The 72089-nt window shown below is 41.4% G+C and overlaps 2 protein-coding genes across 6 annotated transcripts in view; one reads left to right on the top strand and one right to left on the bottom strand.

The window, feature by feature from the left end:
• The window catches only part of SCARA3 (scavenger receptor class A member 3), a 30555-nt gene extending 5312 nt beyond the window's left edge, over nt 1-25243 (bottom strand). Inside the window, exons 1-6 of one of the 3 annotated variants that reach the window (XM_034421208.3) lie at nt 24567-25128; nt 14486-14518; nt 11916-11972; nt 11515-11634; nt 4777-4875; nt 534-1577 (exon numbers count right to left, since the gene is read on the bottom strand). In XM_034421208.3, coding sequence (XP_034277099.2) covers nt 534-1577; nt 4777-4875; nt 11515-11634; nt 11916-11972; nt 14486-14518; nt 24567-24573 — 1360 coding nt within the window. In that variant the 5' untranslated portion in view covers nt 24574-25128. Of the gene's footprint in view, nt 1-533; nt 1578-4776; nt 4876-5362; nt 5447-11514; nt 11635-11915; nt 11973-14485; nt 14519-24566 lie in introns of those variants that run through there. The other 2 variants (XM_034421209.3, XM_087888643.1) reach the window with 2 other exon arrangements.
• Nucleotides 25244-39115: 13872 nt separating this feature from the next.
• Nucleotides 39116-70677, top strand: CLU (clusterin). 3 transcript variants are annotated; one of them, XM_034421212.3, is made up of 9 exons: nt 39116-39271; nt 53343-53457; nt 58289-58437; nt 59800-59967; nt 64135-64588; nt 65773-65886; nt 66888-67111; nt 68146-68321; nt 70430-70677. In XM_034421212.3, the coding sequence occupies exons 2-9, from the start codon at nt 53370-53372 to the stop codon at nt 70434-70436; spliced, it is 1380 nt and encodes a 459-aa protein (XP_034277103.2). In that variant the 5' UTR covers nt 39116-39271; nt 53343-53369; the 3' UTR covers nt 70437-70677. The 3 variants fall into 3 exon arrangements, with proteins under 3 accessions (XP_034277103.2, XP_034277104.2, XP_087739479.1); XM_034421213.3 differs by having other exon boundaries at nt 39237-39382; XM_087883353.1 differs by lacking the exon at nt 39116-39271 and adding an exon at nt 52609-53038.
• The last annotated feature ends 1412 nt before the right edge of the window (nt 70678-72089 follow it).

The following is a 72089-nucleotide window of genomic DNA, read 5'->3' as shown; positions in this document are numbered from 1 at the left end:
ATTTATAAGCATCCCCGGCAGTGGTGGGTTTCAAATTTTTTTACTACCAGTTCTGTGGGTGTGGCATGGCTTGGTGGGTGCGGCTTGGTGGGCGTGGCAGGGGAAGGATACTGCAAAATCTCCATTCCCACCCCACTCTAGGGGAAGGATACTGTAAAATATTCATTCCGTCCCCAATCCAGGGGAAGGTTACTGCAAAATCCCCATTTCCTCCCGATCAGCCGGGACTTGGGAGGCAGAGAATAGATGAGGGTAGGGCCAGTCAGAATTTTTACTACCGGTTCTCCGAACTACTCAAAATTTCCGCTACCAGTTCTCCAGAAGTGGTCAGAACCTGAATACCACCTCTGATCCCTGGGTAAATTCAAAGATACCCTATCTTTTAGTTTATGAAGTTTTTTATTCAGAAAAATGTATTTCTAAGAAATTATTAATAGACTCTCTTACATTTTCACAGCTCCATTGAATAGTTTATTAGGATGATTTTATTTGGGAGATATTCACCTGGAAACCCAATCCTGCTATTTGTTTACCTTGTATGATGGTGATGTTCTTCAGGATCTCCCCATGTCGGATGTCAACAGCTTTCATCTCTTCCATGACCATGGAAAGGTTGCGAATGTTGAAGTTTAACTGGGCATTGAGCAGGCTAAAACGCTCCCGCAGAGCATCTGTGAGGCTTATCATGAGGCTGACCGATCTGTTCAGGTAGTAAAGCTCTTCAGCATGTGTGTGGAAGCCCAGTGTGCAAGAGAGTCGCACATCATCCAGGTACTTGAGCATGCTGTGGACATGGCTATCAGTGGCATTGATGTTGGTAAAGATTGTGCTGATCTCAATCTCATGGGATGTCATACGGCCTTCTAAGGTCTGAAAATGCTCAGCTGTCCGATTTTGCATGTATTGGGTATGGTATTGAAAGTCATGCATGTTCTCCTCATGGTCATCCAAGAAAGAAGAGATGTTGTCTAGCTGCAACTGTAAACTTGTTACTTGGAGTATGAGGTCATGCATACTCTCTGAATTCTGGCTGATCCTTTGCGAGGCAATAGCTAAATTAGTTTGAATATTCTTGACCAGATCAGCTGTTTTGGAAGAGGTGGCCTTCACGCTGCCAAACAGCCGGGTGTAGTTCTGCCACTCAGTCACAATCTTCTGTAGTGTCAGGGTCTCCTCATTTGTCTTTCTTTGGATGATCTGGACCCAGTCTGAGGTCTGCCTATTGGTAAAGTTTATTTGCAGCAAAGCAGTTTCAACATCAAAGTGTTCTTGTGTTAGCTCCTTGAGTGAGCTGCCTAGCTGAGAAGTGGCAGCCTGCCAGCCCATCACTTGGGCCAGAAAGAGGCTCAAACTCTGGTTGACCTGCTGAACAGCAAAGAAACATCTATCCACATCATCAGTGATCTTGCTGCTGGAAGATGAAAGCTGCTGGTGGGCTTGTCCAGCTCGATCAAGTAATACATCCTGGGCCAAGAGCTTCTTCTGAATCTCCTCCAACTCCTTTTGCAATTTGCTAATTTCCTGTCCAAGTTGCCCTGTGTCATGACACAAGGAGCAGTTGTCCATTGATTTCTGATCTGAATGGAGGAGCAAAAGCATATCAGTTTAGTTGATAATTCTGTTTTAATGCTAAAGTTTAAGCAATAAGTGATTACAATTGTTCCTTCCCATGACTAAATTATGAAGAACGTATTAGGAAAAATAATGTGCCTGCACAAACATAAACACATGTTATAGAATCCAGTTTCACTGTTGCAGAATTTAAGCTAAAGTGATACCGAATAGCTTCCCAATGTGATTATCTGCAAATCACATCAGTCCAGAAAGCTTGGTCCTTGCTGCCTGAGGATGATGTAAGCTGTTGTTAAACACAGCTGGAAACAATAAGTTGGGGATGGCTGAACCCAGCATTCAAAAAGTTGGAGGCACTGGTGGCACTGCTCAATTTTTTGCTACAAGGTCCCTGATCTGGATCCCGGGTTTCCTCCCATCACTGTAATCTGCTAATACCTAAGAACTGAGAAATGGATCACAGGTCTTTGACATCAAGTCTTATTTGAACTTCAGTTACCAAAATGTAATTGAATAAATGGAAAACAAGTTCTAGCCACCATGTTTCTAAATTGTTCCTTATGGAAAAACATATATTTTAAGTTGTCCCAAGGCTATATGATTCAATAACACATAAATCCAATCATTCAAAGTAATGTCAATGATACGCAGAAGCTTATTAACTGGATGATTTTTCCTATGCTACTGTTGCAGGGGTGGGTTCTACTTATCTTTACTACTGGTTCGCAACGGGCACGCACGCTCACACTCGCTTCGCTCGCGCGCTCTTCTGCACATGCGCAGAAGCATTCTGATGACGTCGGGGTCGGTGGGTGGAGCCTCCCGCCAGTTTTACTACTGGTTCTATAGAACTTGTGCAAACCGGGGGCAACCCACCACTGTACTGTTGGAAGAAATATCCAGGTCCAAGCCAGGAGAAAGGCACTTGAGATAAAATGGAGGCTGAAGGCTGATTGGAAAGAGGGTCCATTTATTGATGAAGCAGAAGCACATGGGTGGTTCTGGGCAGCTGACCACATGGAGTTGAGAGTGTGGGGGGTTATTTATACCTTCTCTTGGGCTTTGAACCTGAACTTCCTGTTCCTGTGCAAAAACATGTATTCTATTGGCTGTTGTCAGACTCTCATGGGGCCATGTACAAATTCTAGGAGTTTGTCTGAGCTCCCAGGTTTGATTGAAGCTTGGCGGATGCAATGTCCTTAGGAAATTGTGCAATATAGTGAGCTGTGCTGCTAGTGGGTTAATCCTATTATGTCCTGGAGGATCATGTCTTAATCCCATCATCCCAGAGCTGAAGGTCTTTTGTTTTATAGATAGGATGGACCAGTCTTTCTTAATGGGTAAAAAATATCTGCTGGGGCTATTAAGAAAGCTGGGGGCTGCTTTCCAAGAGCACGTTTCTCCATTTCTCATTCTTTATTCCATCTATAATATTATGCTTTTTTAATATTTCTCAAAATATTTCATTCTTCTAGGAGAGGGAGGGTGTCTTCCCTCACTATTCTACATAGCTAACCAGCATCCTATCATATATGACTCCAAATTTCGAGATGAACCCTCCAAAGAAAGAGTAAAAGTTCTTAACAAATGTGGTCTGATCCCAGCTTTCCTATATAAAATGCCTATGCCAACTGGAAACTAATTGGAGTAGGCATCCAGATGCCTACATGTCCATGTGACATAATTGTGTATGTATGGATATATACTTTATGAGAAGTTATAATCCTCATAATGAAAAGGCCAGAACAGCAACAGAGAGTAATTACTGCTAATTAAAACCAGATGTGTGTAAATAAGATATTTCAGTTGATCCACAATCCTCATATACTCATCCAGTCTCAAAAACATCTACGAAACAATCATCATACAAATACAGTTCATGCACACTCCTGTCTTCCAGCAGAAACAGCAAGAAAGAAAAGAAGAAGCAGGGTGCAAGAAAATGAGAGAAAAACGTAAATACACTGGAAAGAGAAGAAAAAGGGGAACAAAAGTAGATGGAGATAACAAGGGGTGGGTATGAGCCAGGGAGGTAAATTCCATGAAATACAGAATGTTTATGATTGGATAAAAAAAAAAAAAAAGAAAAAGAGTGTCCCAACAACAGCTAATTTTTAGGTTGATTTAAAGAAGCAGCTTTATTTGCAATATTTTGAACCTTTTGCCTATTTCTTTGTTTTAACGGGTTCTTCTGTTTTCTTATCAGGGGATAAGATATCCCTCTTATAAGGGGGATTCCTCTTATAAGAGGAATAAAAGAATTGAAAACAACCTGATGATTCTGACTAGCCTCTGTGTGAATGTACCTGATCCGAGAGTCATAGCAGATGGGAAGGTGTTTTAAGTTTTAAACTCCCAGCTGCTGGCATGAAAAGATGCTTCCTCTGAACCTAGAAAGGCACAATAGAAACTCCCTATCCAATGAAAATCATTGCCTTGAAAGAGAAAATAAGTGACAACTTATTCCCTTGTCCATACTGAAGTGGCAGATAGCTTCTGTGTTTTAGGATCAACCATCAACAGTGAAGGAACAGTCAAGAAATAAGCTGCAGACTAGCACTTGGTAGCGCAACCACAAATCCCTTGGAAAAGATATTCAGATGCTATGATGAATACAGTGGACAGCCAAGGAAACAAACAAATGACTCATCAAACAAATCAACCCAGAGTTCTGACTTGAGGCTCAAGTCACCCTAGTTAAGACACATTATGCAAATACCTAGTTCCCAAGAGAAGGTGCTAATGATGGAAGAAGATGCCTGCCAGCAAGGTGAATGAACTCAACCATAGTTGCAATGAGTGCACTATTGGAACATCAGAAAAACCAATTAGGGATAGATTATGATGAAGAAAAATTATCTATATAAATTTTCTAAGAATTTTCTAAGAATTTACAACAATCAATCAATCAATTAATCCTCTCCATAACCACAATGCCCCCCAATCTAAATTCAACTGCCAGCCAAATCAGTTATGAGAGATGCTGGAAGTTGTTAATTCAGCACCATCTGAAGGACCAGAGGTTTTCCAATTTGCAATATGAAAGGAGCCTTGCCTTGCCTTGCATACAGGAGATATCAATGTCAAACCTCTGTAGGAACTGAAACATGTACCATATCAGTATGGGAATAAATGGAGCTAATTAGAATGTAACATTTCTGGTTTTTTTGGATGACAACATCAAAGTAGCAACATTGTTCTTACCTAGTTCCTGAAGATTTTCTTGGACTGACACAATCGTCTTTTCATAGTATGTCTGAGTTGAGTTAAATTTATCAGCTATTGATCCCACTTTCTTGAAAACTGAAAGAAAAGCATGAAAAATGAATTAGCATATGATTCTCTTCAACGCAAGATTACAACTTCATAGTCAGTATCAACTGGTGAATAACTGAAGGTTGGGCAGCATAAAAAAATTCCATGATGAAAGAAAACTCCATATAAGAGATTTTAATTATGTTTGTTCCAGTGGTGGGTTTCAAATTTTTTTACTACCGGTTCTGTGGGTGTGGCTTGGTGGGCGTGGCAGGGGAAGGATATTGCAAAATCTCCATTTCCTCCTGATCAGCTAGGACTTGGGAGGCAGAGAATAGATGGGGGCGGGGCCAGTCAGAATTTTTACTACCGATTCTCCAAACTACTCAAAATTTCTGCTACCGGTTCTCCAGAACTGGTCAGAACCTGCTGAAACCCACTTCTGGTTTGTTCATTTCCTATTGCACCACAAGCCAAACAATGATGCAAATTTAAATAGAAAAGGGCCAATCCAAAATAACACATGCAAAATCACCTTAACAATCTTGGCTAGGAGTTTTCAAGCGCCTCCTTTGCTACAGAGGTTACAAATTAATGGTCTTCAGTAATGAGACTCTTCCTGGGAAGGAAAATTAAGGGATTTGTATAACACATATGAAGAACAAATGCTTGGGAAATCTGTCCCACATATCAGGTGTTAGAGCATTGAGTTTTGGCTGCCTATTGGAATGTTTACTGTTGTGTCATTTCTTTATAAATCTCTGCAAATATTAAAAGAGCCCAAATTCATATATGTACTTTGCCTCCAGACTTTCTCATTATTGAGATGAATGTTACAGTAGTCCAAAATGAGGAAATGTTCCTTTAAATCACAGGTGGGTTATCTGTCATCCCCTTTCTTGTGGTCTCTAGAGTCCCCTCTGAATATATATTTTTTTATTATTATTAATCATATTTCTATGCTGCCCACTCTCCAAGGACTCTGGGCGGCTTACAACAATCGACAGTATACTAAATAGCATATTGCCCCCAACAATCTGGGTCCTCATTTTACCCACCTCGGAAGGATGGAAGGCTGAGTCAACCTTGAGCCGGTGAGATTTGATCTGCTGATCTGCTGAACTAGCAGTCAGCTGAAGTAGCTGCAGTACTGCACTCTAACCACTGTGCCACCTCGGCTCTTATATATAACTGATTGAAGTGTTTTTCTGCCATCTTGATGTACAAAATATATAATGAAAATTGAGTGTCCCAAATAAGCCTAGTACAGCTTTAAAAAAATACTCTAAAGCCATCTATTCCCACTTCCCACAAAAAAGTCCTTAGCTATCAAAAAGGTCTCTGTCCTTGCTTTAAGACATTCTCTTTTGATATGCCCAATTAAAATGAGACCAATACGTATATCTATAAGATTTCAGTAAATCGATCTACTGATAGGAAATCGGTAGCTCAAGGAACCTGGTTAATCTTTCATTCTGCAACAGTGTATAATTACTCCCCTCTCCAATACAGATAGATCAGCCCACTTTTATTTTTTTTCCTTCAAGGGCAGATTTCTTTCCTCCTGCCAAGTACTAAGCAACGTGGAACAATGTCAAATTCTCTGGCCCATACATCTCCCCCAAACATTCCCTTGTCCTGGCCACTGCAGGATTTTCCTGACTCATGTTTATTTTGCAATTCACCATATCCTTATGGTTCTTCCAAGCCAGCTGCTCATCTGATCCTTACATTCTGTACATCTCCACTGAGGTGTCCTTCTTATGGATAAGTTTTACCAGTGAGGAACAAAGCTTGAAGGGGATGAGGATTTATGGAATCAAATGAGATTTCTTCAATTTGACTGTTTAAAAATTCAATTTATATTTATTTATTTATTATATTTCTATACCGCCTTTCTCCCGTAGGACTCAAGGCGGTGTACAGTCAAGAAAAATATAGATACACAAACATCATAAAATTGTTAATTAAAATTATTATTATAACATAGTTTGGCCCAATTAAATAGAACCTAAAATTAGATAACATTTTAAAAACATTCACATGTTCATATGTTTAGCCCCGCCTGTTGGAACATCAGGGTTTTGAGGGCACGGAGGAAAGCACGGAGATCAGGATATTTCGTATCTCAGGGGGCAGTTCATTCCAAAGGGTTGGAGCCCTCACAGAGAAGGCCCTCCGCCTGGGAATCGCCAGTCGGCATAATTTGACTGACGGTACCCTGAGTAGTCCCTCCCTGTGAGAACGAACTGGTCGATGGGAGGCTATTGGTGGCAAAAGACAGTCTCGTAGATCTTTTATATACCGGTAGGTGAAAATATTTCCAGAATATTTCCTAATTAATTTTCTGGCAGCAGTTGAATTTTCCTTGTTATATGGCCACATCCTTCAATCTGGCCCCTGGTTTCTTTACTTGCCCCTGTGACTATTTTTGGCTTCAAGAGAGACTGAAACACCAGATCCCATTGCCATTTTTTTCTTGTTTAAATGGATCGGTAGACAGGTCTTGACTAAGTCTTGAAACTGACCAGCTCATGCTTAGCTTTATGTATGGTAAATGAAAAGATCCATCCTTGCAGGAAGGCCTGGCTCCTCACATCATGTTCTTAGAGTAGTTTACAATTTTCACACCAAATCCACTCAGCTAAATTGGGAACCAGTTTGGTCTAGTGGTTAAAGCGCCAGGCTAGAAAGCCAGAGATTGTGAGTTCAGGTCCTGCCCTTAGCCACGAAAGCCAGCTGGGTGATTTTGGGCCACTCACTCACACTCAGCCCAACCCAGGGTTGTTATTGTGAGGAAATAATAGATGGAAGGTGTGTTGGTTATGTTTGCAGCCTTGAGTTATTTGTAAAAAATAGAAAGGTGAGATACAAATAATTAAATAAATCCCTTTCTCAGACTCCACTTCTTCAATATCACATGGATGTTGTTTTTTAAGCATTACTGAAGTTTCCTGCAGATGCTGCTGGGTATCCTGGAATGCTATTCTCTGGGTTTGTATATGGTGACAACACAGAGGTGGGTTCTAAATTTTTTTACTACCGGTTCTGTGGGCGTGGCTTATTTTGTGGGTGTGGCTTGATGGTCATGTGACAATTATTTAGGATTTAGCAGAGGTACTGGTCTACCAGGCTTTTAACTGCTCGCAGAGCTGTACCAGTCTCCTCATTTATTTTTGCAGGCACTGGTCTACCCATTTATTTTTGCAGGCACCAGTCTACTCATGTATTTTTGCAGGCACTGGTCTACTCATGTATTTTTGCAGGCACTTGTCTACCCATTTATTTTTGCAGGCACCGGTCTACTCATGTATTTTTGCAGGCACCGGTCTACTCATGTATTTTTGCAGGCACTGGTCTACCCATTTATTTTTGCAGCCACCGGTCTACTCATGTATTTTTGCAGGCACCGGTCTACTCATGTATTTTTGCAGGCACTGGTCTACCCATTTATTTTTGCAGGCACCGGTCTACTCATTTGTTTTTGGAGGCACCGGTCTACCACCAAACTGCCTTTTACCACTGATCAGCTGTAGGGCGGCCCTTTGAAGCCCCGCGGCAAGAGTTTAAACAGTTTTTTTCCTTATAGCCCATCAGCTGGAACTCAGGAGGCAGCAATAGATTGGGGGTGGGGCCAAATAAAAGGTAAGAATAACGTGGGGGGGTCGGGGAGGGCAGAACCGGTTTGGTGACGTCATATCGTCACCACTACTGGCTTGGCGGAACCGGGAGGAACCCACCACTGTGACAACCTCTGAGTTTTAAAAACCTGACAAACATGGCATCAAAGTCAGAGCTTTCTGTGTATCTTATATACAGTCATATAGTGTGACTATATACAAAAAATATGTCAGGGCTAAAAAAAACAAGCTGTTTCTGAACTAAAATAACACTCAAGTTTCCACCACTGATGTTGACCTTTCTTCTATTGTGTTCATTCTTTCCCTGTGGATTACATCCTAGAATCTAATACACCAATCAGCAATTTAGGATTTTTGCTTTCCATCCTCTACATTCCTTGGCTCAAAAGGGGGAAAGATTTCTAATTGCCACTTGGAATTGGTTCAAACTGAGGGCAAAAGGAAGATGAGCCTCTGTAACTATCCTTGGACAGTTGCTTTTTTAGGGTGCCATTTCCACTTGGCCTGTTATCAACACCAGATTGTCCCTTGAAAGGCATATGATTGCTGTATCCATTTTGGGAATATGTAGGCCATGCTTAGAACCTGGCGGATTATGTAGGACCTGAAATACACAAGGCCTAACAGTAGCCAACTGCTCTTTCAACACAGCCACTTTTGTTCCAGGCTTAACAAGCACTTTTGTTGCAGAGACCCATTATAGACTGTGAGAGGAATATGCAAACCAGATTGGGATGCCTTTTCATTCTTTCCAAGTCAAAAGAATGCTGAAAGAAATTATGCAAATGGACTTTGTATTTATACATAGAATAAAATTAACATAGGTGGACTTAATCCGTGTGATGGAAGAGGCCAGGAAAAGAAAGACTGTATTTGTAAATGAACCCAATCCAGAGAATAAAACAGATGAAAATCCCTCAAGGAATACTTTTAAGATTACAAGAGGATAGGTCCTGTCCAAAAGGATTTTCTCTTAGGAACATAAATGAAAGAAAACTCAGTGTGCAGCCCAGTTGTTGGGAACCAGGCAGCAAACAAGGTTATTATTATGGTTTGTCAGATCATTAACCAGCTGCTCAGGTCCCAGATTGTTGGGGGGATCCAGATTGTTGGGGGCAATATGCTAACTCTGTAAACGGTTTAGAGAGGGCTGTAAAGCACTATGAAGTGGTATATAAGTCTAAGTGTATTGCTATGACTGGATTTGGCATTTTTATCCACCTATCAACCTATCATTCAAAATGTTTAGCAAGGGGTTCTCTGCCCGGTTGCTGGGTGGGCGTGGTCATGGTGGGCGTGGCCTACTTGGCCTCCTGCACCATGGCGGGGGGGGCATTTTTGCCCTCCCCGGGTCCAGAGGCTTTTCTCGAGAATTGCTGGATACTTCTTGCCTTCTCCTTCCAGGGTGCTGGAAAATGCTGAAGGAGAATGATTAACAATGCCTGAGTTCCTACAGATACACCCTGTCTGCAGCATTTAAGGCTGTGCTTTATGAGTCATAGCACTGCCAGCAGCTAACACCCTAATATTAGACAGAAATGTGGACCTTTTTCTGCTTGTTTTGCAGGGTTTCGGATACTATAGAAAACAGGGAACAAGAAAAGATGTTTGAGCTACAGGATCATTCCTAGGGCTGCAATGAAGAATATTCTAGCTATCTGGTGGATAAAGCTGTTTGGACTTGCCTGGAATTGGATGTTGAGTGAGTCAGTTACGTTGAGGCAAAATCTTATGTGGTTGGCTACGGTAAGTTTAACTTGACACGCCTGGGGAAGAAGGCAAAATTCTTTGGGCTGCTAACTCAACCGCCTATTTATTAAATCTATGCCTTTATGTAGCGAGTGGGTAAGAAAATGGCTTATTATAGTCAAAAGATCAAAAAAAAAAAAAAAAACCCTAACAATTTGTGACATTCTATGAGAAACCAATCATTCAGAAAGTAGTGGGTCTTAAATTGGAGAAGGCAAAATTTGCATATATCTTTAAACAGTCTGGCTGAAAAAAAATCAATAAAGGAGAGATAAAGGTCTGCCCCAACTTAGTCAAATCTAAATGCCAAATGTATTCCAGTGTACTGGTATTCCATTGACTCCACTTCTGATTTACTGCAAGAGAAGAGTCTTTATGCAAGATCTTGTACAGAGTATATTCTGGAATCTTTCTAACAGGACCTGTGATAGAAAGGCATTTACTGTGATTGTGCTTTTTGCAAAAATAATCTGATAAATGCTATGAGTTATATTAGTTAAATATGAGGCCCATATGTCAATTGTTTTAATAATAAATGCCTAAATAAACAGGAGAACAGGACAAATCAAGTCTTATGAGCTTATATACTAGAGCAGTGATGGCTAACCTTTTTGCCATCATGTGCCAAAAGCAGGGGGAGCGCAGGGCGGTCGTGCGTGCCCACACCCATAATTCAATGTGTCCTCCCACCAGGGGTGAAATGCTCCCGGTTTGGACCGGATCGCCCGATCCAGTAGCGTTGGAGGCGGGTGGTTCGGAGAACCGGTAACAAAAATCCCTGCTCCCGCCCCCCAGGCCCAGCTGAGCCGCATAATCATCAGAGGCTTTTTTTTTTACTTTTAAAAGTATTTTTTCTACAACCTCTTCCGCCGAAAAAATGCTTTTAAAAGTAAAAAAAAAAGCCTCTGATGATTGCGCGGCTCAGCTGGGATCCTCAAAGGCTTTTAAAAGAAAAAAACCCTTTTTTTCTTTTAAATGCCTCTGACGATCCAAGCTGAGTTGCCTGATCGTCAGAGGCATTTAAAAGAAAAAAAGTCTCTGCCGATCAGGCAATCAGCTGGGATTGTCGGAGCCTTTTGAAAGCATATTTTTACAACCTCTTCACCGAAGAGGTTATAGAAAAAATGGTTTTAAAAGAAAAAAAAAATTGGCCATGCCCACCCAGTCACATTACCCCCCCCACCAAGCCACGCCCAGAGAACCGTAGTAACAAATTTTAGATTTCACCACTGCATGAGCGCGCGACCCCCCTGCGCTAATAAACACATAAAGAAAAAATGACTACTCCCTTACTCACCTAAAGCTGCCAGCACCACCACTGCCATTACCAGCAAGACAACAAAGACATACAACACTTTCACAGATGTCTGTAGTGTTAGGTTTTTCTCACACTGGCTGCAGTTGGTCCTCGTCCGGCCTGCAAGGGATAAAGTACATATGGAGAACCTGGTATATCTAGGTCTGAGTTCAACTTCTGACTTCATTCATATGACTCGGATTTTTGAAATATACCCCAAAGAGAAGGGATTGTGAGAGCAGAGACTGCATGAAAACAGAGCATAGTCCTCAGGGGTTGGAAGGAAGGGTGTTTTTGGAGAACCCAGTAGAATTTCCCAAGATTTTCCAGCCCTGGAATGAAGTGGAAAAAGAAGGGCAATGAGGAAGGAGACAACCCAGCCAGACTTAACTTACTCTTACCATTTGGTCTGTATCTGAAGGAAGGCATGTCGTCGTCTTCTCCAGGAAGGTCCTCGTCTGAAATATAAAAGTAAAAATTTAAAAAATATTATTTTAAGGATCAACAATTGCCAAAAAAGCATTGCTGCTTTTTGTCTAGACCTGTTAGATTTGGCTTTTATCGGATGTCCTTTTGAGTTCTTCGGGTAAAAAGAGGCTTTATTAAAGAATGCCGGTGCCTCCCACAGACTTATAGCGCGATTAGAAACAGATAGCATGAGTATGTCTTGGGACACAATAAGAGGGTTATGCGTGATCAAAATAGGCAGAATTCAAATAACCACAAAAAGAGAGGTTGCTCTTTAGCTATGGCTTGACAGTAACAATTAAGGTCCATGTCTGCATGGTTGTTCCTTTCCAAAGAGATGTAAATGCTGCCATCCTTCTCTGATCAGGTGATCTCCAGATTACACTGCCCATAATTTTCTGGCAAGCAATTGGCCATTCTCTCCAAAGCTGATAGTCTGACACATCTGAAGAAACCAAGTTGACTTCAATGATTCTGATTTTAACTTAGTTTGACATCTTGTAAACTTTAGAACCTTGGTAGTGCAGCAGACTAAACTGATGTTAAGTAGCACTTAGCTGCCAGCTGCCTGCAATTACTGCGAGTTCAAATCTCACCAGGCTCAAGGTTGACTCAGCCTTCCATCCTTCCGAGGTAGGTAAAATGAGGATCTGGATTGTGGGGGCAGTAAGCTGACTTTGTATAAAAAGAACACCACTTGGGGGCTCCCCAAAAGCCCTACTAAGCAGATATATACAAAAGTATGAAGGCTATTGCTTAACGCATTGTAAGCCGCCCTGAGTCTCTGGAGAAGGGCGGCATATAAATTGAACCAATAAAATAAAATAAATAATGGCAATTTGTCTACATTCAAGAGGAAGATATTGCTATCTTAGGGGTATACTGTGCCATGCAGAAAATACAATATATTTTGCTGTGGCAGGGGAACAACAAGGGGGAAATATCTCTCACAGAACCTCTCTATGATATTAGAACCTCTGCCTAGATTAGGTTAAAAGGGGGCTGTATTGTTTAGCACATAATGGGAAAGTCTTGTCTTAACATACTAAGTCAATTAGTAATGTGCTTGTTTGAGCATACCATGTTATGTGAACACAACTGGCTTTGTTAACCTGATATGTGATTAAGCATGTCATATGAACCCTGCCTTGAATTCATTGTAGAGAGGAACAGAAAACTGGGAGGTCAAGTTGAGTGGAAGGGAACAGGTGACTGGCCGGCTAATCCCCTATGTAGAAGTATCTTATAATGCAATGTTCTATTGCAAGGCTCATTGATCAGAATCTTAAAACCACTGAAAAAAGAATACAAGGCTAAGACTATTAACAACTAGCTCATCATAGCTATTAATCTGGCCTCCATGACATACAATACCAAATCATAGGGACAGATATGCCAAATAATGGGAGAGCATTACTTCCTCCATGCTTCTATTGCGCAATTATTGGCTTCTGTTGTAAAGCCAGTTCAATTTGACCCAGGATTATCAAAATACAACTATGTCTTAATATATCTATGTAACCTACTGATTTCTATTAGGGTTATTAGTGCATTGTTGCACCAATACATGCTCAGACATTTATTCATACATACATATTGCATACTTACCTGCAGTTCTCTTTCCCCAGTGACTGTGTTTGATGGTGGGTGGGGAGAGGTGCAGCCTTTCTCCCTGCCTAAAGTCATTTCACGCAATAACAATTTCCTGATGCTGTTTACAGGGTGGACATGCCAACATGCATGTCATATGCATGTGTAATTACACATTTGTAAGATGTTCGTCAGAAACCCTATTCAGCACAGTGTATTAATTACTGCATGGCATTACAAATAGATTAAAGATGGAGATTTTGGATCAAAAATTGAGACTTGAACATTGTTTTAGACTTTAGTGCATCATAAAAATAGACAGGCCATTGTAATATAATTTGTTTACTGAGCAAGAAGGTCTTGAGAGACATGGTGAACTGGGCGGGAAAAATGATGTAAGCTGCTTACTGGAACGCCCAGCAGAGGCACCAAGGTGATGGATGAATGGATAGAGACAGGGTGGGACCCTAGATCCACATAACAGCAAGGATTTATTTATTTATTTATTTATTTATTTATTTATTTGTTTCCATTTCTATACCGCCCTTCTCCAAATAGGACTCAGGGCGGTGAACAGCCAAAGTAAAAAACAGAACATACAAAATTTTAAAACAGTTTAAAATAATTAAATATTTTGGCCGTAAATTAAAACAACCCAATTTAAAATCAATTTAAAATTTAACTCAAGCCAGCCCAGCTAGTTGAAATAAATAGGTTTTCAGGGCCCGACGAAAAATCCGGAGGTCTGTTATTGTACGTATCTCTGGATCAGGCTAGAGACAAGGATGTAAGGACAGTATCAGAATGAGCCAGATCTAGGTCCCAGACGGACAAAGAGAGACATTAGTATAACACTCATGTAATATGAGGATCCTGAGCCGTCAGAAGTGCCAGTTTATCTTGAGCTCCTCACCAGTTAGCATTGAGAAGGCAGAATCATCAGAGCCTAGAAAAAAAGCATAAAAGCAACTCAAGAATCTTTAGAGGAATTAACTTGCTGAATCTGCATTGTATTCCTCTCACTGTGTTTATCTGGCTCTGTGATCTTCTGTTCCCTAGCTGGGGTCACCATCTAATTGGATGAAGCAACTTTAGTTGGGAAAACATCCTGTGTATGTTTTTAAATTGTTAACATCTATTGTATCATGAGCTTTGCCTGAATGACTTTGTAGTATTTTGCTTGGTTGCCTATTTAATGTATTGTATAAATAGCATGGACACCTCTTTCAGATTGCTGTGCTTTATTCTCTCCTGAGGATCATCAGAGAAAGATTTATGCACTGAAACTGAGAATGTCTTTGAGAATTCAAAGCAGCTGCTAAAAAGAAGTTGTTTCCAAAAAGTACTAGAGTATATTTCTGTGAATCTCTTAAAAAAGAGTCAACCCCCCCACCCACCCCGTTTTGCTGATAGTTTGAATTTGGTGGCTTACATCTCTCCTTCCAAGGAAGACTTTCTCACTTCCTTGAATATAATTTCTTTCTGTGCATAAGAAGTCATGTGTTGGCACTGTTCATCCTAGACATATGGAATGAATGCATGGTTGGGAACTGTTCCTAGAAGCTGACTAAGCAATACACAAGAGCAGACCATGTCCGGTCTGGTAGGTTCCCAGAACCAAGTTAAACATTTCTCTTAAGTACATAACACTTCCTGTGGATCACTGAGAAGCAAAGTTAAATCTCTGCACCCTTGAGGTATCTGATCAGGATGGCAATTTCCTTATTGTTGATGGTGTACTGTTGTTAGGAAACAATCTCCTGCCATAGTTGGTTGTTGATTAATTGGATAACAGGGGGCAATGAGTGGTTTTCCCGCTTGGTATGACTGAACATAAGTGTGGGCTATTCATTTTCTTTGACAATTTCTAATAGTGCAACAACCCCTGCGATACTTCAATGCAGGAGTCCCCAAACCTGGCAGCTTTAAGACTTGTGGACTTCAACTCCCAGAATTCTCCAGCCAGGTATGGGAGTTGAAGTCCACAAGTCTTAAAGCTGCCGAGTTTGAAGACCTCTGCTTCAATGCATCTCACCACTCTTCGATTGCATGCAGATGCTTTTCAAGCCATAATTAGATTTGCTTTGTCCCAGTTTCAAAAATTTTCTCTAGTCTATGTTTAAATCTACAATTTTATTGGTTCTCTTTTCCTTTTTATTGCTATGATTTCATTTATTTGTTTTTCCATGGTTAACAGTTACTTTGTCTATAATCCTTGACTTTCCTTGAGAGTTTGTGTGGCTAAATATTATTAGATGTATTTGAGTACACATGGACTGCATTGCTCCGAAAAACTTTTATGGGGTGTGCCCAAGCCCATAGCTGGGGTGCACCACAAAGATTTCCTGTAACCCCCCCTTATTTTTTCTAGTTACTTGATATAGCTCAAGATGGCTCAACACCCCCCCTTTTTTTTTTTTGGCAATTCTGCAAGGCTTTTGGGCAACAAATGAGCCTGATCTACCATTTATAAATAGTTCTATCAAGTCACCAAGAAGTTTCTGGGCTTTTATATCTGTCCAAATTTTTAAATCTGTGGTTTTAGTATCTTGCCAAGAACCAATATCCTTGAGGTTTCTTGCCAAATGTTTTGGAAAAGACCAATGAACAAGATTCTTGGGGGAATGAGCTCTCCTTTAGCTTTCCTGTTTTTTCTTTTCTTTTTCTGGATGAAGAATCAATGTTATTTGGATACTGTGGTTAACCAAAGAGACTAGGATGCCCCAGGGATTTCTTTGCCAGCCACAGGCTAGGCAAGTTGACAGAAAAATCACAGATTTGGCAGTGACTTTGGCCATCAAAGTTAAAGACAAATGACAAAATGTAGGACTTGATGGAGCTGGCACTCTGCCGGTGGTGGGAATCCCCTGGGCCACTTATCTTACATACATAAACAGGATATCCAATGCTGGACTGACCTCAAATCATTCTTTTTACTATGTTTAATGGGACACTTTCCACTTTCTAAAATGTATTAAGCTGAAAAAAAAAGTAACTCAGCCATTTTACCAAAATTAAAGTTTTTTTAAAAAAATGTCAGTTTTTTTTAATTATTTCAAAATCGCTGGATATATGCATTGCTGACCTTATAACAGCGGTCAACAAATGCTTTCCACAACTGGCTTTTCCTTCTTGAAATGAATGATTTTGTAAATATGTATGCTTATTCAACTCTCAAGAGCTCAACCCAGAAGAAATGTATTTTTTAGAATTGCTGCATTGGTATGAACTTGGGGAAAGCTTGACTAGAGAGTGCAATGTCAAACCCAAACTTGGACAATTTGGAAAACATAATGCTCATGGATGTATTTAATATCCATGGAAAGTTTAATTATGATAGTGCTTCAAACTGAGCTTTACATGGGGCATGGGGGGAGCGGGGGGGGCAGCAGGGAGTGACTTGCCCAACACACACTAACCAATTCATGCTGAAAGCAAAATTTATGTGAATTGAAGGCAATATTGAGATCAGACCTGACCCTTTGTTTTTTGGTTTCTTAGCCATAGTATTACATCACAACATGTTTGAAGAAGATAATAATGGAGGGAATCTCAAAAATGATTTTAAATTTCTGATCTTTGTTGATTTATCATACACTCTTCATCCCAGCCTGCTACTCCCGAAAATCTTCAGGGCGGCTGAGATATTTCTGGGTAGGGATCATTGTGTCTTGAAGTGACTTTATTTTGAAGATCAAATCTTTGGCTTACTCTGGGGCTCCACAATCAGACAACTTGAGAAAAGCAGTGGAAGGATACTGTCAAGTGGACTCGGCCTTCCTATATTTATTTAATTTTCTCATGCATGCAAGCAGTTCTGTGTTTTGAGAATCACTCCCTTATGTCAACAGAAAATTGTCACTGGGCAGCATGCCAACTTTGGGAATTGCATAAAAATAGTCTGGTGCTGAAAGGTTTATTTATGATTGCATTTGTGTGTGTTTTTGAAAGGCAAATGTACTATTGGACCATGTTAATGGAAGAACAGACACAAATAACAAAATAGTCTAAATCCTGGTAAAAGCCTATGACTGCAGTGCAAAACTTTTAAAAATTTGATGCTGAATAGATTCCTGATAGAGCATTACATGGACATTTCTAAGAGTAGACAATGGATGTAATTCATGGGATACACCAGTGGTGGGTCGCAACAACTGGTAGTAAAACTGGCTGGAGGCCCTGCCCACCGCCCCGGATGTCATCATCGGTGATCTGCACTGTGAACCGGTAGTAAAGGTAAGTAGAACCCACCCCTGGGATACGATCCGATTGAGCTGAGTGGGAATCAGGTAGGACTTTTTTTGCAATTATTCTCTATAGTGGAAGGGCTCGTCAGCTATACACAATCGTTATAAATTTAATCATATATTTTAGGGAATTCAACTCTTCTAGTCTTTTGCTGAAATGGAACCATTCCTGTTAATTTTGCTAGAATTTAGAGCAGACTTCCTCAATTTGATATCCCAGCCCAGGTCTCTTGGACCAGAATGCCAACAATCCCCAGCTAAATTGGGAAATTTAGGAGCCAGGTTGAGAAAAGTTACAGTAGCAACTTCAAAGAACTTCAAAGAAGGAGCTACCTTAGCATCTCAGCAAGTATCAAATTGACCCCTTCTTGCATCCTGGGAAATTCTGCTTGCTAGCAGGATTTCTGTGATCACTTGAGCCCTGTTTTTTAAAAATGAAAATAAAAGTTTGTGCTACCCAATCATCAAACCTGAAGGCTAAAACTAGCAATCATCCCATTTCTAAAGATGAAGCCAACTCCTTTCTTTTGGCACTTCAAAAACATCTGCTCACCTTAAACACAGAGTGGTTTCTTGCAATATTATTATCACCCAGAAAGATGGATCGTGCATCATGGGCATGAAAGAAGAGAGGGGTTAAATACAGTGTCTATTCTGCAATGTTTTGCAAATTGCACAACCCAAGCAAAAGTGCTATTCATTGCACTTCAGGAGCCATTTCATGCTTTCTCCCAGGCTTCAAAAGCTGCCATTATCACTGAGGCTCGGATGCCAGGTAGAGATACCCTCATCTTGATGTTTCCTTAACAAAGACTTAGTATGGCAAGTTAAGTCCAAATACTTTGCTTCTTCATATAGCCACACTGCAAAACCTGTTGCAGTAGAGCCAAGGAATAGGATTATTATGCCTAGTCTCAAACATAATAACCCAGGGGCTGAATATTGCCCTTCTCACATGCACACATACGCTGATTCTCCAGAATGGTGGGATTGAAAATTTTGTTTGCATTATGGGGGATACGGAAGGGGAAATAAGGCACCAAGCAAGTAAGCCCCAAATGGGTCCAAGCCCTCACCCGTTTTTAAAGTTGGTCGCTTGGTATGCTGTACAAATCCCTGGGCTGATGGAAGTTGTGTGTTCCTGAGATAAGTTGTTGAAGGACTAGGGCAGGGGTCTGCAACTTAAACACTCAAAGAACCATTTGGACCAATTTCCCACAAAAAAGAAAACACCGGGAGCCACAAAAACCTTCCTGTGCCTGACTATTTCTTGAGCAGCCACAAAACTAGCATATGTAGTTGAATTAAATGTTCTGTTTTCTTCTGAAACTTTTATTTTCTTGGATTTATCCATGGTTGGCCTACCGGGGATCAAAAAGCTCAATAAATCACATGCCGGCGGTTGTTGCACATTGGCAGTTGTGGCACATATTTTGAGTGACAGGGAGCTGCAGCAGAGGGGTGAAAGAGCCACATGCAGCTCCAGAGCTGCAGGTTGCTGACCCCTGGACGAGGGAGACCCAGACTGAAGTCGCCTCTTGGTCAAAGGATGACTTAGGTCAGTTGCTCACATTTAGCCCTACTGCTACATAGGCTTCCTAAATAAAATTAAGGAAGGTCCTCTTGTGGTTCTTAGAGGTGCTGCATAAATACAATGAATGAACAAACAAATAAATAACAGAACATTTGGATCACACCCAACTGCACTGCATTTGAAAGCTGTGCCATCAGCTGTTTCTGTAAGAGAGGAGAATCTAGGAAGCAACATCTGAATTCCCTTTAGTTATTCCCTTAAAAATGGCTTAGAACTGGTGTTGGAAAACCACCATCTGAGTAAGATTTTATCCACCATCTGAGTAAGATTTTATCCACCATCTGAGTAAGATTTTATCCACCATCTGAGTAAGATTTTCAGCTTGGAGACATTACTCTTTGAGGCTCTGCTTTCTCCCTTGAAGTGCTGGGCTTGGCTCCCTGTTCTGCAGTCTGTTGGTGGAACACAGGGAGCGCTCCTGCTCTGTCTTGTGGTAGCATGGCATTTGGCCTGCTTCCAGTTTTGGGATTCTTGGCTCTGGTTCAGCTGTAGAATTGGCATCAAAGGAGTCCCCCTTCCATCCCTGACCAAAGAAGTTCCCCCATCATGCATTCCCTTTCCAACCATCTTCCTTTCTCTGTTCTCTTTGGTGCTTTTGAACAAGACTTTTACCATGCAATTTCTTGTCTTAGTCACAGAATTGTGCAAATACATACTATCTTCCACACCACCCAGAAAACTATCTTCTGTATTTGTTCATTGCTTCTTTCATTTCCCCCTCCCATTTAAAAAAGAAAGCATGGCATAACTGATAACCAGTTTTTGGTTGCTAATGCTAAGAGCGCCCGCTCTGGAGGGACAGAATATTCACAGATTCATTATTTATTGCAAGAAGTCAGAACAGCATATATGAGAGGTTCCTTTACATTTATCACCACAACCCCTGTAACGTAAGTGGGGTTGATTCAGAGAGAGTGACAGGCCCAAAATCACCCAGGAACTCCATGACTGAGGGGAGATGTGAACCTGCTTTTGTTAATTATTAGCATTAATTGAATTATAGCAAGAATTTTCAGAGCTGCAGCAATCCAGATTACTGTTGTGGCCCGTATGCGGCCTGTGCAGCTAGTAGCTGATTCAGACAGCGAGGAGGCTGGTGTGGTGCTGCGCCAGCAGCCTGTGCAGCTGGCATTTGAGTCGGACAATGAGGAGGCTGGAGAAGATGTGGTGCCAGAGGTGGGGATTCAGACAGGGCCTTCAGATCCTCCAGAAGCTCCCTTAAGTGAAGAGGACGAAGAGGAGGAGCCTCTTCTTGATGCACGGGCACGCAGAGCTGCCAAAAGGCAGGAGTGGTTCCTCAGGAGGAGGTCTCCTCGAGAGTAAGGCTTGGGGCTAATTGGCCACTCCCTTAGCCTATTTAAGGAGGAACGCCGACTGCAGGGAACAACTTCGTTCACATACCTTCGTGTTTTGTCTTGCTTATCGGCTTCCTGCAAATTGCTTCTGGGCATTCTGCCAACCACAGTAAGCTTTTAGTATTATTCTTTGAATTCTTGGCAGCTGTTAATGCAGTTAATTAACAGTCGTTGTTGTAAAAAACTGGTTTATTTAGTAAACTAAGGTTTGAACGGACTTTGTGTGTGCTGCTTTCTTTGGGGTCCGTAGCTGGAGCAGAACAATTACAAAAAAGAGGCCACTTTTTCCCTCAACTAAATGATTTTTAATAAATCAACCATTATTACATCTTGGCCCACCAGGATGGGAAGGCAGGGTATGTTTTGGATCCCATTGATTAGGGATATATACATCTGGTGGGACCATGAAAAAGGGCCTTCTTAGTAATGGCCCTTTCTTCTACGATCATCATTCCCCCTAAGGTACGAGTGGCCTCTACCTTGTTGCTTTTCCAAAAGAACGTAAAATGTAGTTTTGTCACTGAGCCTGGGGACCACAAATGAAGATAGAGCCATCAAATGGTTGAATTGATTGTGTTGTTACTGCTAAGGGGTAGTGGGGTGGTTTTTTTTTTTTTTAATGTGGTAGATTTTTAAATGTTGTAAGCTGCATGGGATCAACTATGTGTGAGTTGGACAATGAATAAATAATAAACTCTCCATTCTTCCTACACAAAATACTGATTACTATTGCCATCAGCTTAGGTCATTTAGCCAAATATCTAGAAGGCAAAACCGTTCTGGTAAGAAAGTCAAGTTCAGTATAATCTGTCAATCAGAGATGGAGCTGGGGAAGGCTTTCTCCAGCCAAAAGCTCTGTAGATAAAACACAAACCAAGCCGCCAATGTTGAGACATATTAAAAGATGAGGTGAAAGGAATAAAGATGGATTTTTTATTTCCAGATGGCATGATAGGCAAATATTAATAAGGTGGGATCTCCAGCTACTGGGGAAGGGAGGAGTGTGAAGAAGGGGTGAGTTTAGAGTCCTTGCAGAGCAGAAAGAAACATAGACTTTACCTCCCCCAGAAACCCTGAAACTCTTATCTGGCTGTTCCTGAGAGAATGCAGTTAGTTTGGCAAAATTCTTGTAAATAGGCATGCAGCAATAAAGAAGTAACTTTGATCAGCTCATGGTGTCCTTCTGGTTTCTTGTGCCTGACAGACAAAGAGAAAAGAGCAACTGCCTTCTGAAAGATCTAGCACTCAGAGACTGCAATTTGGTTTATATCTACTTTCCCTTAATGATGATGATACCGGATCATCACATCTCATAATTTCCAGCTAGCATAACCAGGCTGGGAAAAATGGTTTTAGGTGAGGGAAAGCTGCAGGAAAACAAGATTTAGTACCTGTTCTGAATTCAACCAGTTCAAGAAAAGACTTGTGGTACTTGCAACAGTCCAGGACTTTTAAAACAGGAGGAGTTGGAAACATCAGCTTTCTCATTTCAATCGCATCATTATGAACACTGGTATTAAATGAATCATTTGGCCAACTGGAGGGGGAATGGAACCCTTTAATCAGTTTTTGTGGAAGTTTGAAATCTGAACTGTACTTTTGATCTCTGAAGTTGGACCAGGAAAACGGGCGGAGGAGGGAACATCCTGAGGCCCTGAGGCAAAATATTGCTATGGTTGTAACTGGCCTCTTCAAGAGGATGTGTTAGGACTTTTGGTAATCCCACACCGTTTCATGCCAGCCACTCATTTTCCCTCTCTTGGTTTCCCTTTTATTAAACATTTTCTCAGATTTCCCCTTCCTCATTCCCCATATAGCAATTGTTCCTGGGCACCAGATTTTAAAAAGATTCAAAGAAGCTGGAAGAGGGATAGAAGATGGTAAGGAGAATGATCAGAAGAAAGAAAGAAAATTGGGAGATTTATAGCCTTCAGTCTTCGCACAACTCTTTCAGCTCCTTCAGCCAAGAAACTGAGATGAGCACCGTGTGGTAGAGTCAGACATGACTGACACGGAAACCTTTACCTTTAAATGACAATAGAGTAGTGATCTGACAGACAGTATCTGAAAGGGTTGGGAGCATAGGCATCAGGGTGTCATGCTGAAGAAGGTCAAGAGATTTTCACATGGAGTGTAATCCTATACAAGCCAAAGGGGAAGTGGTGAAATAATCCTATTGTGATGGTAGCTATACAGATCTTCCACACGAAAAGTCTGTTTTGGAAGAACAGAGACCGAGTATCAGCCACGAGGGAGGACTGTTGCTTCTATGATATATGAAAACTGTTCTTTGTGGGATATATGAGTTGCCAATGTTGGGGAAAAAAATACTGGGTTACATGGATTGTGGTCAAATCTGGCAGGGCTGTTACTACTTTATGTGATCGTACATATTTCCCACTCATTTCAGTTGAGGTTAAGGAGAACATTCAATTGCCATCCCTCAGCAGTCCTCTCCCACTCCCTCATGCTTTTCAGATATTTGACAACTCGCATCACCAGGCAATACATCCACTGGTTTAATATTAATATTCTCTGTTCTATAGCAAAGGATGCAAAGCGTGTGCGCGATGCAAACCGGTGGTAAAACTGATTAGAACCCACTGCTGATTAACACCTCCATGAAGCTTTTGGCAGAAGTCATCCACTATTCTGGAGTTTGGTGAGCATCAATATATGAGCCCTCTACTGCTTTGGATGAGGTCACACTTCCCTAAAAGCTCAGGTGTTTCTGCTAAAGAAGCAGGTGAGGCTACGGCCAGAAGAGCCTTTTATGAGGAAAACAAAGACACATGCCCTTATCAGATTATCATCATTTTCTCTAGGTGGGGCTACCATTGAAGATAAGTTGGAAGCCACAGCTGAAACAGAATATAGCCATTGCCTGATTGCCTACTTGCAGATCAGTGCTAGCCTAATTTGTGACTGCTGTACTAATTGCCAGTAGGCATCTGGGTTCAATTCAAGAGTCTGGGTATTGTTGTTATACATCAGATAAATTTGTACATCTTATACTGCCTAGCCAGGAAAGGCTGTTGCAGATACGCAATCCCTCAAAAGCTCAGGTAGTTTGGGACCTGGAGGAGCGATTTTTTCAGCGACAGTCCCCGCACTGCAGAACAGCTGTCCACATGAGGGCAGATTAATACCACTCTGTTTATCCTTCAAGAAATTGACAAGAGACCCTCCTCTTCCATAAAGCATTCAAGATGAAGACTTTCACTTGGAGGACAACTACTATCGTATTTTTAATTGTATCTTTTGCAATAGGAGGTTTTGATGTTTTAACATCAATCTTGAATCTGATGCGGAGGTGGCCTTGTGTGGTAAGAAATACCCCCAATTGTCTCCAATTGTCTATAACGCCACAGTATGGAATAATTGTGGTCCCATCTCACTTCCTTAGTTTTCACAACTGTTTAACCTGATCACAGAATGAACCCGTTTTCTGAATTTACAGTCTATTAAAGCAGTGACTAACCAAAGGAAACTGAGTGCTTATTAAGCAGAGAAGTCTAATCAAGGTTATTCTTCAACATGCTCCATAGGTTGTGCCAAAGCATCTGCAAAGTTTCTACAGGACTTAAAACCCGGTCTGGTTAAAATTCAGACGGGAAGGTAACCCCAGCATTTCCCAAGACAGCAGCCCCCTTTCCCCTCCCCTGCCTGACCTACAGCAGCCCAAGGGGGCGACTGGGGGGGGTGTTTATTCTAGAGGAAGGGTGGGGGTGGGTGAGGGAGAGTCCTTTGATGGGGCAGCTGCCTCGTCCCTCCCGCCCCGCTAAGCCCAGAACTCACCTTTCATTCTCCTCCCGTCGGGTGTCCCCGCTCAGCCTAGTCCCAGCTGAGCCTGAGCAAACAAACAGCGAGAGGCTGATGCTTCGACCTCATGGGACTAGGCCCTAGAGGCCGAAAGGCGGCAGGCGGGGTCGGGGGACTCTCATCCGAAACAAGGGCGGCGATCCTTGGATGGCTGGGACGCTACGCCGCCCTCGAAGTCCAAGGAACTTGCTGCTTTACGGAGGGGCGGGGGGGGGACGGCAAGGCGGGGCGAGGTGCCCACCCTTCAAGGGCCCGCGGCGGCTTGCCGTCTCCTCCCGAGCATCCCTGGGGTGCACCGTCTTTGCTTCCCCGAGCGCCGTTTTAACACACAGGAAGCATGTTGTCCGCCACGCTCCGTCCTTCTCTCGCTCTGCTCTTTGGGCCGGAGCCCAGACAAACTTCCTTCCAATGTCCCAACAGGACGACTGGCTTCTCTACGTGCCAGCTGCCTCCTCCTCAAACTCTCTTAATCTCTCTTACTTTTTCTTTCTCTCTCTCTCTCTCTTCCCACCCTCTCACCCCCAAAGACGCTGCCCCCAAATCTAGGGTGGGCGGGCCGGGGAAGGAGTGCGAGGCGAGGAGGCTTTGGAGCCCTGCCGAAATATGCGCTGTCCCTCCCACCCAGCCACCTCTAATTGCTAACAAATGTCCTCTTACTGACACGGGTGAGCAAGGAGAGGGGTAGAGAAAAAGACTAAAGCAGGTTGTCGATTCACACGGCATGTTTAATATGTTTGCTGAATTAACCTCCGTTTTCTGGTCCCAGAGCAGAGGTAGCTTTCACAAGGCACCGACCAGTTCTGGAGAACCGGTAGTGGAAATTTTGAGTAGTTCGGAGAACCGGTAAATACCACCTCTGACTGGCCCCGCCCCCATATATTCCCTGCCTCCTGAGTCCCAGCTGATGGGGAGGAAATGGGAATTTTGCAGTAATCTTCCCCTGGAGTGGGGTGGGAATGGAGATTTTACAGTATCCTTCCCCTGCCACGCCCACCAAGCCATGCCATGCCCACCAAGCCACACCCACAGAACCGGTAGTAAAAAATTTTTGAAACCCACCACTGTCCCAGAGGTGTTTTTTTTTTCAAAAGGCAACTGGACTTTCTTTTGTTTTTCCTTGAAGACGTTTCGCTTCTCATCGAAGAAGGTTCTTCAGTTCATCTGAAGGAGTTTCTTGGATGGGAAGTGAAAGGTACTTCAAGGAAAAACAAAAGAAAGTCTAGTTGCCTTTTGAAAAAGCATCTTTGGGAAAACCATGGCCTGGATGACTGAGAATCACCATACCTACTGTTTTCTGGGTTGCACAATAGGCTGAACCAGGAAGCCAGCATTTCTCAACCTCAGCGACTTTTAAGACGTGTGGACTTCAATTCCCACAATGGCTGGGGAATTCTGGGAGTTGAAGCCCACACATCTTAGTTGCAGTTGAAAAACACTGCATAAAGTAATCAAAGGGGCTGGGATCCCTTTAGCTACCAACAATACATCTCACCAATACATCTCACCAATCAAGGTCAGCATATTGTCCCAATGCACGTTACAACTTTGTTTCCTTAAGTGTTTTATGTGAGCAAAGCCAATCTGCTTGTGGGAGGTGGGGCATGGGTGCTATTCAGCAGGTTCTGACAGGTTCTGGAGAACCGGTAGTGGAAATTTTGAGTAGTTTGGAGAACTGGCAAATACCACCTCTGGCTGTCCCCAGAGTGGGGTGGGAATGGAGATTTTACAGTATCCTTCCGCTGGAATAGGGTGGGAATGGAGATTTTGCAATATCCTTCCCCCAGGAATGGGGAAGGAATGAGGATTTTGCAGTATCCTTCCCCCAGGAGTGGGGAGGGAATTGGGATTTTGTAGTATCCTTCCCCCAGGAGTGGGGAAGGAATGGGGATTTTGCAGTATCCTTCCCCTGAAGTGGGGAGGGAATGGGGATTTTGCAGTATCCTTCCCCCAGGAGGGGGGTGGGAATGGAGATTTTGCAGTATCCTTTTCCTGGAGTGGGGTGGGAATGGAGATTTTGCAGTATCCTTCCCCCGCCACACCTACTAAGCCATGCCCACTAAGTCACACCATGCCCACCAAGCCACGCCCACAGAGCCGGTAGTAAATTTTTTTGAATTCCACCACTGGTGTGGTGGAGAGGAAGAACACTCAAAAGGATGTCATAGTTCACTTTGGCACATTAGGGATCCCTCTGTGGCTGTAATGCTGTGTGCCATGAGGCCATATACCTCCTTATTACAATGGAGTGGCATTTGAGAAAAAGGGAAGTTTGAATGCCCAATAGGTGTACTTGGAGCAAAGGACTAACTGTTCTCACATTGCCTTATGCCACTGTTTCTCAACTTTTAAGATGGGTGGATTTCAACTCCCAACATGCTGCCTGGTAAATTCTAGGAGTCAAAATCCACCCATTTTAAAGCTGCCAAGGTTGAGAATCATTGATCTGGATGGTTGAAGTTTCTCTGGCCCAATGCTCGCAAGATGTCTTCAGCTTCAGCCAAAGGCCATGCTGATTTGGAACGATAGGATATCAGATTAGGGAAAACTGGCTTCAAATTTGAAAGCATTCTGAGATTTTTTTGCTTCTGTGTATTTGAAATGCTGAGAAAAAGGAGTAAAAAAATCCTATTCTGTTCAAAGCTGATGCAAGTTCTGCAGCAGTAACACCCCCTTATCTTCAGTCTATACAGAATAATAGGAAAGATAAATAAAAGCCCAATAGTCTGTCACTGCATGCAGCTTCTTTGCACTGAAGAGAATGTTTCAGTCAATGAAACTCCTAATAGTCTCCTTCTCTTGTGAATTTTATTCCTGCCCATTATTTTTGTGACGTTTTTCTTGCATGACCTGAAACCCATGCAAGGGACACAAGGTTTCACTTCCAATGAGGATCTCATATAAGAAAACCAGCTATACGGTGAGTTACACTGCAGCTGAGTTGGAAGTAAATCAGCCAGTTCTCCAATAATGTTGTGTTGTGGGAACACCAAGCCTTAGAGCTTGTTTTGGAATAGCCTTGGATAGAAGTGAACTTATTGTTACTCAAAATAGATAAATGGACAAATCCTTGGTCTCAAATATAGTGACATATGGTTGAATTCAAGTATGTTTCAAGTACGCACGGCTGTCGTTAGAAGATCATTTGGCGGCCGTGGCCAGGGGGGCTTTTTATCAGGTTCGCCTGATACGCCAGTTGCGCCCCTTTCTAGATCGGGACTCCCTACGCACAGTCACTCAGGCACTCGTCACTTCCCGCCTGGACTACTGCAATGCTCTCTACATGGGGCTCCCCCTGGGGTGCACCCGGAGGCTCCAGCTGGTCCAGAATGCGGCCGCGCGGGGGATTTTGGGGGCGACGAGGCGCTCCCAGGTGACACCTCTCCTGCGCGAGCTGCACTGGCTCCCGGTGGTCTTCCGGGTGCGCTTCAAGGTGTTGGTGACCACCTTTAAAGCGCTCCATGGCTTAGGGCCGGGGTACTTACGAGACCGCCTTCTGCCACCAATAGCCTCCCACCGGCCAGTACGCTCCCACAGAGTGGGCCTCCTCAGGGTGCCGTCCGCCAGACAATGTCGGCTGGCGACCCCCAGGGGGAGAGCCTTCTCTGTGGCGGCGCCCGCCCTCTGGAACAACCTCCCCCCAGAGCTACGTACAATAACAGACCTCCGGATTTTTCGTCGGGCCCTGAAAACCCATTTATTCCAACTAGCTGGGCTGGCTTGAGTCAAATTTTAAATGGATTTTAAATTGGAATGTTTTAATTACGGCCAAAATTATTTAATTATTTTAAACAGTTTTTAGATTTTGTATGTTTGTATGTATGTCTTGTTTTTACTTTGGCTGTTCACCGCCCTGAGTCCTACATTGGAGAAGGGCGGTATAGAAATTTAAACAAATAAATAAATAAATAAATAAATGTTGAGAGAACGTAGAGTGGGAAAGAGGAAGAGAAGCCATGATCACTTTCTGTTTGTCTAATTTGGTAGAATGTCAAGCCAGACATTGCTCTGTAAAAATAATAGTCCATGAAAAGTGGTTCTATTAAGCATCAGTTGGACTATTGGTGGCTCCTTGATATCTCCACGCCAAATTTCCCACATAGAAAGGATAGCTGACAGATAACACAGGATGCTAGATAAATCAGCATCACTCTTCTCCTTTTCACACCAGGGATAGATGGTTTGTGCTTGCTGCCCTCTGCTGACACAGAGAAGATGAAACCATAGACAGGTTCTGATTCACATAATATAGAAAGTTATGCTGATATTATATTGTCTTTTTTATTATAATTAACTTTATATACCAAGATTTATTGATTGGTACAATACTTTGATAAATTATTGAGTTTCTGGCATCTTATATACATGCTTTCATATATAATGAATAAATATATATAGAATAGAATAGAATAGAATAGAATAGAATAGAATAGAATAGAATAGAATAGAATAGAATAGAATAGAATTCTTTATTGGCCAAGTGTGATTGGACACACAAGGAATTTGTCTGGTGCATATGTGCTTGGAGTACATAAAAGAAAAGATGCATTCGTCAAGAATCATAAGGTACAACACTTAATGATAGTCATAGGGAAACAGTCAATATAAATCGTAAGGATACCAGCAACAAGGTTACAGTCATACAGTCATAAGTGGGAGGAGATGGGTGATAGGAACGATGAGAAGATTAATAGTAGTGCAGACTTAGTAGTTTGACAGTGTTGAGGAAATTATTTGTTTAGCAGAGTGATGGCGTTCAGGAAAACACTGTTCTTGTTCTTACTCTTTTATACTAGAAAGATAGAGCTATCACAGATTTATGGTTCTGAACATATTTGTTCTCTGCTTATAAACCGGCTCTTTATTGACAATGGAAAGATTGCTCAATATTACACTCTGTGTGATCTAGGCTTAATGATGTATTCAACAAATGAAATATCTTCTATATTTATTGTAAAATGCTTTTATCTTTTTTTGTTTCTTATTTTTTTTATTTCTGTGTATTTAAATTGTCAGATGTAAATGCCTTATTCTCCAATATGTAAATAATGTATATATGGAACATCAGAGGTTAACTTATTCTTTGGACTTTAATGTATTCATAACTTACCACTCCCATTCCTAGCTCCACCCCTTGTATATATAAGGAGCCACCCTCACCATTCTCGTTGCTTCTACCTTGAATATTCAGTGAATATAGAATGCCTATCATAATTAAAAAGAAATATATTTAAAGCTCTAACTCCTATTATCTTTATTGAGTCTGATCCTGAAAATATTGCAACAAGCTGGTAGCAGAGGATGGTTAATTGACTCAATAAGTAATTAAAAATGTCCAAGAAAGATAGGCCCAACACCAGGGCCTACAGCAAAGAAATAGAAACTGATCAAGAGATGATCAACGAATCCACCAATGCGATTTCGAGAGAATCCGAAGAATACACCACTGAAGAAGAAGAACTAATGAGTGAAAATAATGACCAGAAAGAAATCGAAATAGAAAATAACGAACTCAGGTCAGAGATATTAAAGATACTAAAAAACCAAAAGAATGATAAAAGTCTCATCGCGGACCTCCAGGAGATGCTGAAGAACAGCGGAGCAGCGAGAGAGAAAAACGTCATTAAAGAAAAACCCAAAGATCAAAAAACCGTAAGTGAGATGACTACTGAGAAAATAGTTGTTAAAAAGAAAAGATGTGATCCCGCGCGAAATTTTGAATGGCAGCCATCTTGGTTTCAACGAACTTCAAAAGAGAATGGAGCAGAGCCAATCAAAACGCTCAGTTCAAAATTTCTGGCGCGAAAAACACTATCAGACGAAGAAAGTGAGAAAGAAGTCTCAAACTCTTCAGATGATCCAAAATCAGAAAGTGAAGACGATTTAACAAAATCTCAAGTAAAATCAGCAATGAAAACGCTTTTTGCTGCTTTTGGGCCAAGACTGAAAATTACCAAGACATCTACGAAGAAGCAAGAAATCAAACCGGCGACTCAAGACCTGCACGCTCCCATCCTGACTTCGAAAGCGACGACGCCCGAGCCCAGAGAGCCATGCCGATTTCGCCCTACACCACAGACAAAATCGAATACCAACGCACACAAAAAGAAGAAAAAAACCGTCGCCACCACCAGAACCCCAAAAACCGAGCCAGAGACCGACTCATCTGAGGAGGAGCGGATCGAGAGAGCTGAAAGGGAGAGAACCTTCCACGACGCCACCAAAGAAGAAATGAGCAACGCGCATGTGCGAAACTACGTAGACGACCCAGAAGGACTTGAACTGGCCAGAGAACCGCGCAGACTCATTGCAAGCATCCCAATGCCGTTCTGTAATTTCCTGCACTTGAGAGATCACGGACTGCCCCAGGTTGTAAGTAATGGACAGAATAATGTAGGTAACTTACCCAGTGACTTCCCAAAACTTAGAATTGATGGCATTAATTTACAAGAGTGGTATCAACAGCTTCAGGTTATTTTCATGAAAGAAAATTTACTATTCTTTATAACTAGCCCTCCAAGAAGACCTTGGACTTTAAAAATAGATTGTTTACATCATAGAGCATTTTTCATAATAATATCTAGCGTGTCTCCTGCAATGTATCATAGCATCAAACCAAACCTAACTGTATCAGAAATAATTCAATGCATGTTTAATCTATTTCACAGCGATAGCGTAGCTACAACCACAAGAATGTCTAAGGATTTCTTTTCCTCTAGAGTAAAACCAGGGGTTTCTATAAGTGAGCATTTGATAAATCTAAACAAAATAAGAGCTGAGCTACAATTGAGGGGGGAAGTGATTTCAGATCAAACAATGAAAAGTGTTATTATCAATTCACTTGATCCATCATGGGATAGCTTTATGTCACACTTAGATACCATTAATTTGGGATATTTATCCATAGAAAGTCTATCTAACAAATTGATAGCAGAAGACAATTCAAGAAAAAATCGATCCAGTAACCAAACAGACCACAAACCTTTTAGGAAAGTAGTCTTTCAAGATAAACATAATGAGGCCTTTAGATGCTACAATTGTGGATCCAGGGAACATAGTAGAAGAGACTGCCCCAAAGTCTCAAGAGAGAGACATAGACCAGAATATAGGAGCAAATATAATTACAGACAATCTTCCACAGATAGACACAAATATAGAAGCCCACCAAATTACAAAGAAGGTAGAGGGGGTAGAGAAAATTCAAAAGAGAGGAAATCTGGGTCACTGAATGGGCTAAATAAACAAGACAGCACCAGAACACAGCAGGATGAGAATAACAATTGGCTTATTGATTCTGGTGCAACAAATCACACCACCAACAACAAAAGTATATTATCTTCATTTATAGAAGATAAGTTTGTGATAAAGGTAGCTAATCAAGAAAAGGTTCAAGTACTAGGCAAAGGAAATGTGACCTTGCCTGGTCTAGGGAAAATAGAGGGGGTATTATTAATCCCAGAAATACCTCACAACATACTAAGTGCCATAAAATTAAGCAGAGAATCTGATATCAATATAGTTTTCTCAAAGGGGAAAGCAACTATAGAAAAGAACAAAACAAATGTAGGTACTGTAATGATAAAAGGAGGTCTACCCTATCTGATAACTAAAGAAAGATGTTTACATAACATTGATTCAAATATGGAAGATTGTATTGAAGCAGATGATGAAAATGTCAGTAACAGTGACAATGATGAGTGTAGAATAACTCATGATCACAAAAATACATACAAGGAAAAGAAACCAAAAATAGGTAAACCAATTCATGATGAGTGTGCTCACATCTTACACAGGAAGTTAGGACATGCAAGCTTTCCTGTAGTACAAAAAATGACTGAACACGCAGAAGGTGTCAAAATAAAAAATTGTGAAAATTATTTGGAATGCTCAGTATGTAAGTCCACCAAACTAAAAACCAGTCCCAGACCAAAAAAATCTAACAGATCAACTAACAATATTTTTGATTTGGTACATATGGACTTAGTTGGTCCATTAAGTCCCTCAATTACCTATAGAAAACGTTACTTCCTAACAATAGTGGATGACTACAGCCGATATGGTTTTGTTTACACATTAAAGCACAAGGATGAAACATTTCAGAAATTTAAGGAATTCTACAAACGTATAGAAACACAACATAATATCAGAATAAAGCAAATTATGACAGATAGGGGATGTGAGTTCATGTCTAAAGAATTCTCCCAATGGTTAAAGGATAGAGGAATGTTACATTTCACGTCCAATCCTTTTTCTGCATTTCAAAATGGAGTTGCAGAGAGGAAAAATTCCACACTACAAACCATGATTAGGTGCACATTAGAAGATGCTGGTTTAGGCAAACAATTTTGGTCAGAGGCATTACATTATTCGAATTACACTCAAAATAGAACCTGGTCCAGTATTGTGAATAAGACACCATATGAGGTGATGTACAATAGAAAACCCAAATTATCACACATGCACATATTTGGAGTCACTGCAGACGTACACATACCTAAACAATTGAGGAGGAAGGGAGAAAACGTATCCAGGAGATTAAGATTCATGGGATACGAAACTGGAACCAAAGGGTACAGATTTATTGATAGTAATAACAAATTTATAGTATCCAGAACAGCTGTGTTCCATGAACAGGCCAATTGGTCAAAATTGCACCTTAATGAAATATTTCCTAATAAATGTAAAGATACGATATCTTGCAAGGAAGGAACAACAGAAAATCAAAATATTAACAAAAGTAAGAACAAAACCAAAACTTGGACTAATAGTCAGCATAAAATAAAGACAGACACATTAACAAAAAAGGAAGCTAGATATTTGCATGATAACCATAGCAAGCCTGAAAGAACTATTAGAAACAATAGAAACCAAATACCAAATAAATACAAAGATTACATAATGCATATGAATGGAGAACAAATAACACCTAATACATATGAAGAAGTATTGAAACTTCCACATGAAGAAAGAGAAAAATGGGAACTAGCTATGGAAAAAGAGATGGAAAGTTTACAAGGATTAAATGTATTCACACCTGCGATCGCACCTAAGGATAAAACAATTATAGGTACCAGGTGGATTTATAAAATTAAGAACTTAGAAGGAGGCAATACCTTATACAAGGCTAGACTAGTTGCACAAGGCTATGCACAAAAATATCCAGAAGACTATACTGATACATATTCACCCACAGTGAGAACAGAGAGTGTCAAAACAGCCCTTGTAGTAGCATCTGCACTCAATCTGGATGTATTCCAATACGACATACAGACCGCATACTTACATGCAAAATTAGATAAGGAAATATATGTAAGAGCACCACACAGTCAATACACTAATAAGAACGAAATTTGGTTATTAAATAAGAGTCTGTACGGATTAAAGCAATCCGGCAAAAGATGGTACAATTGCTTGGTAAAAGTACTTAAGACCATGGATTTCAACGCCACCACTGCTGATAACTGTTTCTTTGTAAAAAAGAGTAATGATCATATTGAATTTGTATTAATTTACGTGGACGATATTTTATACATTGGAAAGCATAAAGAGAGCAGGGAAATCTTTGTAAATAAGTTAAATGAACACTTCTCACTGAAATCTCTGGGTAAAGTGAATAAATACCTTGGTGTGCAAATTAACAAAACTAAAAGGGGATTCAAACTTACACAGAAAGATAAAATCATCGAACTCCTAAACAAATGTAACTTAAATAATGCTAAAACCTGTGACACCCCTATGCAAACTGATTTTCTTAGAAACACTGATGAATCTTCCCCTGAGTTTAAAGACAACACATTTTACAGATCAGTTATAGGTTCACTCCTTTATATATCTAATTGGACTAGGCCAGATATTGCATTACCTCTCAATCTATTGTCAAGATATGTTAGTAAACCAACCTTGTATCATTGGGAAGCTGTCAAAAGAATTCTAAGATATCTGAAGGGTACATTAGATTTTTGTTTAATGTTGGAACCCAATAATGACAGAGAACCAAAAATTACTTGTTATGCTGATGCAGATTGGGCTGGTGATACATCATGCAGAAAGAGTACTTCTGGTTATGTTTTTCTATTGAATGATTGTCCAGTTTACTGGTATACTGGTAAACAAGAACTAGTAGCCACTTCTACTACAGAAGCGGAATATGTTTGTTTGTCCAAGGCTGCAAATAACCTTGTATGGTTCAATGATCTGATCACTGATGTTTGGAGGAAACCCACCTTACCATTTATTATGCATGAAGACAATAAAGCGGCCATTGAAATATCCAGATCCGATGCAATTGGACAAAGGTCCAGGCATATTGATATAAAGTTTAAGCATGTGAGACAACTGTCTCAAGACGGATTCATTAAAGCAATACATTGCGATACTTCTGAACAATTAGCTGACATATTAACAAAACCCTTACCTTCTAAACAACATAAATATTTAACTTCTAAATTATATGTATTATATTGTCCTGAATCAGAATGTAATTGGTGTTGTGTAACGAACCGGCATTTAGAGGGGGATTTGTCAGATGTAAATGCCTTATTCTCCAATATGTAAATAATGTATATATGGAACATCAGAGGTTAACTTATTCTTTGGACTTTAATGTATTCATAACTTACCACTCCCATTCCTAGCTCCACCCCTTGTATATATAAGGAGCCACCCTCACCATTCTCGTTGCTTCTACCTTGAATATTCAGTGAATATAGAATGCCTATCATAATTAAAAAGAAATATATTTAAAGCTCTAACTCCTATTATCTTTATTGAGTCTGATCCTGAAAATATTGCAACATAAATAAATAAACAAATAGCAATCAGATTGTTTCAATAGCCTCTTCCTGCTTACTCAGTATTCCTTCCCAATTTTCTCTGTTTTTCAGATGATGTATTGTAATATGTGGGAATGATCTTGAGAGATGGAAGAATGGCAGCCAGGGGAATTGTGGGATAAGCGGCATCTTGATCTACAGCAGGAATGTGGGCATGGCAAACATCTTAGAAGGAACCTTCCCTAATTCATTTGGGTGTAGAGGGGGAAGAAATATACTTCCAGACTCATAAGATTCTGTTAATGTAACCTTCATCTGGGTGTACTTCCTGGATTACTTGCAAGACTAACATATATTGAGTAACAACATTATTCATCTGAATCTGACTATATCTTACAAATTATCTGCTTCTATCTTGTAACAATGTCAGGAATTTAAATCTGATTAACACATCTGGTAAAACAGGACTTCTGCCAACCAGGAGATGAGTGGGTTAAATGTGCCCCGGGATGATTTAGCATTTTAAAGACAACTGTCTTTTCAACAGTATATCATTTTTGTTCAGCTCAACCAGCTATACATAGAATGTATGGAGGTAGCGATAAGTAATCTAGCTCATTAATGCTTTGATATCTGACCAATGCCTAGACTGCTGCTCTTCCTCTTGTCTCTCAAGGACATTCTCACAGACCATTATATATCCCTTGAATACATGCTGCTAGGGAGCAGAAGGCCCATCTCTCCATGTTGGTGAGCTTCTGAATGCATCCAGTTGGCCATGGTGTGGGAATGAATGTTGGATTAGACAGGCTCTTGACCAGATCTAGAAAGAATCTTAGGTTCTAATCTAGGAGCATCCATTTTTATGGTTCAAAACTTTACATAAGAACACTCAACATACAAGACTGTTTCTTTGGATTAACTAATTTCCCACATCAAATTGTGATTTCCACTGATTCCAGAGAGCATTCATTGATGTATTTGTAGCTAGTTTCTTATGACTATTTAGAAAGGTGCCACCTGATACGTTTAGTCCTAAACTCTGCACGAGAGCAAGAAAAGTGTGAGACTGGGAGTTCTAATTTTGAATAATCCAAGCAAATAATCACAAATCAACATTGATTTGAAGGTACCTGTGTGTACACTCACACACCAGCACGCAACCTCTGAGTGAGGGCAAAAAGACCTGGTGATTTGGCAAAATATCACAACTAAACAGAGATTTGCCCCCCTCCTTAAAAAATGTTGCATGCCAATCATGGTGTCATTCTGGCAATCATGATGGAGTGATATCATTTCCTTCTCAGACTGAAGAAGTTACTTAGATAAGCAGCAAAATGTTTCAAACAAAAGAAAAAAAAGAAAAGAAATCCAGTGACTATGACTCAACTTTCAGGTTCCTTCTCAGCTGTTTTTTAGTGCTGAATCAATGGGTTTAGTAGGTTTTGTTTATTCTGCAAAAAAAAATATATGTTTTTTTGATTGAGTCAATTCCACATGCCCACCCACCATATGGACTGGATACCATGCAGCTTTTGCTCCATATCAGCACACTTCAATGCCATCCAGTGGTTCCATTTTTAAAGAGCCAAAGGTGACATACATACATACATACATACATACATACATTTACTTACTTACTTACTTACTTATTTATTTATCGAGTACGTATTAGATAATATACTGCTCAAAAAAATAAAGGGAACACAAGGAGAAGACATCCGAGATCTGAATGAATGAAATAGCCTTATTAAATACTTTGTTCTTTACATACAGTAGTTTTGAGCAGTGTATACATAAGTATAAGCAAACCCTTCTCAAGATTACAAATAAGTGCCTGTGTGGATCTCCAAGGCAGAACTGGTAAGCAGGATAGATGCTTTGTCCTCCCAGTCACTGCTTTCCCTCTGCACAACCACCAACTATAGCAACCCCCTTTTTTTCTTACATGCCTGGGAAACCAGACTCTGGTTGGGGAAAGGACCGAGCTGCATGACTGCGGTACTGGTGTTCGCACGTGTTTATCCACGGTTGATGTAATAAGCACAAAGCTCACCACTAACTACAGCTACACAGTCGATCATTTCGGCTTCAATCTTCTGATCCAGGAGCCTCAGCGGATCACTCTTCATTAAAAGCAAGGGAAGCCCTTTAACATTATTTTATTACATTAATTTATTTGATTTTTTAAAATGAGTTTTAGTTTTTTAAATGTGGGTTTTTTTATATTCTGTAAGTCGCCTTGAGTCGCCATGGGCTAATTGGTGGCAATATAAATCTAATAGATAGATAGATAGATAGATAGATAGATAGATAGATAGATAGAGAGCCTGGTGGCGCAGCAGACTAAAGCACTGTTATTAACTGCTGTTATTAACATCAGCTGCCTGCAATTACTGCAAGTTCGAATCTCCCCAGGCTCAAGGTTGGCTCAGCCTTCCATTTTTTCTAAGGTAGGTAAATTGAGGACCCAGTGGGGGCAATAAGCTGACTTTGTATAAAATATACAAAAGTATGAAGGCTATTGCTTAACGCATTGTAAGCCGCCCTGAGTCTCCAGAGAAGGGCGGCATATAAATAAATAAATAAAAAAAAAAACAGAGTTGGAAGGGGCCTTATAGCAGTGTTGAAATTGGTTCTGTGGGTGTGGCTTGGTGGGGGGTTAATGTGACTGGGTGGGCATGGCCGATTTTTTTTAAACTTTTTTTTTTGAACAAAATTTTTTTATTGTTTTTTTTAAAAAAAATTCAAACAAATCAAGCAAATCAATTAGACATTTGTGCAACCCCCCGTCCCTCCCCCCTCCCCTGACTTCCCAGAAGAAAAACAGGGTATAGATTTTACCAAGCATACGCTAAAATATGTTAAATTAATGCAAGACATTAAAACTCCCTAGACCCCTTAACTCCCCTTCTACAGATGATTCATCAACCTCCCTTTAAACACAAAATAACATATAATCCTTTAGCCCTAAGAATTTTTTAAAAAAAAACCAGTAACAAACACTAGTAGATAATACATACTTAATCATTTGGCTATTCCTCCTGCTTTTGTTCTCAATATTCAAATATTTTTAACAATAACTAAACCTTAATTAATCATTAATTGAACTCTCAATTCATTTAGTTAATCATTGTAATTAATCATTAATACATCAATAATTAGGCCTAATTATTTTTTTTACTTTTAAAACCATTTTTTTCTACAACCTCTTCCACCAAAAAAACCTCTGACATCCCAGCTGAGTTGCCTGATCGGCAGAGGCTTTTTTTTAAAAAAGGGTTTTTTTTTTGTTTTAAATGTCTTTGAGGATCCAAGCTGAGTTGCCTGATCGGCAGAGGCTTTTTAAAAAAAACTCAGCTTGGATGTCAGAGGCATTTAAAAGACAAAAAAGGGTTTTTTTTTCAGTCCAATCTTTTCTTGAAAGTCTCCAGTGACGAAGCTCCCACAACTTCCTGCCCTGTAAGTAGCAGGCACCTTTACCAAGCGGGGGTGGGTGGGTGAGAGGGGCAGGGACCGAGTCGCCGGTCCGGGGGCTAAATTCTTCGCAGCAAGAGACCCAGCGCGCCAAAAGCGCTTGCGGCTTTTCTGCACCTCGTACCCCTCCCTTCCCCGCTCTGCCTTCCTTTCTTGCAAGGTACCCGCGCTGCCCTGCAATCGGCGGAAAACGCGGCGCTTTTTTTTTTTTTTTTTGGTCCGCAGCGGTGGAGCGCGGGCGCCGCTTGGCGGCGACTGTGCGAGATGCGCTTTTGCGGCGGGTTTCCCAGTCCGGTCTTGGGGAGGGGACGCTGGAGCGGGATGGTGTCTGCCGGTGATGAGCTCAGGACCGGTGGGAGGGGCCGGTGGCCTATATAAGACCTCGGCGGCCACCGCGCCATAGCCTGTCCGGGGCGAAACTGCGGCAGAGTCAAGGTGGGGGATGCTAGACGGAATCTGAACGCCGGGGTCGTGCGTGGGTGCGTGGGTGGCTGGGTGGGAGCTTGCCCAGGCTGAGTAGGTACCATCGCACGGGCTGCAGGACCGGTAGGACTTTTTTTTTTGTCCCATCGCTTAAGGAAACTGCCCTGGTTGAAATCTCTCCATGCCCAGAGGGGCGAGCGGATCCAGGTTTGGGAAAGGAAATCCTCCTTCCGTTAGATTACCGGGAGCTTTTAAAGGCGAGCTGCTCCCGGGGCGTAAAAGTGCAGGGTCCAAACGGCCGGGCGGGGTGGGAAGCAAGAGTGACGCAGCTGTCCGACTCTTCGGCTTCAGGCTGGAACAGTCTCGAAGGTGGGGACCGGAGATTACTTCGCCTGGATGGCAGGATGACTTGCGGCGCTGCGGGTTTCTCTTCCCCTCCTTTTGGAGGATGGAGAAAAGCTTTCGCCCTCTACATTGGCTGGGTGCAAATGTCACTTGGGAACGGTAGGGCAGACATGGGCAGGCTGGGGGCAAATGTAACTTGGGATGCGGGCAGAAACGGGCATCTCTTGGCCGCGTTGGGGAGAGCTAGGATGGGAGGAAGGATGTACATAGTGGAGAGGATCGGGGACCCCTGGCTCGAACGCTGGGCTCCAGGAGGGGAAAAATGACTGGGAGAAGTAGCCGGTTCGTACTTGCACGTGCCTGAAAATGGGTGGAGGGCAGGTTGTGTGAGGTGCACCGGTTGGGGTGGGTATGATGCTCCGGGCTTGGGTGAAACTTAGCACAGGTGGGCCTGGCTCCTAGTAGTGTGCACCTGCTTTGCACACAATTAATGCCCAGCATTTCCGGGTAAAGATGAACAAGAACTGAACTTGCCAACAAATCTGGTAACCGCATACTGAATGTTTTGCCAAGGCTTTCATCCCCGTTTTTTTTTCTTTTTAAAAAAAGTCCATCTTGAGGTCCTGAGATTTCCTGGGAATGTCCCATTTGAGTGCTTTAGTGAGTCTCACCCAATTGAGTTTTGTGGTGCTCAGCCCAGGTTAGCTTACTGATGCCATTTAGCTGTAGGACAGGGTGGAAATTTATGCTTGGCAGCAGTGACTACAGCTCTTCCTTCCTGTTGATATTTTATTCAGTTCACGTGTGGGGGGGAGTGTTTCTTGGTAAGTTGTAGGCCATTTGTTGTCTTAGCCTCAATTAGTGTGGGGCACACTTTTTGTTTTCTTTATTTCAAATATTTTTTCTGGCCGCTCAACTCAACCAATGGGACTCATATATATATATGCTGCCCTTCTCCGGAGACTCAGGACGGCTTACAATGCATTAAGCAATAGCCTTCATACTTTTGTATATTTTATACAAAGTCAGCTTATTGCCCCCACAAACCGGGTCCTCATTTTACCCACCTTAGAAAGGATGGAAGGCTGAGTTGACCTTGAGCCTGGTGAGAATTGAACTTGCAGTAATTGCAGGCAGCTGGATGTTAATTGCTGCCTTAGTAGGAGGCATTAGCCTCCTACACCACTCAGCCTAATAGTGAAAGCCCAGCTCTGTGTCAGGTCTTAGCACCTTCTGGTTCATGTTGATTTACACAATGGGTGTGTCCCATTGCACAAGGCTCAAAGTGTGATATTAAGGAAGAGCAACCAAGCAAAGACTCCAGCTTTTAGAATTGCAGCCTAGATGAGGAAAGGGGTGTTGTGTCCAGGGTGTGCATTTTAAAACTGAGGCGTTGTATTCCTGGAGATTGCAAACAATTTAGCTTCAAGAAGGCCAAAGGTGCTTTTTCAAGAGGACTTCAGTTGCCTCTTGAAAAAGCACCTTTGGGACAACTATGACCTGCATTGCTGAGAATCTCCATAGACATTCAAGAAGGAGAGTTCTAATGCCATGCCCCACTCACTGTTAATGTAAGCCTTAACAACGGCTTCTGCTACTGTATTGATTTATTGCCACTTGTGAGTGTGGTGCTTATCACAGTTCAAAATGACATGCTTCTGCCTCTAGCTTGAAGTCTAACATTGGATGCTGGGGAAATGGACCCATGATAAAATGTGCATAGTCATGTTCAGTTCCAGCCAAGGTTAAGGAGTGAATCACGGTCCATTTGCTTTTTGCTCTGCTGTAGTTCGTGAATTATTGTCATTTTCTTTTTCCCCTGTTCCATCTTGGCCAGTTTTTCTACTGAAGCAGCATCTAGGTCAATAGAACTGAGAGCTTTATTTCTTCCCACCCCACCCTCTCCCTCTTTTTACTTATAGCAGTGCATGCCAGTTTTGTTTTTTCTAAATAAATATTAGACCTGAAAAAGAATGGGGATTAACACTAACCAGAAACCATTTTCTAGGATCTTAAAGGATCAAACTTTTTCTGCCACTTGGGGACTGGAAAGCATAGAGTTTTGAAAACCTGGCAGATCCCCAACGTCATCTGATTTGCTGGATTTGGCTGGCACATAAGCTTTGCAGGCTCTTTTCCCCCCCCTCCCCCCTTTCTGCCCCAGTTATTCATAGGCAGCTTTTGAAGTTTATCCCTCAGATGCTGGAAAAAGGCTTCCAGGTTTTAGCTACTGGGGCAAGTTGTTCCTTAAGTGTAAATGACTGGAACTGCCCGTTCTCTAATAATTATCTTTGTTTTTGTTCTGAAATAGGATGAAATCAGATAAGTGTGCTGGAATATTAAAAAAAAAAATAGGGAGCATATAATGTTAAACATTATCTCGGGAACATGACAGAATGTGAGATGATTGCTGTATTTACTGACTTATACAAATATACACCTGGAAAGAGGTGCTTCTAGGTGGCTGCCTTTGAACCGGAGACAAATGGTCTCACCTTTGAGTTGTAGTTATTTTACGCTTGCTGAAACTTTCACATTCGTTGTTATCTTTCTATTTGTGAGACTTGTCTTTGTCATCTTTTCTATCATAAGTGTTCAGAATACTGGCATGTTATAAGCATGTTATATGTAAAAAAAATCTGCTTGCATGTTTGCTTGTTGCCCTCAGCTTTATTGGGCATTGACAGATTTCTGTGATGCCTGTTTATCATTCAGCTCTAAGATTTGGCACCCAATTATGTTTTTACTAAAGAGAAAACAGCCTGTAGGAACACTTCGGTGTCATTGTACTTTTCTTGCCACCTCAGCTGGCATCACAGCAGAAGTTACATAGGAACAGAGATTTGAAATGTAGAGAAAGTAGATCTTGAGTCAGGAATCAGCTCTGAAAAATATAAAGAATTCCTCCAAGTATATGTAGAAAGCATTTTGCTTCATCCTGAAATAACTATAGCCAGTGGTGGGATTCTGCCAGTTCTAGGTGGTTCGGCTGAACCGTTTGTTACATTGCTGGCTCGCCCCGCCCCTCCACACCACTGAGCGAGGGGTGGGGCGAGCCAGCAATTTAACAAACGGTTCGGTGTTTTTTTATAATTTTATTGGCCTCGCAGCTGCCGTGGGGCTTCAAAGGGCCGCCCTACAGCTGATCAGTGTTAAAAGAAAACAAATGAGTAGACCAACGCCTGCAAAAATAAATGGGTAGACCCAGTGGTGGGATTCTACTTTGGTAGAACCGGTTGTTAAGTAGTTAAGTAGTTAAGCCAGTGGTTGCCAAAGTGGGCGGTACCGCCCCCTGGGCGGCGGTGGAATACCTTAGGGGGCAGTAAGAGGCAAGGGGGGCGGCAGGAGGGGCTAAGTGGCAAGGAGGGTGGCCCCCACCCTTTGGCCTGTGCCTCGCAGCACTTGTCTCCTTGCAAGCAAACAGCAAGAAAAAACAGCTCCTTCAGCTTCAGCATCGGTTAATTAGCACAAGTTGATTAGATCGGCCTCCTGACTCTCAGCTGATTTGCTCTCAGCTGTTTTGCCAGGACTCTGTTGCTATCTGCAAAGAGTGCTCCAGCAGATTTTTTTCCCCCTAGCCTAGCTATGCTGAAAAAGTGAAACTGAAAGTAAAGCAGGGTTTTTGCTGCAACGTGACAAAATGAGGCAGAGAGAGATTTCTTTTTCTTTTTCCCTCACCAAAAAAGGTAGGTGCAAAACTGCAAACAATGGGAAATTTAGGGCAAAAGAGGAGAGTTCAAGATTTTAAAACACAAAAGAAAAACTCTATTTAACTAAGGAATTGTAATAATTGAGATACTAATTGTATATTGTGTGGAAAGCAGAAAGTTGTGGTTTGGAGGAATATATGGGGGAAATTATTTGGTTTATTATTATTGGTAAATATAATTAATTGATTTGTAAGAAATTGGATTGCATGGAAATAATTGGAATATTTATGTTCATATTGATTAATATACAAAAAAGATAGTTATATAACTAATTGATCTATATTAAAATGTTGAATTTGTATTAAACAACTGTAATATTACATAATTAACCAATGTGAGGATGGATATAAAAATAGATGGCAATGGGAAGGAGTATAATATAGAATAGAAGGGAAAAATTGAATTTGATTAAGATTAGAGATGAGGATGAAGGGTAATATTGGTTTTTTACAAAAATAGATGAGGAATAAATATGGCAAAAAGGAAATATAGAAATTGTAAATTTAATTGAAATGACTAAACACTGTTTAAATTTGTGAACCGGCCAAATACTCTGTTCAAAGAAAATACATTGTATGTTTGTATGCGTGTTTCTAATTATTGCTATTTATTCATATTTGTTCTCTTCTATTCTTTAAAGTTTAACAATTCATTCTTTATCTTAATATCTTTATATTTGCTTGGGGTTGGCTTTCTTCCCTTTCATCTTTTTTATTGTACAGCAATCTTTCTCCTCAAACCTACCACCTCTCTCTTTTCTTTCCTTACTTTCTCTTTTCCCCCCTCTTCTTCTCCTCCCTACTTCCTCTTCCTTTCTCCTTCTCCTCCTCTCTTCCTCCCTCTTTTACCCTCACTCCTACTCTAATTTCCCTTCCCTTCCTTCATCCCTCTCTATTGCTGTATCCTTTTATGCATATGGACTACTCAGAGGGCTGAAAAAGTTATTTTTGACTGGTCCTCGCACTTTTGACCAGTCCTCAAACTTACGACTGTCCTCACATTTATGTTTTTGCCCTATCTTGTCACCATGGTGAAGAGAAGCAGTTGTGAAATGAGTGACACAGTTGTTAAGAATGCTACAATGGGCATAAATGATGACCAGTCATAAGTGCGAAGACTGATCAAAAGTGCGAGGACCTGTCAGAAATCACTTTTTTCAGCCCTCTGGGTGGTCCTTTTGTGCATATGGACTACTCAGAAGGCTGAAAAAGTTATTTTTGACTGGTCCTCGCACTTTTGACCAGTCCTCGAACTTACGACTGTCCTCACATTTTATGTTTTTGCCCTATCTTGTCACCATGATGAAGATAAGCAGTTGTGAAATGAGTGACACGGTTGTTAAGAATCCCGCAACGGGCATAAATGTGAGGATGGTCATAAGTGCAAGGACTGGTCAAAAGTGCGAGGACCAGTCAGAAATGACTTTTTTCAGCCCTCTGAGTAGTCCCTATGCAGATAGCCATGCCCACTCGGTCACATGACCACCAAGCCACACTCCCAACTAAGCCACGCCCACAGAAACGGTTGTTAAAAAAATTGAATCCCATCACTGACTGTAGCTTATCTTGACATCTCAGCTTATCTAAGAGGGCTTTTAGATTAAAGGGTAGTTTTTCAAGGTTGAACTATTTTTTTTTTTTAATTATAGAGGTCCACATACGTCCTGGTTAAAAAACAGAGATCCATAACTAAAATCTGGTTTGGATCTCTCCAGTCAAAATCCTGGTGAGTGGAGAAATATCGGGGTCAGCAGTCCAGATACATGGACATCCATAGGGAGATAACATCAACGACACTCTTGTACAAATTTGTGTCCTGATGCAAAATATGTAATTTTCATCATGTGGGTGAATACGGCTGGATTATTTGTTTTGAATTTTATTCACATAATACTGTCACATAAGCTGTGGTTTACTGTTCACAATGGCTGCATTCATATGCCAAGTCAAGCAATCCACATTAAGAACTGGCTCAATGTATGATCTGGCCAAGATGGACGTTGCCGAATATAGTGCCTATGAAGAAGGAGGATGTGAGCATTTCTGAAAGCAGGAATTATTGATGCTTTTCACACCCATAGGCCCATTTCAGCCTCCCCTGTCTGGCACCTGATCTCTAGAGAAACTTATCTTGTGCCAGCATTTCCCTGAATGTTTGCTTTCTTGTCTAGGCAGAAGTGAAATGTCCAGCTTTATTAGTTTCTACAATCTTCTTTCTGTGCCTTTAATTTCTGTTTAGTCAGAAGTGATGAGGAAAGAAAAGGCAGTGAAAATAATGGCCACCAAAATCTCTGTGGTCAGAAAGGACTAAAAACATCTAGCTTGATAACTTCCCTGTTAGGCATCCCATTTTTGATGTGCGGTGGTTCTGGCTTTACTCATACTATTTATCTTTCTATGTTGTTGTTCTGCTGATAAACATTCCCATGGTCAAGGGCAGCTGTAGGGAAGGGAGTCAAACAATGATATTGCCCAGGTTCTAGCAAGTCTGGCCTGCATCCTTTGCAGGACCTGAAAGAAAAAAATTCTCTTTTGCATAAAAGGTGATATTTAAATAAGGTAACAACCAGTTTTCCTCCTTTTTTTCTTTTTCTTTTTAATCTTATACATCCAACAAACATTAAATCTATAGCAGTTTACATCACAGCGCGAGAAGGGAATAAAATTGTCCCATTACATATATAGGGTATCCTACAAAAGTCTATTACATATACCAAGTGACATGCTTATCAAATACCTCTATTTGCAGCTCAATTTGACATCCAATTATATCATTGACTCCAAGATATATAGTAATCTGTGTCCCCTCGTCCTTTCAGTATCATAGTAAGCCGATCTGATTCCGCACAATTCATTATTTTCTGAATTACTACTTGTTCGGATCCTCCTCTTTTTCTTGTTTGCAAAGTATCTCAGTACATGTACTCACCCCATGTACACATTTCTTTAAATTATTCTCTTTTTCTTATCCACTCCTGCCTGGAGCATCCTCGAAGCCAGGAAAATAGCAATTATTTTAAGGAGTTGTCGTACAGACACTCTGAAGCACACTTTACCTTGAAATCTAAGTGCTGCAACAGCAGCCCTCTTAACACATCCTGTTAATTTCCAGTAATTCACTGTTGTTGTTTTTTTAAAAAAACCTATCTGCAGTCAACCCCCAAATCTCTCTAAATGCCATTCAGATTCTTTGTGCAAATGAGTAATAGAGTCATGGGAAAAGGCTCACTTAATGCAAAATTCTTTGAAATGACTCCCATCTCTTGGGCCTTTTCTCAAATGTTGTTGGATGTATTGTGTGATGAAAACTTGTCTGCAAAGCTAACCAACTAGGTCAGTTCCTTGGTTCATGTCGACCAGCATTGTCTCTGCTGACCGTTCACAGCGCTCTAGAATGTCAGGCAGAGAAATCTTAACTGATCCTTTTAGATTAAATTCGGTGATTGGATTTGGGACCTTCTGTATGCACAACAGATGCCTTGACCCTGCTACTTGAGAGCCTTTAACCACAGATCTCCGTCTCCTTCTGCAGATAAAGCCCGTGTGCTGTTTTTCACTGAGTGGTGGCTGTTTCCCTTGGCAGCGCGATCAGGGTCCTGTTTGCTGCTGCTCGTTTCCCACGCCACTAAGCTCTGCATAGCCAAGGACTTGGTCAGATCCTTTCTCCTTTATACAACAGGAATTAATTTATTGAAAGGATTAAAGCACACTCTTTCTCCCTTAAGTAGCAGCCTCAAGTACTGTAGGAAATTTGTCTAGGAAAATTGATTCATACTCCCTACAGGGTTCTTCCTTCAAGACCTCAATTGGAATGGACTCCATAGCTTTTATGAAGTCCCTGTTCACAAACAACCCATTGAACGCTCTTAAAAATAGCTATTTTTTAAAAAAAGTTCTTGTAACCTATCACTTTAAGGGCAGTTTAAGGGCAGTCAAAAGGTCAAACTCTCCCTCTCCCATTCTCTGTCATTGGGGTAGGGTAGGGTAAAGATTTATATTTTCTTTTTTCTTTTTTGAAAAAAGTTTTTTATTTTTATTTCTTATATACATATTGTAAATGTACATTCTCTTATCCATAATTGATCATATATATACATATTTTTTTTCTAATGAAAGCATAAAAATAAGACATTTTAATTACATTTGGGGTTGCTCTTCTACCCTCTCTTTTCTCTCTTTTCCCAACAAACCTTTTTCTTCTTCTTTCTTTCCCCTCCCTCCCTCCTCTCCTCTTCTACTTGCTTTCTTCTCCTCTCCTCCCCTCCCCTACTTCCCCTTCCTCTCCCCTACTCCTTCCCTCTTTTCCCCCTTTCTCACCTTCTCTCCTGCTCTTGTCCCCTATCCTTTCTTCCTCTCCTTCCCCTTTCTTCCATTCCTCTCTCTCCCTCTCCTCCTCTTTCCTTTCTTTCTCCTCTGTTGCGCAATATTTCCCTTATTTGGTATCCTAGCACCTCCAATTTTCTAATAATATATACTTTCTTTTCAATTTCTTCCCCATTTTACCCAATCTATCATTTCATAATTGTACATTTATATTTATAATCTTCTTTCTTCCCCCCCGCCCCCCTGTTCCATTTACTCTGGTGTCATCTGAGTTTCTATTTTCTAACGTACAACTTTGTCAGTACATTATCAACTCAGAACTAAGTCTTCGAAGTTTTGTGTGGCTTACTGTCAGGAGACTGTTACAGACTGAGGGAGAAAGCAGGGATGTAGATGCAAAAATAAAAACAGATGTTAGGAATAATGGTATTCATAAATTGTTTTTAAAAAGGGCTTTTATTTGAACTGCCGAAGAGGCATCACCTGCTTTGTGGAGATGTGGTTGTGGTTTGTTAGGGTGCTATTAGTTTGAACATGCTTGGATGTTGTCTAAAATCCAAGCCTGCAGCTACTATTTGTGTGACAAACCTAGTTTAATGATCAAATGTAACCCCAGTAAAGATCAAAACAAAGAGTACAGGTAGTTCTTGACTAAACCATTCATTTAGTGACCGTTTGAAGTTACAAAGGCAATGAAAACATGACTGTTTTTCACACTTCCAACCCTTGCTTCATTCCTGTGGTCACATGACCAAAACCTGGATGTTTGCAACTGGCATGTATTTATGTCAGTTGCAGTATCTCACAGGGTGGATTTGATTTAAATCGAGTTGATTTAAATCACAATTTAAATCATGATTTAAATCACTAGTAAAAAGGCTTGATTTAAATCAACTTGATTTAAATCATAATTTTTAAAGAGCAACTGTCATCTCTGCTACTCCTTTGACCCACTGTTGACTCACCGATAGTCCCAGTGTTGCAGAATATACAGCCTCATGCTACATAACTAAGCTCCATTTCATGCTGAATAAACTAAATTATTTATGTATCTTAAATAGAAAACTATCTTATGATAGATTTTTACCCCAAAAGTTTTTTATTAAAATAAATTCGATAAAAATCAAAAAAATCCGTTTTAAATAAAAAAAATCCAATTTAAATAAAAAAATCTGATTTTTTTGATTTTTTAAAAAAAATCATTGATTTTTATCCATCCTGGTATCTCATCAGGTGATCACCTTCTGCGACCTTCTGACAAGCAAAGTCAGTGGGGAAGCTATATTAACTTAATAACCCTGCTACTAACTTAACAGCTGAAGAGATTCACATAATAACTGTAGCAAGAAAGGTGGTAAAATGGAACAAAACCAACCTAACAACTGTCTTGCTTAGCAACAGAAATTTTGAGCTGAATTGTCATAATTCAAGGACTACCTGTACTTCACACTCATTGAAAAAAGGACCATTGCATTCTATATATTGGTTCTGATACCCAGAAATTCATGGAAAGCCTTTACCACTACTAATATTTAATTTTATATAACAGCAGAGTATGCTATGTCTCCCAAAACAAGGCAATCTCCTCCCTCCCTTCAACCCATGCAAACTATCACTAATATTGGGTGAGTGGTTACCAGATGTATCCAATTAACATTATTGGGCTTGGTTTTTTGTTTTGTTTTTTAAAAAAAGAGATCTGAGGAAAAGAAACCACTTTGTTATTTCTGTTCTGCTGAGGTTTGTCTGCTTGCCTTGCTTGGAGACAGCATCATAAAAATGGTGGGTGCTTTACTGAGGCCTCCGCTTCCTTCACTCCTCCATGAAAAATTGAGGCCACAGAGTTCTCTTTAGTGACCTCCCACCACCAAAACCCGCCCTTTGCAGTTCTCCCTGAGAACCATCTGTCCTCTAGCTAGCCTTGAATACATGTGAGATGGCTCTTATGCAACTCTTCTTTAGTTGGGCACAATAGAGGAGTTATCTGGAAAGCAGATATATTTGGGACAATTTGCTCCTCTTGTCTGGAGAATCTAGCTGGCTATTAAAGCTGGGAAGGCTGGCCAGGTTTCCTATCCTTTGTTATGCCATGTGTCCATCTGGGACAACAGACATTGGGATGAGTCAAAAGTGTGCATTGTTCGGTGTCTTTGTGAATCTTGGCAAGTTGGTAGTTGGTTGGCTTTTTGCAGGCTCTCTCATTGGTCTTGGGCAATACCATACCGTAGTATGCTTAGCAAATGTGGTTTTTGTTTTTCTGCCTTGGTGCTCTCTGATCTTGGCTGTTTGCTTGCAAATGTTTTGCCTGATGGGTAACAAATGTCTGCAAGCAAACAACCAAGGTCAGAGAGTTCCAAGAACTCCATGGTTCAGCCTTGAGCTATAGATAATTTCTTCTACTCGTACTCAAGAATTTTGGGGTTTTTTTCTCAGTGGCATCTTTGAGCTGCCTCTTGTTGGGGGGGGGCGCAGAAAGTGCTCCTCTGAGTGCAATTGTTTTCTCTTACATATTTTCCCATCACTTTGCAGCATCTCTGTTTGCCTGAAATCTGAAAACTTTCTTTGGGAGGAATTCTCTTGTTATGTATTCCTTGAGATTTAATGGTAGTGTGGAAAATCCAAGAAGATGCAGACCATTAGAGATGACACGGTGAAAGACAGAACATTCACCCATACATCTTTTACTCTGCTCTAGCTGACCAAGGCAAGACCATCCCATTCTATCCATGGAGATTGCACTACTTGAGCAATTGAATGAGAACATAGGAAAAACATGGTTATAAGTTTTGGCAACAAAGGTGCATAGTTTAATTCAGTGTTTTTCAAACTTTGTAACTTTAAGACGTGTAGACTTCAACTCCCGAAATTCCCCAGGCACCATGTTGGCTGGGGAATTCTGGCAGTTGAAACCCAAGATTGCCAAGTTTGAAAAACAGTGTTCTAATTTGTGCTGCTTTTTTGCTTCGTGTAAAATGCTGTTTACCCTCATTGAAATATAATCTTTTTTTTGGGGTGGAATTTGCTTCTTGACTATTGGAGCACTGCTTTTTTAATAACCTGTTTCCTTTTTATGTTAATTGAAATTAGAGGTAAGGAGGTAATTAGAGGTGGATTTGAGGTTCAGTTGTTCAAAGAGAAATCTTGAACTTTCAGTACTATTGAATCTCTTGTCCTTTTAATAAATGGGGTGAGGTGGGGAGTAGAGGAGAGAGAGAGAAAAAAGGAAGAAAATAAATATGCATATTTTGGGAAATAATCTCCCCCCCCACCTCCTATATACATTAAAAATTGAATGGCTGTGTCATATACCCCTTTTGACCAAGGTAGAGATGTACTGCAATGGCCGAATACACATCACTTCAAAGTTTGGTTAAATTTAACTTTGTTTTTTTTTTCCTACATGGCATAACATATTGTGTCAACTCAAACCATGTGGTTAGGTAATGATTCAGCGTATAGAGTAAGCCCAGAAAGTGCATTAATTTAATACCTTGGCTAAACAGGCTGTAAAGTCAGTCATGGAATAGGAAACCACATTGGATTATAGAGTCCAGGTGGTTGCATAGAAGAGCTCAAATGAATTCCGTCCTGTGCTTCCCCGAACACTTCTCAGCAGCATCTTCGTGCCATATCATGGAATTACAAATACTGTATAATTTTATCAGGTTTCAGGACATATTTAAACTAAGAAATGGTGATTATAATCATTCTTGGTAATGCAGGCAATGCTCATGGGATAGAGATGCATTGCTTTGCTTTCCTTTCTTCCAAAGTGAACTACTTCTGGATTTCTTGCTAAGGCACATCGCCCTGGCTCCGACTGTTGTTTGTAACAGGCAGTCTAAGAGCACCAGTTTCCCACTGTGAGGTGTCTTCTTCAAGAAAAGAAGAATCACAGTGTTTGGACTTCCTGGAGCAAAAGACAGACTCTGTGCTAGTACCCAGCATGATGGACCTCCAAAAAACACTTTGAAAGAGATGGAATGTGACACTTTCCATGAATGCCTTGATCCAGGCTGAGCCAGTTGTGTGGTTCTTGGGAGAAATTTGCAGTCAGAGAGCAAAGACTGTTAGAAGGGAGCATGGTGTTTGGATCCTGTGCACAGGCTGGCCAAGCAGTAAAGGCTACCCACTGACAGGCTCACGGAGAAAGTTTGGCCTCCCTCAAATTTATTTGTGAATCTCCCAGGGGATTACAATCCTCAGTCTAAGAAACTTTAGTTTACTGGATCAGGTCTATGCTGACATTGACCTGTTGCTCTGAAGATATTCTGGCCCAAAAATAGTCACTGTATTGCCAGCTAGTTTGCCTGAGCTGCCAGTCAGTCCATTTTAGGGACTGCCTTGTCAGCTGGAAGCCTGGGGAACAGAAATACATTAAATTGGCTTTGATGCTGGAAACTAAAGAATTACAGAAGCAATTGGATATGGAGCAAGCCTTCCAGTTTTGGCCTTCATTCTTGCCCATGAAGTAGTAAAGAACAGCATTGTATCTGTCAGTACACCATGCATTTATTGATTTCTGCTCCATTATTTGCTAAGAATTCAAAGCAAAAAATAAAACTTGATAAAAAAACCCTGCTAATCCTGCTCAATACATTGGATGTCATTCCCAGAAAGCAAGCTGAATTACAAAATGACATTCAAACAGGCTTTCTGGCAGAGTTTCAAATTGGAACCAGAAGATTCTATTTAATTTAAAACATTTCTCCGAAAGGGGTATGGACTCTGTGATCCAAAATATATTGCTGAGTTCTTGGTAGCTTTGTTCTGCCCCAGCTTCGGATTCCCAAAGAATGTGACACACACCAAGCTTCGCAAACACTGTTTAATTCCAAACAAACCCCTTTCAAGAATGCAGGCTTCCCGTGCAAAGGGTCCTTATCAAAATTACTAAGAACAAAGTCCGACAAAGGTTGGCAACCAGCCCAGAAAACCAGATATGAGAAGTCGCTCGCTCTCCAAGATGCTCTGTAGTAATGAGACGTTGTTTCTAGCAAGAAAGCACTAGCTGCGTGCGACTTAAATAGGCTAAGGGAGTGGCCAATTATCCTCAAGCCCTACTCTCGAGTAGACCTCCTCCTCCTGAGTAGCCACTCCTGCCTTTTGGCAGCCCTGTGTGCCCGAGCATTGAGGAGAGGCTCCTCCACTTCGCTCTCTCCACTGGAAGGAGCCTCTGGAGGTTCTGAAAGCCCTGGCTGAGTCTCTGCCTCTGGCACCACATCCTCTTCAGCCTCCTTGCTGTCCGACGCGAGCGCTGGCTGTGCAGGCTGCTGGCACGACACCACACCAGCCTCCTCTTCATCGGGATCAGCCGCGATCCGCGCAGGCTGCTGGCAGGCCACAACAAGCTTCATCCAGTGTGGCTAATAGTCGGGGATGAAACGTTGGGAAGATCTAAGGTCCTGCATGCTGTTCTAGCCAATCATTGGAATGAGAAGTTGTCAGCACTTGTCTGATAGTGATTAACAAGAAGCTGTGTTGGCAACGAGCTCCAAAGTCTCTGAATTGCAAATAAAACATCCTATATGTATTATATACGCTATGTAGCTTTTAATTTTAATTTCTCCAGAGGAAATACAGGCTTTTCCATTTCAAATTTCTACTATTTAAAGAAAAATCAATGAGATAGATTGTCTGGTCTCAGTTATTTAGTAAACTAATATAACTCCCCCATTTTATTTTCCTTTCTTTTTCTTTTTGCAGGAATCTGGATTTCCTTCTATTGAGAAAATGATTCCCACACTGTTGCTTTCATTGTTGGGAATCTTGGTTTCTTCGCAAGGGGGCCATTGTCTTGTTCCTCCTAATGAGCTTCAGAGTGAGTATATGTCTGTTAATTAGAAATGATGGCTTTTTTCCCCTGGTTGGCAAAGAATTTGTGGATTTGAACTGCAGCCAGTTATGAGGTTTTTTGAGAAACCCCGGGTGGGCTGGGAGAGAATTAGTGGATGTGCTGGACCAGGTTCTTGTCCACTATGCATGAATTCTGCAACTGCAAAAGATGCCAAAATGTCATTTTGTGAACCACAGGAGGCCCACGCTGGCAAAAAGAGAAAAATTGCTGGCAGTGTTTATAAAGACATTATTTCAGAACCAGCCATTTGGGTCATGAAGTCACTTCCCAGAAGCGTGACTCATAGCAGTTTGTAGCTTGTTTGGGCAAAATTAAAGCTGCCTTGTCATTTGTTTTGACCGTGTTGCCAAATTATGCAAGAGGCTTGCAGTCAAGTCTATTTCCCCAAAGGGAGGCAAGGGAATGTTTACAATACCTTATGGAAAGGTCCAAGGACTGTTTAGGAGAAGCAGATGGAAGAAGCGGAGGTGGCTTTGACTTAATGAACTTGAATGGTTTATTATTATTTTTTAAAGTAATATGCATTACCATGAATTATAAGGAAAAAAAAAATGTCGGATATGGCTGCAGCCAAGCTAGTAGCAATTTTATGTCTGTATCTAAGGCCACAGGCTCAAAAATTGGGAACTATTTATAGCGGCTACATTCGAATAATACTAATTATTAAATTTATATGCTGCCAACTTCTTGGGACTCTGAAGGGAGATGTGTGTAATGGGGAGGAGACATAAACTTAACTTGAGTGGAAAGGCATATTTTCTCTCTAACTTACTCCATTAAATGTTCTGATATTCTCTTCTAGGGGCACTTCGTATCAGCACTCTCCCCCCACGCCCCTGCCCAGTCCCTTAAAACAATTTTAAGATGATCTGCTGTGGGATTCAGTTTGGCCAACTTTGCAATGCTAGAACAGGAACAACAGTCATAATCCTGTCCTAAATTGTGTACAGGGGTGGGCTGCTGGGGGTTTGCAGAGGTTTGGGAGAACCTCTAACTAAGATTCTGTGCAGTTCGGAGAACCCCCAAATCCCACTCCTGGCTGGCCTTGCCCACCCCGCCCTGCCCTTCCCAGGAGTCCCTATGTGGCAGGTAAGTGCAGGGCATGCGTGGAGGCTCGGGGAGGGTGAAAAACGGACCTACTGGAAGTAGGATGTTTTCGCCCTCCCGGAGGCTCGAGGAAAACCTCCAGAGCCCGGGGAGGGTAAAAACTCCCCCCCCGCCGTGGTGCAGGAAGCTGATTAGGCCACACCCACCATGGCCACGCCCATCCAGCAACTGGGCAGAGAACCCCTTGCTAAAAATTTTTAAGCCCACCCCTGGTTGTGTATCTCGGAGGAACACACATTTTCTCATTTCTGCTCCATACAAAAAATGGGGGAGGGGAAAGACATGGCTTGCATGCTTCTGGCTCATGTCCACTTCCTTATTGCAGAGCATGCCAATGTTTGTTGTAGGCAAACAAAGTTAAAAATCCCAGCACTTTGAATGGGAGGTGCTAAATGAAATATAAAGCCATCTTTCAAACCAGGCACTGGGTGGGTTTGATGAATTTTGGACAAAATACTATTTTTTGAGATCTTTAAACATACAGGTAGTCCTTGACTTACACGGTTCGTTTAGTGACCGTTCAAAGTTACAACGGCACTGAAAAAAGTGAGTTATGACTATTTCTCACACGACCTTTGCAGCATCCCCGTGGTCACGTGATCAACATTCAGACGGTTGGCAACTGACTTGTATTTATGACGGTTGCAGTATCCCAGGGTCATGTGATCACCTTTTGCAAGCTTTTAACGAACAAAATCAATGGGGAAGCCAGATTCACTTAAGAACTGTGTTACTAACAACTGCAATGATTCACTTAACAACTGTGGCAAGAAAAAGGTTATAAAATGGGGCAAAATTCACTTAACAAATGTCTCACTTAGCAACAGAAATGTTGGGCTCAGTTGCGACTGTAATTCGAGGACTATTTATAACTGGCCTAGCGGAGAATAATTGTGCTCAGCTTTTAAATACTGCTATCTTGAGGGAAGAAGAAAACTAGAATTTTTTTTAAAAATATCATGGATTTCTCATGGCTGTTGCTGGGATGATGGAAGTTGTTGTCTGACCAAAGCTGGTATTCAGCAGGTTCTGGAGAACCGGTAGTGGAAATTTTGAGTAGTTCAGAGAACCGGTAAAAACCACCTCTGGCTGGCCCCACCCCCATCTATTCTCTGCCTCCCAAGTCCCAGCTGATTGGGAGGAAATGGGGATTTTGCAGTAACCTTCCCATGGAGTGGGGTGGGAATGGAGATTTTACAGTATCCTTCCCCTGCCACGCCCACCAAGCCATGCCCACCAAGCCATGCCACGCCTACCAAGCAACACCCACAGAACCAGTAGTAAAAAATTTGGAATCCCATCACTGAGTCTGGCGTATCTGGAAGGTACAGTACCAGGTTGAGGAAGGCTGATGTGGATTATCAACCTTTTAGAAAATCCATAAACAAATCCCAGCTTAATTATTTGGCATTTGTGGGCCTCTCTCTTTATAAACTGATCAGTATAAAACAATTGAAATAATGCTGGTGTTTGTAAAAAGTTATGCTTGTTTCTTATTTACAGTATTTAATAAATTTCTATACCTCCCTTCTCACTGATACAGCGACTGTATTCCTTGAAGTGGGGTTCAAGAAAGTAGGTGCAGAAATAATGCATTTATTGTAATTCATATCCCTATAAGAATGAGAAAAAGGAAGAAGAAACATGCATCAACATAGTCTAATCATTTTCCAGATGAGCAACAGGAAATTCATGTCGTGCCTTTCTATTTTTCTTAGGCTTCTACTTTCTCCTCTTGTTACATTTGGTTGGGGGCTTGCTTAATGCTGCTGCTAGAAAGCTGCCTCATGCCACTTGAAACCTGGTCAGCCAGGGTTGCCCAAGAATTGGATGCTCCTCTAGTCCAACTCTGAACGGTCCCTCAAAACCTCTTCCATTTCTCTGTAAACTCTTTAATTTGAAATGCTCTCCTTTTTCTCATTTTCTTGCTGCATCATCTCTCAAGATTGTGTATGGAAGATCTGGGCTTCATTCGGTGTTCTTGGATGACAGAAAACTGTTCATGTGTCTTTTATTTCTTATTGTTGGGCAATTTTAAAAATAGAAGCAATACATTCTCCAGTAATAATGCAGCATGGTTTAATTCCTAAGCACCGTTGTGATGGGAAGTCTGTTCAGTGCAGGAATCTGTTCTCAAACAACCAGTCAAAGAGATTCACCACATCCCGAAGCTGTCATTTCCATATCTACCATTAGGATTCTTTTTTCCTGATGTGCCTGCAAAGTTTGCTTCCATATTTTAAATTCATTGTTCTTGCCATGACATCTGAAAAATTCTTCCCTGCCTTCTATGTGATAAAAGAGGCTGCAGATCATTGTTTCTCAACCTTAGCAACTTTTAAGATTAGCTGGCTGGGGAATTCTCGAAGTTCAAGTTCATCTTAAAGTTGTGCAAAGCTATGCTTGTTTCTTATCTTAAAATGAGCAAGGTTGAAAAACAATGCTGCAGAAACTGTATTTTACGGACACCTATCGTGACTCATAGAATCTTTGCTTAAATATATCCGGTACCTTCAACCATACCTCCATACATTTAATCTACCCAGACTGTTTATTTATTTGATTGTTGTTGTCCTTTGGCTGCACTCCAGTTTGTCAGAGCCCCTCCTAAAATGAGTTGCCTGGAACTAGACCCAGTATTCCAAGTGCAGCCTGACCAATGCAGAATAGAAAGGAACAATGACTTCTCTTGATCTTGGCACTGTAACAAGTGTTTGTCTGATCAATGCGGAGTTGAAGAGAGAGAGAGAGATAAAGAAGAACAATAGCTCTTGATCAGATTTGCTGGGATTTGCCATGCTAGTGGATCTGAAGGGCACCACTTTGGGGAAGGCTAACTCTAGGTATACAGTATTTCTGGAATGGGTTTTTAATATAGTTCCCCAAAGCAATGTTTGATTTGCAAAAACTCAAAATAGGACACACCCCTATTGATTGCTTTTAGCACCATTTATCTGAACCAGAGGTGGGTTTCAGCAGGTTCTGACCAGTTCTAGAGAACCGGTAGCGGAAATTTTGAGTAGTTCAGAGAACCGGTAGTAAAAATTCTGTCTGGCCACGCCCCCATCTCTTCTCTGCCTCCCAAGTCCCACCTGATCGGGAGGATATGGGGATTTTGCAGTAATTTTCCCCTGGATTGGGGAGATTTTACAGTATCCTTCCCCTGAAGTGGGGTGGGAATGGAGATTTTACAGTATCCTTCTGCCACACCCACTAAGCCACGCCCACCAAACCATGCCACACCCACCAAGCCACACCCACAGAACTGGTAGTAAAAATTTTTGAAACCCATCACTGATCTGAACAATGTTTTTGCCTCACTCATCTGTATCTACAGTAGAAATACCCCAGAATTTACCTCTGACCTTGTGTTTGCTAATATGGAGTTTGATAATAGTACATGAATCGTATCAGTGTAACATACAAAAATATCACACACAGGTTGTGTATGTAAATTGTTGAGTAACGTATATTAAACCTTGCAGGTCAGTTTGAAACACCAATCACCCAGTAACTAAGTGCTGTAAAGTAACCAGTTCTCTTGTTACGTTCTTACTTTCTATAAAATGATTCCTATTTCATTTTACAGTACCCGAAACATTCCATCTGTCTGTTAATATTGTGCATTGGGATATAGCATATCAGAATGGTGCTGATGTGGCAATTTTTTCCCCTTTTCCTCTCACAGAAATGTCTGAAAAAGGAAGCCGGTACATTGATGGAGAGCTGGAAAACGCCGTCAATGGAGTCCGGCAGATGAAGTTATTGATGGAGCAGACGAGCAATGACCACCAGGAGATCTTGAATAGCTTGGAAGACACAAAGAAGAAGAAGGAGGTCTGTTGGCATCAGGCTTCCTGAGGTGTTGTGATTGTTTCCTTCAGCTGGTTCGAAAGTCTTATTTCTTTGCCATTCAAAAAGAGGCAAAGGAGTTTTCTCCCCAGCCTAACCTAGATTCTCAAGTCCTTCTCCGTGACCTACTAGCTTGAAACTCTCACAAGCTTTGGATACATTTTCAGTGTGGAGTAGAACTATTGCTATGAAATGACTAGCTCAGCTTTCTCCAGCCTAATGTTCACAGGAGATGATTGCAATTTAAGGTGGAACTGCACTTGCTGGCATTATCTGGCAGGCACCAAGCTGGGAAAGACTTGACAACTATCTTGTAACATCATGTTTATAAGGAAAAATTGTGGGAGGGAGGCTATGCAGCTAGCCCCACCCTCTGATAGTGTGCATCAAGTAATTTCTTCCCCTTTATTTGTGCATTAAGTATGAATGTCAGCAGGAAGGTTTTTTTTAAAAAAAATTATGAACTTGCATTGTCTGTTCTATCCTCACGACACATTTAACTTGAATTAACCCATTTCCTGGGTTTGCATGTTACAATGAAATATCAACTAACAAAATGGGCTAGGTTCATATGGCATGCTAATCCATTAAAAAGGTAGCCAAGGGTAGCATGTTACCTTAAAATAATTGAAAAAGTCTTTCAACAACCTTGTTAAGCGCATTGATGAACCCAGGCGCTGTATGGATGTCAGGGCTACCTTGTTCCGTGGTTTTCTTTTACTGGTGCTGACTTGCTTCTCTCAAGACAGCCTCTTCTCCCAGCTGTTTGTCCTGGAATCTCATCAGTTCACTGCAGATGTTCCCCAGTCCTTTTCCTGGCTCTGTCCTGATGGATCCTCTCGGTCTGCTGCTCATCCAGTTGCTACTTTCACCATCATAATCTCCTTTGGATGCGAGATCCTCCTTATTGCTGCTTACTGGCTCTTATAGCATGTGTTTCCAACAGCAGGGTGCAAATGCCCAAGGAATTAGGATTTCCCCCCCCCAAGCCCTTTGAGTCTTGCACTTAATTGTTGAAACTGAATGTCTATGGAGATTCTCAGTCATCCAGGTCATGGTTGTCCCCAAGGTGCATTTTCAAGAGGCAACTGTACATTCTGCTTTTTCTTTGAAGGAGCTTCTTGGGTGAGAAGCGAAAGGTCTTCAAAGAAAAACCAGTTGCCTCTTGAAAAAGTACCTTTGGGACGTGTTGAAACTGAAGGAAACTCACCTGCTCCTTCCATTTTCTCTCAATCTTCCTTTTCTTGATCTTTCTTCCTTTTCCACTGTCTTCTGTTCCAGTTCTAGTTCCTCTTGTTTTATTGCTCACCCTTAAGGAAAGTCCTAATGACCCTGTTTCCTCTGCAGGAGGCTATCCTCCTTGCGAAGGATATGGAGAAGCAACTGAATGAGCAGGAAGTGTGCAATGATACTATGCTGGCTCTCTGGGAAGAATGCAAGCCATGCCTGAAGCAGACCTGCATGAAGTTCTATACTCGGACATGCCATAGCGGTGCTGGCCTGGTTGGCAGGCAGGTGAGTGAGCCATGCAATGTTGCTTGCTTAGCCTTGGACTTCTGGATAACTGCAGTTTGGGGATTCAGGTGAACCTTGAAACTCTCAAGGTATCATCTGGACTGAGCCTTACGGGTGACTGCAGGGGTGAAATGCTCCTGGTTCGGACTGGATCACCCGATCCGGTAGCGATGGCGGCGGGTGGTTCGGAGAACCGGTAGCAAAAATCCCTGCGCCCCCCCCCATGCCCAAATGAGCCGCACGATTATCAGAGGCCTTTTTTTTTACTTTTAAAAGCATTTTTTCTACAACCTCTTCCGAAGAAAAAATGCTTTTAAAAGTAAAAAAAAAAAGCCTCTGATGATCGCGCGGCTCAGCTGGGATCATCAGAGGCTTTTCAAAGAATTTTTTTCTGCAGCCTCTTGGCCGAAGAGGTGGTAAAAAAAATGCTTTGAAAAGTCTCTAGCAACTGCCAGCTGAGTTGCCTGATCGGCAGAGAGGTATTTTTTTAAATGCCTCTCTGACGATCCCAGCTGAGTTGCCTGATTGGTAGAGGCTTTTCAAAGCATTAGAAAAAATGCTTCAAAAAGTTAAAAAAAAAAAGTTGACCACGCCCACCCAGTCATATTACCCTCCCCCACCAAGCCACGCCCACAGAACCGGTAGTAACAAATTTTACATTTCACCCCTGGGTGACTGTCACGGGATACAAAATTAAAATCTGGATAAGCCTCACTGAAATGTGTGCACCTTCTCTTGACTGAAGGATCCACAATGAAGAGCACACTCCAAATTAGGAAAAAATTAAGTCTGTTTGAAAAGTTGGAGTTCAGGATTTTTAATGAAATGCTTGTCTTTTTTTTTTTAATTGATTTATATGCCGCCCTTCTCCGGAGACTCAGGGCGGCTTACAATGCGTTAAGCAATAGCCTTCATACTTTTGTATATTTATACAAAGTCAGCTTATTGCCCCCACAAACTGGGTCCTCAATTTACCTACCTTAGAAAGGATGGAAGGCTGAGTCAACCTTGAGCCTGGGGATATTCGAACTTGCAGTAATTGCAGGCAGCTGAATGTTAATAACAGGCTATTAGTCTGCTGCGCCACCAGGCTCTGTCTTAAATGATCTTAGATCACCCAAACTTTGGCACCACCTGCTCAATCATACAAGCAATTGTACAGCCAGCTGTATAGGAAAGTGAAACCCTCTACATCAGTGGTTCTCAACCTGTGGGTCGGGACCCCTTTGGGGGTCGAATGACCCTTTCACAGGGGTCGCCTAAGACTATCGGAAAACACATATTTTCAAAGGTTTTAGGAATAATTTTATTGTTGGGGGTCACCACAACATGAGGAACTGTATTAAAGGGTCGCAGCATTAGGAAGGTTGAGAACCACTGCTCTACATCAAGGAAATTGTTTCCCTTCTCAAATAATGGCATAAGCTCAATTTCTTGGCTCTTCAAATTCTCCTAAATGAACTTAATCACATTCTGAAGTAGCTGGAAACCTTTATTCTTCATTCTCCTTTGTTGGATGTGGGTTACAGATCAGATCATCAGGTTATTGACCTGGATGCACAGGAAGGAAGAAAGATCTCTTAAAAGTATTTGACTTAAGCTTTTTTCAACCTGATCCTGTTTGAAGTCTGCATCACAACTCCCACTAACTGTACTGCTTTAACTTGTTCAGTACACCTGGCCACCAACTTAAGGAATGCTGATCTAAAATTTAAAAATAAACTTAAATTGATTCTGGAAATGAATGAAGAGGATGAAATCACGGATGTCTTTGGGCTTAAGGTCATGACCTATGGAAGCTTTACAGACAGTTCTGATACAGCCTCTTTTGGTTAGCTCCTGAATTCTTACCATACTACTTTTCTAGACAGTTTATTGTTTGTTTTCTAATTACAATAGCCTTCCAATTGGAGGGATCTTAAGATTTCACACAAACGTATTAGACTTGTAAGTCTAGAGTTATAAAGCAGTGGTGGGTTGCTCCTGATTCGCACTGGTTGAACCGGTAGTAAAAATTTGTAGTAGTTTGGAGAACCGGTAATAACATTGGCTGGCTACACCCCCGAACCGGTCCCGGCCTGGTCGCCGCTCGCTTACCCTGCCCACCTCATCAGAGGCTTTTTTTTTAACTTTTAAAAGCATTTTTTCTACAATCTCTTCGGCCGAAAAAATGCTTTTAAAAGTAAAAAAAAAAAGCCTCTGATGATCGCGCGGCTCAACTGGATAGCTCAACAGTCTAAGCACTATAATTTAACACCAGCTGTCTGCAATTAAAGTAAGATCGAATCTCGCCAGGCTCAAGGTTGACTCAGCCTTCCATCCTTTCTAAGATAGGTAAATTGAGGACCCAGTTTGTGGGGGCAATAAGCTGACTTTGTATAAAAATAAATATACAAAAGAATGAAGGCTATTGCTTAATGCACTGTAAGCCGCCCTGAGTCTCCGGAGAAGGGCGGCATATAAATGAAATTAAAAAAAAAAACTGGGATCATCAGAGGCTTTTAAAAGCATTTTTTTCTGCAACCTCTTAAGGTTGTAGAAAAAATGCTTTTAAAAGTAAAAAAAAAAAAAAGCCACGCCCACCCAGTCACATTACCGCCCCCACCAAGCCACGCCCACAAAATAAGCCATGCCCACAGAACCGATAGTAAAAAATTTTAGAACCCACCCCTGGTTATAAGGTATAAAGAACTATTAGGTGCCCAAAGGAAGTTAAAAACAAACCAAGAGTTAAAACAACAAGGAATAGATATAGATTGGTGGCTGTACATACAAATTCAGGCAAGATACAAAAAAGATCTAGAAGAATATGGTTTCTACAAGGAGCAACAAGAGCTTGATAAAATAATACAGGGGACGGAGGAAAAATGATATCCAAAACATATAACTATCTACTGAGATTTAAGATGGAAAAAGAAACTGTCAAAGAAATCATGATAGCCTGGGCAAAGAATTTTGGTTATAATATTGAATTAGAACATTGGGAAAAATTATGGGGAAAAACCTATAAATTAACAATATAGGCAGCCTTTAAAGAAAACCTATATAAAACATTTTACCGTTGGCATTCACCTCTGGCTAGATTGGCCAAAATGTTTCCAAATCTATCTGCGGAATGCTGGAAGTGTAAACATAATCAAGGTACATTTTACCATATGGGGTGGTTGTCTCCAGAAGCCAGGAAATATTGGATTAGAACAAGAAAATGGTTAGAAGAAATTATGAATCAACGAATTGAATTAAAACCAGGATTATTTCTATTAGGGATAATAAGAGGAAACTACAGTAAGAAAATTCAATATATCATATTTATTTATTTATTTATTTTATTTATTATTTAAATTTGTATACCGCCCTTCTCCTGAAGGACTCAGGGCAGTGCACAGCCAAAATTAAAATACATACAATACAAAATTTAAAATAATTTAAAAGCAGAATTAAATCAAATTGGCTTCCCAAAATATTAAAACCCATTACCCTTAAAATAATCCATTTAAAATTTTAAGCCAGCCCAGCTTGCTGAAATAGGAAGGTCTTCAAAGCTCGACGGAAGGTCCGGAGGTCCGGGATTAGTCATATTCCTGGGGGTAGCTCGTTCCAGAGGGCGGGTGCCCCCACAGAGAAGACTCTCCCCCTGGGGGCCGTCAGTCGGCATTGCTTGACCGATGGCACCCTAAGGAGGCCCTCTCTGTGGGACCGAGTTGGCCGGTGGGAGGTTATCAGTGGCAGAAGGTGGTCTCGCAAATAGCCGGGCCCTATTTGCCTGTAACAATAGTGGCCAGAATTGCCTTTGCACAAAGCTGGAGACAGGACAGTACGCCCTCCGAGAGAATGGTGATTAAAAAGGCGTTAGATTGTGCTGAGATAGACAGGTTAACATTGGAATTAAAGGAAAGAGGGGAAATGGAATACTATTTGGTCTGGGAAATGTGGTACAAATGGCTAGAGAATAGATGTATAGATTAAATACAAAGGTAGCTTAAGAGAGATACTAAAACTTAAAGATAATGTATATAGTTAAAGGAAAAATAAGGAATATTATGTATGTTATGTATGTATGAGTATTATCGATGCTGAAATACTGAAAAAATTGTAAATGTGATATAAAATGGTGAAATATGTTTAATAAAAACAATTAAAAAATAGATTTCACACTTTTTCCTTCAGCTGGAAGAGTTCCTGAACCACTCTTCTCCCTTCTCCATTTGGGTGAATGGGGAGCGCATCGACTCCTTGATGGATGTAGATGAAGAACAGGGCCGGAAGTTGGATGATCTTGAGGAGCGCTACGGTCTAGTGGAAGATGGCGTGGATGACCTCTTCCAAGAGAGCAGTCAGGCCTATGGGCAACACTCCTCCTTCTTCCAGTGGCCATTTCGTGGTTTTCAGGATGGCTTCCACAGCATCCGTATCCCATTCACCCATTCCCGTGTTGCTAGGAATACACGCCCTTTCTCTCAGTTCTTCAGCAATTACCGCCCCCATCAAGGTTTCTACCAGATTTTCCAACCATTCTATGAGATGAGCCAGCATTTCTTTGATGGTGCTCAGAGTGCCATGGACTGGAACCACCCGGGTCTAGGAGGAATCCCTGGGTTTTCTTTTGATCAAATCCCAACAGGTAAAGTGAGATCCTGGGCTGCAGAGTGAGCTTGGCCACTGGAGCTCTTTTAAACACCTATATTTGTCAGCCTACTCCCTCCAGTTATACAAAGGAAAACAAGTTTTACTGGGCATAAAAAGGGGAGATCTAGTTTTTGGTACCTAGCATATTCCCAATGATTAGAGAAATACTTGCTTGGTTCATATCGGGGTGAAATGCTCCCGGTTCAGACCGGATCGCCCGATCCGGTAGCGATGGTGGCTGGTGGTTCGGAGAACTGGTAGCAAAAATCCCTGCCCGCCCCCCATGCCCAGCTGAGCCACATGATCATCAGAGGCTCTTCGACTGAAGAAGTTGTAGAAAAAATGCTTTTAAAAGTAAAAAAGAAAAAGCCTCTGATGATCGTGCGGCTCAGTTGAGATCGTCAGAACCTTTTAAAAGCATTTTTTCTACAACCTCTTTGGCCAAAGAGGTTGTTTGAAAAATGCTTTTAAAAGGCTCTGACGATCCCAGCTGACTTGCCTGATTGTCATTGGCTTTTCTTTTCTTTTAAAAGCAAAAAAAAAAATGCTTTTAAAAGAAAACAAAAGCCTCTGACAATCAGGCAACTCAGCTGGGATCGTCAGAGCCTTTTAAAAGCATTTTTTTTACAACCTCTTGGGCTGAAGAGGTTGTAGAAAAAATGCTTTTAAAAGTTAAAAAAAAAAAACTTGGCCACGCCCACCCAGTCACATTACCCCCCCCCCAACCAAGCCAGGCCCCCGGAACTGGTAGTAACAAATTTTACATTTCACCACTGGTTCATATTCATAGTAAACCCCTTGTTCACCAGCAGACTTAAGTTTCTTTGACTTGTCATAGGACAAATTCATTTGGCAATTTGATGGCAATGATTAGCAAGGGACTCTGCTTTTTTTCCTCTGTTCCACCCCCTCCCAATTTCCAATATGGAAAGGTAAGCCCCTCTAATATTGCCACTGTGCTTTGCTGCTCAGGCTGTCAAGAACAGTTTGATTGTCTTCATTCTGTCAACTCCAAATCATGTCCAAAGGGTATATTTTTGAAGGTGAACGTTGTGACGCAGCTTCCAGATTTCTGGTCTCAAGTAATTCTTGGCTTTATTAACAATGCTGGCTTGTGACTTAATAACAGCTGGCAAAACTGGGGTCTGTTGTGATGTCTTCTATCATTCTTTCTTTTAGCAACTCCAGGTCACAATGACAACCGGATGGTGTGCCGTGAGATCCGTCGCAATTCTGCTGGCTGCCTGAAAATGAAGGAAAAATGTGACAAATGCCAGGCCATCCTGGCTGTAGGTAAATGGAAGAGGGTGAAATGGAAGACAGAAACTTTTTTTTTTGCAGCTGACCACCATGGTTTGAAGGGATAATTGATTAAAATGATTTATTAAAATAGCCATGGTGGCGCAGTAGTTAGAATGCAGTATTGCAGGCTGACTCTGCCCACAGTCTGAGTTCGATTCTGAACTAAGGTGGCTTACAATGCGTTAAGCAATAGCCTTTATACTTTTGTATATACCTGCTTAGTAGGGCTTTCGGTCCCCCCTAAGCGATATTCTTTTTTTATACAAAGTCAACTTATTGCCCCCACAATCTGGGTCCTCATAATGCGCTAAATGTCATAAAAACTTAAAATGAACAAAAATTAATATGCCGCATGAATGCAGCTACCCGTAACTGATTTAGTTATACATAGAATGTGAATAGAGCTTTTGTGTTATGATGATGCTATTTTTAACAACTTATAAAATCGTTGACTGAGATGGGTGGTTATAGAAATTGAATGAATGAATGAAATAGATTTCTAGTTTTAGTTGAAAATAGAATTATGGCAGCAGTGGGTTCTACTTACCTTTACTACTGGTTCGCAACGGGAGCTTCTGCGCATGCGCAGATCATCCATTATTACGTCCGGGCGGGTGGGCGGAGCCTCCTGTTGCTTTTACTACCGGTTTGCAAGAACCGGACAGAACCGGGAGCAACCCACCACTGAATTATGGTGACTTCATGAAGTGTTTGCAAGTGTCACAGCAGGGGAAGCGCATAACCAACCAGCCTTGATCGACCTTAAGAAGGTAAGCTAGAGCAGGCCTCCTTTGTCCTTGAATGGTAGATCACCTAAAGATCCCAGAAGTGAGAAGTCAGCAAAACATCCTGGAAGAAGGCAGTGGCAAAACCACTTCTGTACCATTTCTGAAACCCCCTATATGGTCTGTCCCATCAGTCCCATCAGGAAGTCTTCACTTTTTTCTTACTTGGATCTCCTTTTGCTCTCCATCTTCTCCAAATCCATACAGATTGCTCCCAGACGGATCCAGATCAGGGACAAATGAAGGAACGCTTTGAAGATGCTCTGCGATTGGCTGAACGATTTACCCGGAGATATGATGAAATCCTCAGGGCTTTCCAGGAAGAAATGCTCAACACCACAGCCATCTTGGACCAGCTCAACCGACAGTTTGGTTGGGTATCTCAGCTAGCCAATCGCACTCGGAATGACAAGCTTCTGAAGGTTATCATGGTAGGTTATTGACTGCATTTCCCTCACTTGCTTAATTTGATTACTATGACTTGGCTCCTTCATTGGTTTTGTGAAGTCCATTATCAGAGGTGGGATTTACTTACCTTCCCTACCGGTTCGCAAACGTGAGCCTTCCACACATGCTCGGTCTTCTACGCATGCTCTTTGCTCGCACGTGCGCCTTCCGTGCATACGCCTGGCCTCGAAAAACGTGGCAAAATAGGACATCATTAACATCCGGGCGGGTGGGCGGGGCCTACCACAATTGCCACTACCAGTTTGCCTGAACAGGACAGAACCAGCTGTCCATTATGTTATAAAGTAGGCAAATAGCTGGATGCACACAAACTAAGCTACAAATGTTTTAACTAAAGTTAACATGTGTGAATGTAGCCACTAAGTCTTCATCCTGCATGTTTAAGCATATTTGTTTACATACATTAGTATGATGCTTATTTGCCAATTCTAGGTAGCTTCCAATAGCATTGTAAAAACATCAGTAAGTTAGTATCATACAGCATCCCAACTCTTTTCCCTTCTGAGAAGTTCCCTTCCATTAGATGATAGCTGCTTCTATTCTGAAGGTTTGCCAGAAGAGAGTATAGCACCAAAATGGCAGCAGGGAGGAGGAGGAGGCCATCCTAATATCAGAGATAGAGGACAGGCTATTCCAGAATAGGAACTACTACTGAGAAAGCTTGCTCCTGAGCATCCCCCCTTCTCACCCTGGAGGGTACTCTCAGTTTACACCCTTGGACAAGGTGTAGCAAATGGGAAACTTCTACCTGCTTGGATATATTATTTCATTGGTGTAGAGAGGGACAACTTGGATTGCAAGATTGCTTTTAAGAACTGCTGACTTACCCAAAAAAGCTCAGGAATTCTGCTAGAAGAAAAAGAGAAGAATTGGATTTATCTCTCTCTCTACTTGTTCTGTTTCATGTTCATAGATGGGTGTGGGTGGATGGTGGAAGACAACACCTATCTTTTTGATAGCTTCAGGCACTGCTAATGCTTGGTCCTCCTCTTTTAAGGTGAAATCTTCCAGTCCAGAAGACACATCCCAAACTCCTGACACTCAAGTGACTGTCCAGGTCTTTGATTCTGAGCCCTTCTCCTTGACTGTGCCAGGAATTGTTCCTTTGGATGATGACACATTCATGGATATGGTGGCCAGGGATGCCCTGCGTACTTTCAAGGACAATAAAGTGTAAGTGTGGAGCTGGGGAGATGCAGTCAGAGTTAGGATAGTCTCTTGAGCTCAGTTGTATGGAAAACGACCACATTCATTTAAGATCATTGTATAGTTTCCTTTATGGCTGGCTTTATATAAAGTGGTTGCTCCTCCAGTTGCTCCACAAAACATTCTTCTAATGCTTTATCTTACCTTTATCTCTAAGGAGTAATCAAAGGTCAGACACATTTTCTGTGAGGGACAGATGGAAACAAGAAGATTGAAATCTCCTATAGTTGCTTTTGTCCACACAGTACTTTAGAGGGACACGGTGGCTCAGTGGCTAAGACGCTGGGCTTGTCGATCAAAAGGTCAGCAGTTCAGCGGTTTGAATCCCTAGTGCCGTGTAACGGGGTGAGTTCTCGTTACTTGCCTCAGCTTCTGCCAACCTAGCAGTTCGAAAGCATGTAAAAAATGCAAGTAGAAAAATAGGGACCACCTTTGGTGGGAAGGTAACAGCGTTCCGTGCGTCTTTGGTCACATGGAACGCTGTTTAGTCATGCCAGCCACATGACCACGGAGACGTCTTCAGACAGTGCTGGCTCTTTGGCTTTGAAATAGAGATGAGCACCACCCCCTAGAGTCGGGAACGACTAGCACATATGTGCAAGGGGAACCTTTACCTTTTACGTTTATACACTACTTTATAGTTTTATTTAAATATCTATGGAGATTCTCAGTTATCTCCATAGATATTCATGGTTATCCCAAAGGTGCTTTTTCAAGAGGCAACTGGACTTCCTGCTTTTTCTTTGAAGAAGCTTCTTGGATGAGAAGTGAAACGTCTTCAAAGAAAAATCAGAAAGTCCAGTTGCCTCTTGAAAAAGTACCTTTGGGACATTTCATTTAAATACCTGCCATCAGTGGCCAATTGAGAATTGGAGCCCTGGCAGATCTTGAGGTCTTAAGGCCATGAAAATTTATAGGATCCTAAAATATAATTAATTTGAAGGAAATCCATAGGAAGCACATGGACATCCTTTTTGGATAAGGATGTTTTTAAGAAACAACATCAATCTATAAGAACCGAAGGTCAGTCCCAGCCTCCTCTTTCTCAATGTTCAACTTTGTGTTAAATGAGATATATACTTAACTTTTTACCCATGAAGACTAAATATGTGTTCATTTGGGGGTGAGACAAAGAAACAATATTTCTTAAATCTCCAAAATGATTGTTTGGGGCGGGAGACTGTGGATTAATACAAAGTGGCAGCTAATCTCCTGTGTTATACAGGTAGTCCTCAGTTAACAACTACAATTGGGATACAATTTTTAAATGAATCATGTGACTGCAGTAACTTATAATGTTAGTTCTGCTGTGGTTGTTAAATAAATTACCTGCCATCATTAAGCACAACATCATGTGACTGCAACTTGCATTTTGCTGTTGGTTTCTCCATTGACTTTGCTTGTTGGAAGTTGACTGTGAAGCTCATAAATATTGATCTTCAGGGATGTTACAACAACTGCAAGTTTGAAGACCAATGGTAAAATTACTTTTTCGGTGCCATCGTAAGTTTGAACAATCACTAGGCAGGGCAGTCATTAATGGAGGACTATTTGCAGTGGTGGGATTCAAATAATTTAACAACTGGTTCTCTGCCCTAATGATTTCTTCCAACAACCAGTTTGCCAAACTGCTCAGAAAGTTAACAACCGGTTCTCCCGAAGTGGTGAGAACTGGCTGAATCCCACCACTGCCTATTTGTATACCATGTTTCCCCAAAAATAAGACCCTGTCTTATATTTTTTTGAACCCTGAAATAAGCGCTTGTTTGCCATGTTTGCCTTATTGCCATGCACTCAAAAGCTGATTGGGCTTATTATCAGGGGATGTCTTATTTTGGGGGAAACACGGTAGGATAAGTATTGAAGCGAGCAGTAACTGTGGGGGTGCCGTTTTACACACACACACACACACACATACACACACACACACACACACACACACACACACACACTTAATTCTTATAAGTCTCCATACTTTGTCTCACATTGTTATTTGATGGTCTGTCCTAGCATTAGGAAATTCCTTTTGGTTCTGAAATCATACATTCTTTTTTTTTTCTCCTTTTATCCAACAGAGAATAACCCTGCCTGCATTCTGGATCTCAGGCCATGACAAGGGAGAGCGAGAGGAGCCATAGCCCTTTTGGCCTCCCCGCCTTTCCGCCTCAGTGCTCTCACAGCGCCAGAAGGGAGCTTCGTCCACCAAGCCCCACCTATCCGCCTTTGTAGTTTACACTGTATTGCCTGCCCTATTTTTGCTGCTGGGTCATTACAGATGCACAAAATGAAATAAAAGGTTCTAGGCCCAATGCTTGAAAAAAAATGCTCTGTGGATTGAGTGAGAGAAGAAATGGGATTTGGAATTTGGGGAGAAGGGCTGAATGATGGCACAAAGGGCAATAGGTTCCAGGTGTGAACCGTAGGAACGGTTGGTCAGGATATCTGAGACAAAAGCCCATTGTCTGCTAATCCTCTGCCCCATCTTGTCCATAGCCATTTGAGAGAAAAACACGGCGACACAATGCAGAGCTTTGTATTCCTTCTTTCTCCTTGCTAATTATCCTAGCACTGCCTTCAAAACACACCGACTAGCTTAATCATGGCCATGCAGTTCAAACTTCTGCAGCATTACAAGGTCTTTGAGGAATTTTCTAGCACAAACTCACATGACTGCAAGAATGCCTCCGGTAATTTTGGGGGAGCCTTGGGGAACTCCGGTTTCATTTGTTCCTGGAACACCAATGGGTGCTTGTCATATATCCCTAAGAATGGTTGGATGCATAGGGGTCCACAACAATAATGTCAAAATGATGTGGATGTTGTGACATCACACAAAAGTCACAATTATGAAATGACAATGGAACTTCTGCAAGTACATAAGTTGTATCATGTGTGTCATGACACATGTGTCCTTTCCCTGGCTGTTCTTGCAGCTACCATGTTTCCCCGAAAATAAGACCCTGTCTTACATTTTTTTTTGAACCCTGAAATAAGCTCTTGGCCTTATTGCTATGCGCTCAAAAGCCCGAGTGGGCTTATTATCAGGGGATGTCTTATTTTGGGGGAAACGGGGTAGTTTTCTGTGATTAGATGTAGGTGGATCTGTAAACAGGTTCTAGAAAAAGCTGTTTTATGTTGAGTGGTCTGTACTGGAAGGATTTTTGTGAAAAACGAATTGTCAAAAAGTATTTACCACTGAGTTACAATTAATGAGGTTTGGATGAGTCAGGGTTTTTTTTCCCTTTTGTTCTAACTCAAGTGGTAATTGTCTCACCCATTGTCAGAATGTTTATTGTCAGCAGGCATGGACATTGCAAACAACTTAAATGCTACTGTCCTGTACTTTCTGCATTTATTATCCCCACATCCTTCCCTCCAATCACGTAGGAAGGAAGCTCTGCACAGCATTTCACCCAATAGATACAGTCTGCTGATATAGTCTGCTGAAGTATAAATCTAATGGGTTTAAAGAATTATCTACTGTAGAGAATTGCTCCAGGTTCTCTCTAATTGTATTAAAACTCATTTGCAAGTCAAGTGTTCATAACCCCCTAAAAAGATATCGTTTTACCAGCTATGCAAGGGTCCACTCCATAACTAACAGAGGATGCTGGAAAGGGATGGTGATGAGCTCTTTAAAGCCAAGGGGCAGCTTGAATTTTCATACTGTCCTCTTGCTGCAAATACTCTGGTTTAGTCCAAGGCCGCTTCGTGTGTGTTAACTCCTTATGTGAA

Source organism: Pantherophis guttatus, chromosome 1 (assembly GCF_059756535.1).
Source record: "Pantherophis guttatus breed Tessera chromosome 1, ASM5975653v1, whole genome shotgun sequence".
NCBI classification, from domain to species: Eukaryota; Metazoa; Chordata; class Lepidosauria; order Squamata; family Colubridae; genus Pantherophis; species Pantherophis guttatus.
Note: the sequence above shows the minus strand (reverse complement) of the source record. Positions and strands in the feature narration are given on the sequence as shown.

Coding starts and splice junctions, on each gene's coding strand:
- CLU (XM_034421212.3), top strand. CDS start 53,370: ATGATTCCCACACTGTTGCTTTCATTGTTGGGAATCTTGGTTTCTTCG. Junction 53,458..58,288: donor TCCTCCTAATGAGCTTCAGA/GTGAGTATATGT, acceptor TTCCTCTCACAG/AAATGTCTGAAAAAGGAAGC. Junction 58,438..59,799: donor ACACAAAGAAGAAGAAGGAG/GTCTGTTGGCAT, acceptor TTTCCTCTGCAG/GAGGCTATCCTCCTTGCGAA.